The 72089-nt window shown below is 46.1% G+C and overlaps 2 protein-coding genes across 2 annotated transcripts; one reads left to right on the top strand and one right to left on the bottom strand.

Moving 5' to 3' along the window:
* Positions 1–12076: 12076 nt before the first annotated feature.
* On the top strand, positions 12077–50435 carry SH2D2A (SH2 domain containing 2A). Its single transcript, XM_077258613.1, has 8 exons — positions 12077–12180; positions 43730–43857; positions 44072–44235; positions 45064–45153; positions 45629–45794; positions 46332–46487; positions 48086–48601; positions 49944–50435. The coding sequence occupies exons 1-8, from the start codon at positions 12159–12161 to the stop codon at positions 50073–50075; spliced, it is 1374 nt and encodes a 457-aa protein (XP_077114728.1). The 5' UTR covers positions 12077–12158; the 3' UTR covers positions 50076–50435.
* A 2768-nt stretch (positions 50436–53203) lies between these two features.
* On the bottom strand, positions 53204–63654 carry PRCC (proline rich mitotic checkpoint control factor). Its single transcript, XM_077258604.1, has 7 exons — positions 62505–63654; positions 62211–62258; positions 61109–61678; positions 60796–60888; positions 60375–60518; positions 59188–59253; positions 53204–53577 (listed from the first exon to the last, which is right to left on the bottom strand). The coding sequence occupies exons 1-7, from the start codon at positions 63513–63515 to the stop codon at positions 53491–53493; spliced, it is 2019 nt and encodes a 672-aa protein (XP_077114719.1). The 5' UTR covers positions 63516–63654; the 3' UTR covers positions 53204–53490.
* Positions 63655–72089: the final 8435 nt, after the last annotated feature.

The raw sequence follows: 72089 nt of genomic DNA, 5'->3' as shown, positions 1-72089 counted from the left end.
TAAAAAAAAAATAAAAAAATTCATAAAACTTACAGTAATAGATGAAATGAAGATTCTTAGCGCATAAATTGGCCAATTCATGTGTGCCCATCAACCACGGCAAGGTGATCTCCCTCTGATGGGTCCTACTCTACCGCACATGCCACTTTTGGGCCCAAGGGAGATCACCTTGCCGTGGTTGATGGGCACACATGAATTGGCCAATTTATGCACTAAGAATCTTCATTTCATCTATTACTGTAAGTTTTATGAAAAAAATTTTTTTTAAAAAATTTGTGAAAAATATTTTTGAGAGGTATAACTCATATTGAATATTTGTCTGTGTTTTCACATGGCCTAGATTCATGTACATGTGCTGCTGTGTTCTTTTTTATCTATGATGCAGTTTGCAGCTTTGCACGTGTTTACATTAGGAGTGCTGGTTGGCTTTTTCTCTCTCTCGCTCTCTATATATATATATTTATACATATAGTTAAAATCACCCCCCTTTCGACCCAATCCAAAATAAGACAATAAAAGAAATACACATATTTGGTGTAGCCGAGGTCAGAATCGCCCGATCTATCAATATATAAAAAGAATTAATCCGATTCATAAACAATGTAATGAGAAAAAAAAAATCAAAATGCCAGAATTACGTTTTTTGGGTCGCCGCTACATTGCATTAAAATGCAATAACGGGAGAAAAAAAGATTGTATCAGCCCCAAAAAGGTATCAATAAAAACATCAGATTGGCACACAAAAATTAATCCCTCACCCAACCCCAGATCACGAGAATTGGATACGCTACGGGTATCGGAAAATGAGACTTTTCAGTTTAAAAAAGAAATTTTGGGATTTTTTTTTTCACCACTTAAATAACAAAGAACCTAGACATGTTTGGTGTCTATGAACTCGTACTGACCTGGAGAATCATAATGGCAGGTCAGTTTTAGCATTTGGGGAACATGGTAAAAAAAAAATCAATTGTGGATTTGCACTTTTTTTGGGAATGTCACCGCACTTTAGATTTTTTTCCCCTATTTTCCAGTATACGATATGGCAAAACCAATGGTGTTGTTGAAAAGTACAACTCGTCCCTCAAAAATCAAGCCCTCAAGTGGCTATATTGACTGAAAAGTAACAAAGTTATGGCTGTGGGAAAAAGGGGAGATAAAAATGAGGTGGTGAAGGGGTTAATAGTTGTCATTCAAGACCACAATTTGTCCTACAAAAAAAAGCCCTCATATGGCTATGTGGACGGAAAAAAAATGTAATGGCTCTCGGAGAAAAGGGAAGGGAAAAAAACAAGAATGGAACAAATAAAAATTGCACTACCAGGTCTGACCACATGGTGTGCTATTAAGGGAAATCAGCGTTTAGCCGTCTGTGCAAAGTCCTGTAATATAAAATTGTAATCTGCCATCTAGTGGTAGAAATAAGAAGTGCAGTAAATAAAATTCTCCATTCAAATCACATGCACGGCAAAAAATAATAATGGGTTCACAAAAATATTTAGAATTGAGAGTCCTCAGTGGTTGATACCTTTTAATGGCTAACTGGCTAACACGGTACCCAGATATATTTCTTTCCTGTATCATAATGGGTTCACATGAATCATTACTTTGCAGGGTAGTGCCCACACATTTTCTGTCTCTGTAATTGGACAAGAGGGCATAATGAGAGATGGCAAGATATTTGCATGCAGCCCCAGGTCTGGTCCACCCTGGGGTGAGTATTAGTCTTGGCTACATATGGTTTTGGCAAGAACCAGGTCCCCCTGGTATAACTTGACCTGAAATCGCTGGTTCAAGAGTGAGATCCTAACTTCCTAAGGAGACTGATACAGTTTAATACTAGATATGTCACCAACCTACTGGGACAGCGGACAGTCCTCTAAATTCAGGGCTATCCTGCCTGATTTGGGACAGACGGGAGACATGTATATGTAGCTTCTATTGGTATTGTCACGGTTCACACCGTGCTGCCAACAATATGTCACGAATCCCACCGTGTACGTCAGGGATCCCGGAGAAGATACTCTTTATCACCCCAACCACTCACACCAATTTGTCACAAACCGGGGTTGTTTGGTTGCCCCTGGTTCCTTCTGAAGGGGATTTATCTATATCCCACTTCCCAGTTACGGTTTGGAACTTGCAGCTCTGTGGTGCCACTCTTACCCTCAGGTCAGACTAGGTACTGCACCTAGGGTAATTAGTCGCCAGAAAGGCTGCCTGCTATGTACTGGCTCTTTGGCATGCTGCAGCAAGGGCGATATAACTACTCTCGCACAGGCAGGAACAATAATTATCAACGCCGCCGTCGCTACAATGCTTCCCAGATGTACAGGACAAAGTTGCTCCCACCAGCTCCGATTTCCTAAGGATTAACGGGTCCGGAATCAACCCAAATCAGTAGCGTAATTCACCTCAGAGGACGCACAGTTTGTCATAGAGCAGGGAGAGACAAGCTGGTAAATTGTATATTTTACTCCACAAAAAGGTAGGCAGTGTTTACAAGGTATAAAAAAGATATTATAAAGAAGACAATTCATATGTACATTGCAATTACAAGTAAAAAGGATTAAAATTGAATAGAACACTTACAGGTCGTTCAGATCATTTCATCTCCAGGTCATCCATGTGCTCAGAAGATACATCAAGATGCATAAGGACAGCTTTGAAGAGCTGTTGCTAGCTCGCTTCCTGGACCAACACTCCCTCCCAACTCCCCAGGGTTAAGATATGCCCTCTCCTCGTGACATCACTGTGTGGGCTGAGTTTTGACTTGCCCTCCTCTTTTTATTCTTTATGTTTTTGGATTCACAGGGCAGACAAAGACATTCCTGGATTTATTTTCCCATGTGCTTCGACTTGTACTTTCACTTTGAAGCCATATAAATTCTTGAGTGAGGGGCTGCTGCACATTGGTCTCCTGTTACACGATATAGCAGGGGAGAGGGAGGATGAGTGGCTGAGAATTCCAGCCCTGTGCTGGCAGGCAGAAAATAAAAGGGGGGTCGAATCTGCAGCTTTAAGCAACGTAGCAGAGCTCAGTGCGCGTGATCATAGACAATCAAATAGCTCATGTTCCTGACAGGTATCTCTTCGGGGGCAGGGCCAAGGTCGTGACAAGTTACACTTGGGCTGAACTACTATGGGTAGATTTCAAGAAGGCCGTGGTGTATCTAGTACTAAGCACCCAATCATGTGCCAGATTGTTCACCCAGTGCCCTGCATCAGTAAACCTATAATTTATATTATTTTCATATGCCACCTGGGACAGTGGGGCAATCCCCCAAATTTGGGATTATCCTGCTAGATTTTGGACACTTGAGAGGCATGTACTGTTTGTTAAACACGAGTATCTTTTATTAGGCCGACTACATCTAGAATTGGTAGCTGCTCAGGGGCGGAGCCAAGTTCCAAGTGGGTTGGGTCTGTCACTGGAAAGACAAATGACTGTAGATTTCAGAAGGTATTGACGTATCTGCCACATCTGATCATGCCTCAGATTTCTTCTGGATTACTAAATCTATAATATTTATTATCATCATTTGCTATCTGGTTAAACATAATCTTGTGTTCTCTGTTATCAGCCATATTATTACTTTTCTCCAGTTTTGCTATGAGAAGCAGTAGATTTTAATCAATGTCTGATTTTCTCTTAATATCAAAAACTTGGATATGACCATTTTGTGATAACCATGCCCACTTTACTAAACACTTAAAAAAAAAACCTTTAAGTGTTTGTTTTTTTGTGAATTGTGACTTTCTTATGGCAAAAAACTGCCATGAATTAATTTTAAAAATTGCCTGGTATGCGTAATTGATAGGTTGTGTTAGCTTTCCCCATAGATCATCTAATATATAATTGTCAATCGGCTCTGTCACAGCTTCCGTCGATTGTGTCGCTACCACAATCCAGCGCGCCGGAAGTAGCCGACCACCATATTGGAATACCCAAGTGATGGGTATTCCAATATGGTACTCGCTGGTGGTATCGGGCCCTTGCGCAGTACCACCAGTGGGTCATATTATACTCACCTGCTCCTGGCGCGTCTCTGCATGTCCCGGCTTCTCCGGCGCTGGCAGCTTCTTCCTATGTTCAATGGTCACATCGTACCACTCATTAAAGTAATGAATACGGACGCGACTCCACTCCTATAGGGGTGGAGCCGCATATTCATTACTTTAATGAGCGGTATGATATGACCGCTGAACATAGGAAGAAGCTGCCAGCGCCGGAGACCATCTGTCAGTGAGAAGCAGGGACCGGGCCGGGAGGGTGAGTATAACGGGGGAGGGTGAGCATTGCGCGATATTCACCTGTCCCCATTCCACTGCAGCACTTTGCTCCGTCTTCCGCATCCTCTGCCTGTGACGTTCAGGTCAGAGGGCGCGATGACGTGTTTAGTCCTCTGCCTGAACAAACAGTCACTGCAGAGGATGCAGAAGACGGAGCGGCGCCCGGCGGTGGAACAGGGACAGGTAAATATCACAAGTGCTGGGGGCCTGTTCAGGACAAGAGGTGAGTATGTCATTTTTTTTATTGCAGCAGCAGCATATGGGGCACATATTTTATGGGGCCATAATCAACCATTATGCAGCATTATATGGGGCAAATGTGTCTATGGAGCATCTTATGGGGCCATAATAAACCATTATGCAGCATTATCTGGGGCATGTTTTCTATGGAGCATCTTATGGGGCCATAATCAACCTTTATGTAGCATGATATGGGGCAAATGTTTCTATGGAGCATCTTATGGGGCCATAATCAACCTTTGTGCAGCATTATATGGGGCAAATGTTTCTTTGGAGAATCTTATGGGGCCATAATCAACTTTTATGCTGGATTGTATGGGGCAAATGTTTCTATGGAGCATCTTATGTCCCCTGTACTACCCGCCACATAATGCCCATTAGTGTCAGCCACAGTGCCAATATAACAGTGCCAACCAGTGTCCCCTGTACTACCCGCCATATGGTGTCCATTAGTGTCAGCCACAGTGCCAATGTAACAGTGCCAACCACAGTGTCCCCTGTACTACCAGCTACATAGTGCCCATTAGTGTCAGCCACAGTGCCAATATAACAGTGCCAACCACAATGTCCCCTGTACTACCCGCCATATGGTGCCCATTAGCGTCAGCCACAGTGCCAATGTAACAGTGCCAACCACAGTGTCCCCTGTACTACCCGCCATATGGTGCCCATTAATGTCAGCCACAGTGCCAATATAACAGTGCCAACCAGTGTCCCCTGTACTACCCACTACATAGTGCCCATTAGTGTCAGCCATAGTGCCGCTATAACAATGCCAACCACAGTGTCCCCTGTACTACCCGCCATATGGTGTCCATTAGTGTCAGCCACAGTGCCAATGTAACAGTGCCAACCACAGTGTCCCCTGTACTACCCGCCATATGGTGCCCATTAATGTCAGCCACAGTGCCAATATAACAGTGCCAACCAGTGTCCCCTGTACTACCCACTACATAGTGCCCATTAGTGTCAGCCATAGTGCCGCTATAACAATGCCAACCACAGTGTCCCCTGTACTACCCGCCACATAGTGCCCATTAGTGTCATCCACAGTGCCAATATAACAGGGCCAACCAGTGTCCCCTGTACTACCCGCCACATAGTGCCCATTAATGTCAGCCACAGTGCCAACATAACAGTGCCAACCACAGTGTCCCCTGTACTATCAGCCACATATTCCCCGTTAGTGTCAGCCACAGTGCCAATATAACAGTGCCAACCAGTGTCCCCTGTACTACCCGCCATATGGTGCCCATTAGTGTCAGCCACAGTGCCAATGTAACAGTGCCAACCACAGTGTCCCCTGTACTACCCGCCACATAGTGCCCATTAGTGTCAGCCACAGTGCCAATGTAACAGTGCCAACCACAGTGTCCCCTGTACTACCCGCCACATAGTGCCCATTAGTGTCAGCCACAGTGCCAACGTAACAGTGCCAACCACAGTGTCCCCTGTACTTCCCGCCATATGGTGCCCATTAGCGTCAGCCACAGTGCCAATATAATAGTACCAACCACAGCGTCCCCTGTACTACCCGCCACATAGTGCTCATTAGTGTCAGTCACAGTGCCAACCAGTGTCCCCTGTACTACCCGCAATATGGTGCCCATTAATGTCAGCCACAGTGCCAATATAACAGTTCCAACCAGTGTCCCCTGTACTACCCACTACATAGTGCCCATTAGTGTCAGCCACAGTGCCGATATAACAGTGCCAACCACAGTGTCCCCTGTACTACCCGCAATATGGTGCCCATTAATGTCAGCCACAGTGCCAATATAACAGTGCCAACCAGAGTCCCCTGTACTACCTGCCACATAGTGCCAATTAGTGTCAGCCACAGTGCCAACCACAGTGTCCCCTGTACTACCCGCCACATAGTGCCCATCAGTGTCAGCCACAGTGCCAACATAACAGTGCCAACCACAGTGTCCCCTGTACTATCAGCCACATATTCCCCGTAAGTGTCAGCCACAGTGCCAATATAACAGTGCCAACCAGTGTCCCCTGTACTACCCGCCACATAGTGCCCATTAGTGTCAGCCACAGTGCCAACATAACAGTGCCAACCACAGTGTCCCCTGTACTATCAGCCACATATTCCCCGTAAGTGTCAGCCACAGTGCCAATATAACAGTGCCAACCAGTGTCCCCTGTACTACCCGCCATATGGTGCCCATTAGTGTCAGCCACAGTGCCAATGTAACAGTGCCAACCAGTGTCCCCTGTACTACCCGCCATATGGTGCCCATTAGTGTCAGCCACAGTGCCAATGTAACAGTGCCAACCAGTGTCCCCTGTACTACCCGCCACATAGTGCCCATTAGTGTCAGCCACAGTGCCAATGTAACAGTGCCAACCACAGTGTCCCCTGTACTACCCGCCACATAGTGCCCATTAGTGTCAGCCACAGTGCCGATATAACAGTGCCAACCACAGTGTCCCCTGTACTACCCGCCACATAGTGCCCATTAATGTCAGCCACAGTGCCAATATAACAATTCCAACCACAGTGTCCCCTGTACTACCCGCCACATAGTGCCCTTTAGTGTCATCCACAGTGCCAATATAACAGGGCCAACCAGTGTCCCCTGTACTACCCACCACATTGTGCCCATTTGTGTCATCCACAGTGCCAACATAACAGTGCCAGCCACTGTGTCCCCTGTACTACCAGCCACATATTCTCCTTTAGTGTCAGCCACAATGCCAATATAACAATTCCAACCACAGTGTCCCCTGTACTACCCGCCACATAGTGCCCTTTAGTGTCATCCACAGTGCCAATATAACAGGGCCAACCAGTGTCCCCTGTACTACCCACCACATTGTGCCCATTTGTGTCATCCACAGTGCCAACATAACAGTGCCAGCCACTGTGTCCCCTGTACTACCAGCCACATATTCTCCTTTAGTGTCAGCCACAGTGACAATATAACAGTGCCAACCATAGTGTCCCCTGTACTACCCGCCACATAGTGCCCATTAGTGTCAGCCACAGTGCCAATGTAACAGTGCCAACCACAGTGTCCCCTGTACTACCAGCCATAGTGCCCATTAGTGTCAGCTACAGTGCCAATGTAACGGTGCCAACCACAGCGTCCCCTGTACTACCCGCCACCTAGTGCCCATTAGTGTCAGCCACAGTGCACAATTACATTACCAGCCGCAACCAGACCAGTGTCACGCCAAGAGTCCCCTCATACCAGGACCGGCATCACAGAGCTCATTATTATCAGACACAGAGTCCCAGAAGAGTACCAGTCACACAGTGCCCCCTTTAGTGCCAGCCACATAGTACTCATTAGTGCCAGCCGCTGTGCCCCATAAGATTGACAGTGCCAACCATTAGTGTCAGGTACATTGTGACCGACCCTCCAGAAGTGCCAGCTGAAGACCACCGCTCGTCATCCTTCTCTCTGATATAGAAGATACATGCAAACAACAGAGGGCACTCTCGTGACTTTAAGGGTATGTTTCCACGTTCAGGAAACGCTGCGTTTTTGACGCAGCGTTGTTCCGCGGCGTCAAAAACGCAGCGTCCAGATGTTACAGCATAGTGGATGGGATTTCATGAAATCCCGACTCCACTATGCGTTAAAAAACGCATGCGTTTTTGCAGCAAAAACGTACATGCGGTGCGTTTTTTCAAAACGCAGCATGTTGCTACAATGAGCAAAACACGCAGGAACACCGCAGGTGACCTGCCAGTGACCTCAGGTGCAGTTTTGGTCAGGATTTTACCTGCATAAAATCCTGACCAAAGCCTGAAGCAAACCTGAACGTGGACACATACCCTAAGGCCGTGTGTCCACGGTAAGTAAACGCTGCTTGTTTGATGCTGCAGCGTCAAACACGCAGCGTCCAGATGTTCCAGCATAGTGGAGGGGATTTTTAGAAATCCCGTGTCCACTATGCGTGGAAACCCGCACGCGGCGGCCCTGCGACTCCGGACATGCTGCGCGTCTTTTCAGATTGCAGCATGTCCGTGCTACCTGCGGCGATGCTGCGTCGCCGCAGGTAATATCACAGGGCCCTATGCGAGGGGTGCGATGATCCCGGATGTGTACTGTACACATCCGGCATGATCGCGTCCCAGAAAGGGGGTGGGGCTTAGCGCCGAGCGGCTTCGCCGCTGCGGCGATACCGCCGCCCCTCCGGACCATGGACACATACCCTAAGGGTGAGTTTCCACGGTCAGTAAACGCTGCGTGTTTGACGCTGCGCAGAGCTGCAGCGTCAAACACGCAGCGTCCAGATGTTCCAGCATAGTGGAGGGGATTTTAGGAAATCCCGTCTCCACTATGCGTGGAAACCCGCATCCGTCTTCCCTGCGACTCCGGACATGCTGCGCGTCTTTTCAGATCGCAGCATGTCCGTACACCTTGCGGGGACGCAGCGTCCCTGCAAGGCATATCACAGGGCGCTATGCGAGAGAGCGATGATCCCGGATGTGAAGAGTTAACACATCCGGCATGATCGCGTCCCAGAAAGGGGGCGGGGCTTAGCGCCGAGCGGCTTGGCCGCTGCGGCGATACCGCCGGCCATCCTGACCATGGACACATACCCTTACAGTCAGTGTTTGTAGAAGAGAGTGGACGCGCCTCTGGCTTGCTGGTTTGGGGCCACACGGAATGCATTGTGGACCCCCGGCAGCAGGTCGTGATCCCCCCGATCCTCCAGCACTGTGTCTGGCTGTACCCAGTATTCCTAGGAAGCTTTTATTCCTCAGGCTCATGTATGGTAATTTGAGGAAACACTGAAGTAACAATAGTTTACGCTTTCACCTCCTCGATATTTCTGGCTTTTTCTTAAAGTAATAAATATTTTTTAAAATAATAAATGAAATGTAAAAAATAAGTTACACATTGTTATATGTGTTTTACATTTTGTTTTATAATTCAACAATTTTGATACCTTAGTCATAACCTTATCAATAACCCAAGCCTTAACCCTAAGTCTAGCCCTAAGGCCGGGGTCACACTTGCGAGCGTAATGCGAGAAACTCGCATCAATACCCGGCACTGCCGCTGGCACTTGGGACCAGAGCGTGCGGCTGCATGTATTTCTATGTAGCTGAACGCTCCAATCCTGAATGCTGGCGGCAGTGCCGGGTATTGAGGTGAGAGACTAAAGCGAGTTTCTCGCATTGCACTCGCAAGTGTGACTCCGGCCTTACCCTAAGTCTAGCCCTAAGGCCGGGGACACACACAACGTATAAAAAAACCGGTCCGTTTTTCACGGACGAGAATCGCACAAATGTTTCCAAAACAGTGATCCGTGTGCAGTGCGAGGATGCGATTTCCTCGCATCAAATGATCTATTTGACATCCGTGTGACATCCGTATGGCATCCGTATGCCGAGATTTTCTCGCAGGCTTGCAAAACCGACATCTAATGGATTTATGTGCTCAAATGTTCATTAAAACATATCTACAGTATGTATATATATATATATCTCATTGAGACACACATATATATATATATATATATATATATATTCTGTATTTATATTCAGTTCAGCGCGATATATGTGAAAAGCCGGTAATTCAATTGCCGGCTTCTCATTTCTCCTTCACAAACCCGACAGGATATGAGACATGGTTACATACAGTAAACCATCTCATATCCCTTTTGTTTTTGCATATTCCACACTACTAATGTTAGTAGTGCAAAATTTGGGCGCTGTAGCTGCTAAAATAAAGGGTTAAATGGCGGAAAAAATTGGCGTGGGCTCCTGCGCAATTTTCTCCACCAGAGCGGTAAAGCCAGTGACTGAAGGCAGATATTAATAGCCAGGAGAGGGTCCATGGTTATTGGCCCCCCCCTGGCTACAAACATCTGCCCCCAGCCACCCCAGAAAAGGCACATCTGGAAGATGCGCCTATTCTGGCACTTGGCCACTCTCTTCCCACTCCCGTGTAGCGGTGGGATATGGGGTAATGAAGGGTTAATGTCACCTTGCTATTGTAAGGTGACATTAAGCCAGATTAATAATGGAGAGGCGTCAATTATGACACCTATCCATTATTAATCCAATTGTCTGAAAGGGTTAATAAAACACACACATTATTAAAAATTATTTTAATGAAATAAACACACAGGTTGTTTTAATATTTTATTGCTCTCTCAATCCACCTGAAGACCCTCGCTTGGCAAAATAATAAACCCACAATATACATACCCTCTGATGAACTGTCAGGTCCCACGAAGTAAATCCATCTGAAGGGGTTAAATCAATTTACAGGCAGGAGCTGCGCTAAAGCACTCGCTCGTACCTGTAAACCCCGGGTGCTGAAAGGAAAGCTGGGTGATCTGTACTTACATTGAGTCGCGGTGAGGCGCCCTCTGCAGGATGAACTCACATGAACTCGAGCGTGGGAACTTTTCCAAGGCTGCAGTTCATGAGAACATCCACCAGAGGGCGCCTCACCGCGACTCAATGTAAGTACAGATCACCCAGCTTTCCTTTCAGCATGCTGCGATCTCACTCGGATCCTGAATACAGTGGAGAAAATATCGGATGATGGGAGCTGCACCGGAGATTAACATTGGGCCGAGTGCTATGCGATTTTTTATCGCATAGCACTCGTCCGTATTACGGTCTAGTGTGACCCCGGCCTAACCCTAAGTCTAGCCCTAACCCTAAGTCTAGCCCTAACCCTAAGCCTAACCCTAAGCCTAGGAAAAGCATATAAAAAGTGTAAAAATGTAAAAGCAGCTCTTAGTAACGAATGAAGACTGATTTGTTCTTGATTCATTAGATGATCTTCTGTCACCTCAGTTGCTGCGTATGCAGAGTGCAGCAGGTGACAAGTCATAGGCTGTTGCACTCTGCATAGGCAGCGACCGAGATGACAAAGATCACCTCATTATGTTTGAGTTTTGCCATATCAGTCACTGCCTATGAAGAGCGATGCATCCGATGATAAATCTCGACTTCGATGCTCTACATAGACGTGCACTCACTGCTCTGCAAGAAGGAGTGGCGCCATCAGACTCCAATCATTTAGCAACGAATGCTGGCAAAATTTTGAGCCCCCACAGACTATGCCGCCCCGTGCATGCCCCCAGGTTACACCACTGCCCCGTTTATAATGTAGGTGGACCTCTTTCAAATCTTGACTGCGGCTCCCTGCATAGGCAGCACTGGACACTCATTCACTGCTCTCCAAGAAGGAGCGGCGCTGTCAGACGTCGATTATTTGACAGTGGATGCAGATGATATTTTGAGCCCCCATAGACTGTGCCGTCCCGGTGGATACCCCCACGTTATACCACTGCCCCCATTTATGACAAAGGGGAACCTCTATGACTGGTGTAAACAGGAAGAATTATTTTTGGAGGATATTACACAATATATGTAACAGAAATGCGAAGACTAAAAGGCAAAAAACTGATCTGATCATTCTTCAAAAATGCCACCCTCAGCTGCGCTGGGCGCTGCTTTCCGTGACGTAAGTGTGTAGGGGCGCTCACATCTGTGTCAGCATCGTGACATTGCCGTGTGTTGTGGCTTACACTTGGTTTCCTGCCGCTCAGACTGTGAGCAATGAGCAGGAATTTAGAGCGAGCAGCGAGCGCGGCTTCTAACCCTTCACTTACAGATTTTCTACACGCTGGCAGGGATGGCAAATGACTACCAGCAAGGTAAGTGCCGGCACGTCATGGTCGCCCTGGCCAGAACCTGCACAACTTCTCTGCTCATTAAGGGTTATATAATTAATGCCCCAAAGGTCATAGGTTACCTAATAATGATCGAGGAGCCACTGACTAAAAAAATCACAAATTCTTGCACTTTGATTGGATACCGAAAATGTCAAAACAGGTGTCTGGATGGTTGTAAGTCACTGATTGCCATGAAGATGTTCTTCAGCAGCTGCGGTTTGTATTGAGATGTTGGATTGTAGAACCTCTTCGTAATTAACCCTTGACGTTGACTCTTCTGTCCTCTTAAAATACTATTTAAGCTGCTGCAGAACATTTTAAAAGTGGAGGCTTAAAGGAGTTACTCCCATCTCAAACAGCAATATCTCAATCTGTGTGGTCCCCCATGTCACTGCTGCTGAGAATGAATAGTTGGTAGTGCCCGCACGGTCCTCTCAGCTCACTTCTATGGCCGAACTGCACATGGGCGGCTTACAATTTATTCACAGGAGCTGGCGGACCCTGATTATCAGTTTACACTCTAGAGGTGTACTGTCATGTGATGTTCGTGGCAAAGCACAGAAAACAGTGAGTACTGGCCCTTTAAAGAACGAGTCAGCAAATAGGCTCTTGCAAACTCTTTGTCATTGCAAAAATTAAGCGCTGTACTGTATATACTCTGTTTGATGTTTGTTTCTTGCCGCTACTGCATGTTATATATATGTTCACTCTGGGTACTGAGCAGTGGGCACACAGGATGGCCATGATCGACCATTGTAGGTGTCAGTCTACAAGCAGTATGCAGACTACCCTGACAAAATACAGCTAAGAGAAGAGTTACACAGTTTTAGGCAAGAGCTGCCCGTGGGGAAAAACTGCCAAAAAGTGATAGTTGCACAAGAATATAAGATAAGAACTAAGTAGTGTAGCTGTGAATCCAGCCCTGGGCTGCAAAAACACTTACTAGAAAGCAGGAGTATCATATGTGTATGTCTCTCTGCTCCTCCTCCCTCCATAGACCTCAATAGGCAGCTATAATGTGATCTCTGCCATTGTTTAGTGCAAGGTGGATGTTAGCTGTAAATCAGAGTGAATAATAAGTTCAGGAGGCATGGGGAAGAGAAGTGGTTCATGAGTGGAGACAGAAGCATATTATTCTGATAAGATATATAACAGAGTTTCCTAAATTCTCCGGTTTGGGGAAATGACAGTGACCATGTAAGAGCGCTAAAAAGGGTTGCACTGATTGAATGAGTTAGCCATATACACAAGTGGCCAAAATTGTTGGTAGCCCTCGCATAATGACAGAAAAACCCACAATGGTCACAGAAATAACTTGAATCTGACAAAAGTAATAATAAATAAAAGATCTATGAAAATGAACAAATGAAAGTCAGAGATTGCTTTTCAACCATGCTTCCACAGAATTTAAAAAAAAATAAAACTCATGAAATAGGCCTGGACAGAAATGATGGTACCCTTAACTTCATATTTTGTTGCACAACCTTTTGAGGCAATCAGTGCAATCAAACGATTCCTGTAACTGTCAATGAGACTTCTGCACCTCTCGACAGGTATTTTGGCCCTCTCTTCAAGAGCAAACTGCTCCAGTTGTATCGTGTTTGAAGGTTGCCTTCTCCAGATGGCATGTTTCAGCTCTTTCCAAGATTTAGGTCAGGGCTCATAGAAGGCCACTTCAGAATAGTCCAATGTTTTCCTCTTAGCCATTCTTGGGTGTTTTTAGCTGTGTGTTTTGGGTCATTATACTGTTGCGAGACCAATGACCTGCGACTGAGATCAAGCTTTCTGACACTGGGCAGCACATTTCTCTCTAGAATTCCTTAATAGTCTTGAGATTTCATTGTACCCTGCACAGATTCTAGACACCCTGTGCCAGATGCAGCAAAGCAGTCACAGAACATAACGGAGCCTCCTCCATGTTTCACAGTAGGGATACTGTTCTTTTGTTGATATGCTTCATTTTTCCGTCTGTGGACATAGAGCTGATGTGTCTTGCCAAAAAGTTTCATTGTGGTCTCATCTGTCCATAGGACATTCTCCCAGAGGCTTTGTGGCTTGTCAACATGTAGTTTGGCAAATTCCAGTCTGGCTTTTTTACAATTTTTTTTTCCACATTGGTGTCCTCCTTGGTCGTCTCCCATGAAGTCCACTTTGGCTCATACAACGACGGATGGTGCAATCAGACACTGATGTTCCTTGAGCTTGAAGTTCACCTTTAATCTGTTTAGAAGTTTTTCTGGGCTCTTTTGTTACCATTCGTATTATCCGTCTCTTTGATTTGTCATCAATTTTCCTCCTGTGGCCACGTCCAGGGAGGTTGGCTACAGTCCCATGGATCTTACATTTCTGAATAATATGTGCAACTATAGTCACAGAAACATCAAGCTGCTTGGAGATGGTCTTATAACTTTTACCTTTAACATGTTTGTCTATAATTTGTTTCTTATCTCCTGAGACAACTCTTTCCTTTGCATCCTCTGGTCCATGTTGAGTGTGATACACATCATGTCACCAAACAGCACAGTGAGTATCTGCAGCCTTATATATAGGCCACTCACTGATTCCAAGATTGTAGACACCTGTGATGCTAGTTAGTGGACACAGCATGATTTATCATGTCCTTTTGTCACATTGTTTTCAGGGGTACCATCATTTCTGTCCAGGCCTATTTCATGAGTTTTATTTTTTTTTAATTCTGTGAAAGCATGGTTGAAAAGCAATGTCTGACTTCATTTGTTCATTTTCATAGATCTGTTGTTATTTATTATTACTTTTGTCAGATTCAAGTTATTTCTGTGGCATTTGTGGGTTTTTCTGTCATTCAACAAGGGCTACCAACAATTTTGACCGCGTGTGTAACTAGCCAGCCACTGAAATGATTAGTGTGCAGAACCGAGAGAAAGAAGCTGAAGAATTAAGAGACCCTTAGATCTGACAGTGGTTACAAGTACAATAATGAACACCATAGTGTATCTTCGTGGATTGTAGTGGACGTCATGGGCAAAAAAAATAAGGCAAACACTGGCGATATTGCAAGTATTTCTGCATTGCCTGACTGCGCCATCAGTTTGGTCTAGTACAGGAATATAATGGTGAAGAGACTGATCGCAGGCCATACCAACCCTTACACAGCAGGTAGCAAGTTATACTGTGGCCTGTGAATTATGGAGTTTTCAGAGTTCTGCTGTGAGTTCTACTAAGAAGGTTGGGACTGTACCAACAAAAAGGAAATGTTTCTTCTGCTGCTGGGGGGAGATCGTCTGCTGTGAGTGGTTTGCTAACTATAAGAATAGACTGTTCCTCTTGCATCTGCCAAGCTCTGTGCCTGAACTCTGAAGTGAAACCACCAAACTCTGTTCCATCATTCTGTAGTGTAATTCAATATCTGTAACTATCAACCTGAATGACTAAACTCAGAAGTGTAACCTCCAAGCTCTGGTCCATTATACTATTGTGCAACTATCATGCTCAATGCCTCAACTCAGAGGTGTAGCCTCTAAGCACTTTCCATCATACTATTATGTAAAGACCAAGTTCAATCCCTCAACTCATAGGTGTAACCGTCAAAGCTCTGTGCCATTATACTGTTGTGTAACCACCAAGCTCAATGCCCCTACTCAGAAGTGTAACCATCAAGCTCTGTTCCATTGCACTGTTATGTATCCAAGCTTAATCCCGCAACTCACAGGTGTAACCAAGATGTTCTGTAGCATTATACTGTTGTGTATCTACAAAGCTTAATGCATGCCTCAACTAAGAAGTGTAACCCCCAAGCTCTGTGCCATTATACTGTTGTGTGACCATCAAGATAAAAGTCTCAACTCAGTATTGTAACCTCGCAGCTCTAGCCATTATATTGTTGTGTAAAGACCAAAATCAATCCCTCATCTCAGAGGTGTAAACTTCCTCCAACCATTTTAGATGAGCATTATGACAGCAAAGGCAAACCAGTCTACTGTGGCATTGTATAGCTGGCAAAAGATTTTCTGCTGTGGCAAAATCAGGAGTCCCATATAAGTGTGTGGCTTTTGTTTCACAATGGTCATCGAGGACAAGTCTAAAATCTGTGACCTTAATGTCCTCTTTTCTGGCCAGCTGGACATCGTTGATTTTGAGATCTCCATGGTTGAACCCTTGGGAACATATTGTATACCATCAACCATCTCATGCTAACTGTCATGGAATGGTGATTAAACAAATACTCCTTTATGAGGTGGTAACGAGTGTCCCCACTGACCAGCTTCATGATGTAGATATAGTTTTCACTATGAAAAGCACCATAGCCATACAACAGAAACCTTCTGAAATTTGTCATTTGCAGGAAAAGGCCCTCTACAAGTCCAGTTGTATAGGACTGTCTTCTACACGTTATCTCCGGATGGAGTCTGTGGCTAACATCACCTTCCCATAACATCCATATCCCACATGGTTGAATGTGAATTTGTCTAAGCTTAGGGGTATGGTGGACAGGTCAGAGTTCTCAGCTTTTGTTTTCGTTTTTTAACAGTCTACTGTCCAATTGCTTTATGATCCTCATGGGTTCAAGTTTTTTTTTACTGTGTTCAGCCCAATCCTCATCTTTTATAATGCCAGAGAGGCTTCCTGACTCACATTTTTTATCAGTCATTTCATTTTATATTTCTTCATGTTTGGTGCTCTTTCTTGGATTTTTTCTTAGGTGCAGCATGACCATCTGTAGTTCTCATTGTAGGACTGTCTCTGCTCTTGATATCAGTCCTATTTCTGGACCAGCTCCCTTCTCCAGCATCTCTGCATGCCTCATCTGTCTTGCTAGACTCTTTCTCCTTTTTGCCTTCTTCCAGGCATTAAGTTGGTCAGCAATAATGCAGAACCTTGTGTCCCCCATGATGTTCTCTTTGGTGTTTTTTTTAGATATAAAATAACTCTTCTCCAGCATCTTTGTAGCCCCATTATGAAGAAAGGTTTTGTAGTTCAGATGGTGAGGTCTCCAGGTGGTAGCATCCTTCTGCAGGATCTTTCTTCCTTTCTTCTCCTCTTTGGAGTGACTCCATTTGTCTCTTCTCCACACCTCTCGCATTTTGTGGGTGGTTTTTGATTTCTGCTATATCTCATGTTGAGTTTTCAGTCTTCAGCAGAGAAGGTCAACATATCACATGAACAAGGCAAAACACAGAGAATCTCAGCTTACCAATCTGAGATTTGTGAAATATGAGCATCAAAGATCAAGTACTGAAAATGGTCGGTCACTTAGCACTGTCATGTCACTCGAAACTGTGAGGTCACAACTGTTCTTGGAGATATAATTTCATGCCAATCATTTGTCTCTTATGTGGCATGGGATTATAAAACCCCCTGCAGCTAGCAGCAAGGGGGCCAAGCCTTGAGCAGCTTAGAGCAGGACAAAGGCTGGCTTGCAATATAGAGTCATGCTGAAGATGCCAAAAAACATTCTAGAAACATGATTCCCCAAAGAGTTATGGAGATTCTATACATCCTAGCTGTAAATGGTGTATATTTCCGAAATCTCTATAGCATGGCGAACACCCGCCTGGGTCTCAACCCTTTCTAGCACCCAGGGGTATGGAGATACATAGAACATCTAGGAGAGGCTAGGTGGATGGGTCTTTCAGCATGATAATGATCCCAAGCACACCACCAGGGCAACGAAGGAGTGGCTTGGTAAGAAGCATATGAAGGTCCTGGAGTGGCCTAGCCAGTCTTCAGATCTCAACCCCATAGAAAACCTTTGGAGGGAGTTGAAAGTGAGTGTTGCCCAGCAACAGGCCCAAAACATCACTGCTCTAGAGGAGATCTGCATGGAGGAATAGACCAACATAGCACCAACAGTGTGTGCCAACCTTGTGAAGACTTACAGAAAACGTTTGACCTCTGTCAATTTTTACTCTCATAGTTGTAGTCTATCTATGATCTATGATGTCAATTACAGGCTTCTCTCATCTTTTTAAGTGGGAGAATTTTCACAATTGGTGGCTGACTAAATACTTTTTTTCCTCACTGTAATTCAACCTTGGGCTGCTCCTATTCTCTCGATCCACAAATCCTCACTTCTATTTCTCGGTTTAACTTTTCATGATACTGGGGCTGGTTTCTGGCCCGATATAATCTCATTAGCGGTCCCGGCTTATATGGAATGTGGAACAGGTGGCAGTCCTACTGGGCTGATAATACTCTTTTTCACTGGTGCTAGTGAAAGGGGCCTCTCAGCCTATCAGGGTTGTGAGCGAGTGTGGTGCCACATCAGTGGCTGCGTTGTCCATATCCTCTTACTATTTCCCATGCCTCCCTGTTCCCGTGTGGACAGAGTGTGTGTAAAACTGCACCAAGCTGACCTTACGTGTTCCCAGGGGGTGCGGAACGTCACATTGGTGCAAGTGAGGAGACCACACCACGTGATCTCGCTGACATAATAGTGATGTCAGGCAGGGTGTGAGGTGCGGGTTCATCACATGTGGTGGAACCTAAGATTAAAGGTGAGGTTCACTGATTTGCAGCGATAGGACAGTAGTGCTTTACATTTTCAGAATTTTCTAAAGGGACATTTAAAAACTGGTTTCTAACAAAACAACCCTGAGCAGTTCCAGGTTAACTGTAGATAACCGTTTGGCCAACAGCAGTATCTCCTGACTACCCCAAACCACACACATACACTCTTGCCCTAGAGCTGGTCCAAAGTGCTTGTGTTCTCAATAGTGAGAGGGGAATAGGCAGATGCCAGGCATCTCTGGCGGCTCCTTATCCCTCTTGAGAATGAAGATAAGACATTTGCAGCCTGAGTGCAACATCCTGTTCAGTTCTATATAGACTAAAGCCCCCGTCTCACTAAGCGAGATCGCTAGCGAGATCGCTGCTGAGTCACAAGTTTTGTGACGCAACAGCGACCTCAGTAGCGATCTCGCTATGTGTGACACGTACCAGCGATCAGGCCCCTGCTGTGAGATCGCTGGTCGTGTCGGAATGGCCTGGACCTTTTTTTGATCGTTGAGGTCCCGCTGGGTAGCACACATCGCTGTGTTTGACACCTTAACAACGACCTCGTTGACGACTCAGACACTGAATCGTCATAATAGCTCCCATGTGACATCGTTGTACAGGTCGCTACAGGTCGCTGGTGAGATGTCAAACAGTGAGATCGCAGCAGCGATCGTTGGGAAGATCTCACTGTTTGACATCTCACCAGCGACCACATAGCGACGCAGCAACGATCCCTGACAGGTCGTATCGTTGTCGGGATCGCTTTAGCGTCGCTAAGTGAGACGGGGCCTTAAATGGAGGAAGTGAGAAGTTATCAGCATGAGAGATTCTCACTTATGGCCTTCCCTGATAACAATCTCATGATCAGAAACCTAAAAAAGTGAGCAATGCCGTCTGTTGATGAAGGCAAACGGTCTAGTAGATGCGAGATCTATACTACTGTGAGTTATACAGTAGTGTTCAAAATAATACTGTGTTCAAAAACAAGAGTTAATCACAAAATCTTTACACTAATCTTTATTTCCAGCACTGGGAACATTGCACACTGTTTTCTAATTCAAAACATGAAGAGAAATGAATATACTGTAATATTAAACTACTTCACAGAAAATAAAAAATGAGCATTGGGCTGTTCTAAAAAATAGCAGGGTCTGCATTTGTCTTTATAAACTCACAATATGTATTTTTTTGTGGATTTAGCATTCCTGTGAATCACTAACCTAATATTTAGTCATTACCCACAGTTTTTTTTAGAGCTGCTTCATATCTATGTTGTATAGAGCCACCCAACTTCTGGCACCTGTCACCTGCTATTCCAGTCCAGGATACTGGGACTACATCACACAATTCTGGGATATTTGTTGGCGTTGCCTCAGAAACTGCATTTTTGATGTCACCCCACAAGTGTCCTATCAGATTAAGGTCCGGGATTGGGCCGGCCTCTCTATAACCTGAATTTTGTTTGACTGGAACCAAGATTTTGCTCGTTTACTGGTGTGTTTAGAGTCGTTGTCTTGTTGAAACCCCCATTTCAAGGGCATATCCTCTTCAGCGTAAGGTTATATGACCTCGATAAGTATTTTACTATATGGAAACTGGTCCATGATCTCTGGTAAGCGGTAAATAGGTCCGGTGCCATAGTAACAGAAACATGCCCATATCATGCTGCTGGCACCACCATGCTTCACTGTCTTCAGAGTGTACTATGGGTGAATGCAGAGTCTGGGGGCCGTCTGACGAACAGACTGCGGCCCTTGAACCGAAAAAGAACAATTTTGCTTTCATCAGTCCACAAGATGTTTCTCCATTTCTCTTTAGGCCAGTTGATGTGTTCTTTGGCAAATGGTATCCGCTTCAGTAGATGTCTTTTTTTTTGCTAAGAGATTAGCGTCACGCAGGTGTCTTCTACCTGTCACAGTCCTCACAGGTAACATGAGCCTGTCTGTGATCATCCTGGAGCTGATCATTGGCTGAGCATTTGCCATTCTGGCTATTCTTCCATCCATTCGCATGGTAGTCTTCTGTTTTCTTCCATGTCTCTCTGGTTTGGCTTTCCATTTTAAATCATTGGAGATCATTTAGCTGATAAGCCTATCATTGTCTGCACTTCTTTAACCCTCTCCAACTTTCTGATTAAACTACGCCGTTCTTCCAAACAATGTCTGCAATGACCCATATTTCTTAGGCTTTCAAGGAGAAAAGCATGTACACCATGTTCTGGCTTCACCCTTAAATAAGGACCCCCTGATTCACCCGTTTTCTTCACAGAATGATTGACCTCACTAACGATCTCCACACTGCTATTATTGTGAACACTTCCCCCTTTCAATTAATTATTCTAATACACAGACTCAAAAACCTGCAGATCATGAATGCGGAGTCTGGTGGTTTTCTTAACATCTACTGCACCAACTGGTAAATTGTTTGACATGTGGTAATATAATTTACTAGCTATTGAACCCGTTCTACGCCCGGGTGGCGAGCATTTATATTGGAATATGGTCTCCATCCTGGTATGTGCTGCTCCTATCCTGTCATATGCTGCTCCATCCTGCGCCCCCATCCTGTCATGTGCTGCTCCACCGTGTCATGTGCTGCTCCATCCTGCGCCCCCATCCTGTCATGTGCTGCTCCACCGTGTCATGTGCTGCTCCATCCTGCATCCCCATCCTGTCATGTGCTGCTCCACCGTGTCATGTGCTGCTCCATCCTGCGCCCCCATCCTGTCATGTGCTGCTCCACCGTGTCATGTGCTGCTCCATCCTCATCCCCATCCTGTCATGTGCTCCCATCCTGCGCCCCCATCCTATCACGTGCTGCTCCATCCTGCGCCCCCATCAGTGCGGGCGGCTGTGCTGAGTGCGGGCGGCTGTATGTGGCTGTGCTGAGTGCGGGCGGCTGTATGTGACGTGGCTGTGCTGGGTGCGGGCGGCTGTGCTGGGTGCGGCAGCTGTGGACGGCTGTGCTGGGTGCGGTGGCTGTGCTGGGTGCAGCGGCTGTGCTGGGTGCAGCGGCTGTGCGTGGCTGTAGGCGGCTGTGCGTGGCTGTGGGAGGCTGTGCTGGGTGCGGCGGCTGTGCGTGGCTGTGGGCGGCTGTGCTGGGTGCGGCGGCTGTGCTGGGTGCGGTGGCTGTGCTGGGTGCGGCGGCTGTCCGTGGCTGTAGGCGGCTGTGCGTGGCTGTGCTGGGTGCGGAGGCTGTGCGTGGCTGTGGCGGCTGTGCGTGGCTGTGCTGGGTGCGGCGGCTGTGCTGGGTGCGGCGGATGTGCTGGGTGCGGCGGCTGTGCTGGGTGCGGCGGCTGTGGGTGGCTGTGCTGGGTGCAGCGGTTGTGCGTGGCTGTGGGCGGCTGTGCTGGGTGCGGCGGCTGTGGGCGGCTGTGCGTGGCTGTGCTGGGTGCGGCGGCTGTGCGTGGCTGTGGGCGGCTGTGCGTGGCTGTGGGCGGCTGTGCTGGGTGCGGCGGCTGTGCTGGGTGCGGCGGCTGTCCGTGGCTGTGGGCGGCTGTGCGTGGCTGTGGGAGGCTGTGCGTGGCTGTAGGCGGCTGTGCGTGGCTGTGGCGGCTGTGCATGGCTGTGCTGGGTGCGGCGGATGTGCTGGGTGCGGCGGATGTGCTGGGTGCGGCGGCTGTGGGTGGCTGTGCTGGGTGCGGCGGCTGTGCGTGGCTGTGCGTGGCTGTGGGCGGCTGTGCTGGGTGCGGCGGCTGTGGTCGGCTGTGCTGGGTGCGGCGGCTGTGCGTGGCTATGGGTGGCTGTACGTGGCTGTGGGCGGCTGTGCTGGGTGCGGCGGCTGTGCGTGGCTGTGGTCGGCTGTGCTGGGTGCGGCTGTGCGTGGCTGTGGGCGGCTGTGCGTGGCTGTGGGCGGCTGTGCTGGGTGCGGCGGCTGTGCGTGGCTATGGGTGGCTGTGCGTGGCTGTGGGCAGCTGTGCTGGGTGCGGCGGCTGTGCGTGGCTGTGGGCGCCTGTGCGTGGCTGTGGGCGGCTATGGTCGGCTGTGCTGGGTGCGGCGGCTGTGCGTTGCTGTGGGCGGCTGTGCGTGGCTGTGCTGGGCGCGGCGGCTGTGCTGGGTGCGGCCATTTTCTTGGTCCTGCTCCCGGAGTCGGCGCCTGCGCAGTCCGCGCTTTCCGGCGCCATTTTCTTGAAGACACTGCAATGTGTCTTCAAGAAAATGGCGCCGGAAAGCGCGGACTGCGCAGGCGCCGATTCCGGGAGCAGGGGGACAGTCACGGCCCGGAAGCGCGTCGGTGGAACGGGTCAGGTAAGTATACTCACCCTCCGCCTCCTGGCTCGTCCCTGCTTGTCTGGTGGAGATCGCGGTGTGCGTTCAGCTCTTACGCATACCGCGATCTCCTGGGAGCGTCGCTCTGTGCGGTCCAGACTGCGCCGGCGCTTGCGCTTGCGCAGTCTATAGAGGCTTCGGACAGAGTGACGCTCCCAGCGTTATATTATAGATACCAAAAACAGTGATTAATCTGGTTAATTATATTAGACTGCTAGTATTTTGAGCACTACTGTAGGTACAGTATCACACAAAAGCGAGTACATGCCTCACTTTAAAAAATATATATATATTATATCTTTCCATGGGACAACACTGAAGATATGACACTTTGATACAATGTAAAGTAGTCAGTGTGCAGCTTGTACAACAGGGTAAATTTGGTGTCCTCTAAATATCACATATTATACTATTATGTGGGTACTGTATTGTGCTCTTATCTAGGCATTATATGGTACTATTATGTGGGTACTGTATTGTGCTCTTATCTATGCATTATATACACTGCTCAAAAAAATAAAGGGAACACTAAAATACCACATCCTAGATATCACTGAAATAAATATTTCAGTTGCAAATCTGTATTCATTACATATTGGAATGTGTTGAGAACAATTAAACATAAAAATGATAAATGTAAATCAAAATGAATATCTCATGGAGGTCTGGAGTTGGAATGATGGTCAAAATCAAAGTGGAAAATGAAGTTTAAGGCTGATGCAACTTCAGTGGAAATGCCTCAAGACAAGGAAGTGATGCTCAGTAGTGTGTGTGGCCTCCACGTGCCTGTATGATATCCCTACAATGCATGGGCATTCTCCTGATGAGGCAGCGTATGGTCTCCTGAGCGATCTCCTCCCAGACCTGGACTAAGCATCTGACAACTCCTGGACAGTCTGTGGTGCAACGTGACGTTGGTGGATGGTGCGAGACATGATGTCCCAGATGTGTTCAATCGGATTCAGGTCTGGGGAATGGGTGGGCCAGTCCATAGGTTCAATGCCTTCATCTTGCAGGAACTGCTGACACACTCCAGCCACAGGAGGTCTGGCATTGTCCTGCACTAGGAGGGACCCAGGGCCAACCACACCAGCATATGGTCTCACAAGGGGTCTGAGGATCTCATCTCGGTACCTAATGGCAGTCAGGCTACCTCTGGCGAGCACATGGAGGGCTGTGTGGCCCTCCAAAGAAATGCCACCCCACACCATTACTGACACACTGCCAAACCGGTCATGCTGAAGGATGTTGCATGCAGCAGATCACTCTCTACGGTGTCTCCAGACTCTGTCACGTCTGTCACATGTGCTCAGTGTGAACCTGCTTTCATCTGTGAAGAGCACAGGGCGCCAGTGGCGAATTTGCCAATCCTGGTGTTCTATGGCAAATGCCAAGCATCCTGCACATGTGTGCTGTGAGCACAACCCCCATCTGTGGACGTTGGGCACTCAGACTATCCTCATGGAGTCGATTTCTAACCATTTGTGCAGACACATGCACATTTGTGGCCTGCTGGAGGTCATTTTGCAGGGCTCTGGCAGTGGTCCTCCTTTTCTTATTTGGACATAGTCTGAGGTAGCGGTCCTGCTGCTGGGTTGTTGCCCTCCTACGGCCCCCTCCACGTCTCTTGGTGTACTGGCCTGTCTCCTGGTAGTGCCTCCAGCCTCTGGACACAGCAAACCTTCTTGCCACAGCTTGCATTGATGTGCCATCCTGGATGAGCTGCACTACTTGAGTCACTTGTGTGGGTTGTAGCATCCGTCTCATGCCACCACGAGTGTGAAAGCACAACCATCATTCAAAAGTGACCAAAACATCAGTCAGAAAGCATTGGTACTGAGATGTGGTCTGTGGTCCCCCTGCAGAACTATTCCTTTAGTGAGTGTGTCTTGATAAATGCCAATAATTTCCATCTGCTGTCTATTCCATTTGCACAACAGCATGTGAAACTGATTGTCAAACAGTGTTGCTTCCTAAGTGGACAGTTTGATTTCACAGAAGTTTGATTTACTTGGAGCTATATTCTGTTGTTTAAGTGTTCCCTTTATTTTTTTGAGCAGTGTATGTAAGTACTTGGATAATACAGTAATTAACCAGAGCCAGCATGGGTTTCCAGCAAAGAAGTCATGCCAGACTAATCTAGTTTAATATATAGTTTTCCTACTATTTTGCATGATTCACTTTCATTAGATGAATATCTATCTCTGTCTTTGTGCTCAGCGGCCTTGCATATGTTCTGACATTGTTCGTTATATTTTGTTTAATTTTAATATGTGCAATAAAACCATGTTTTAAGGATTATACCCTTGGTGGTCTGATACCCCTCTTTCGCCTTACCCAATTCATGAGTTATTGTCCTCATTTATGCGAGTTGGGACATTTGTGTTAGGCATTATATGGTATAATTAAGTGGGTACTTTATGGTGTTATATGGTACTCTTATCTAGGCATTACATAGTAGTACCATGTAATATGTGGGCACTGTATGGTACTATTTTGTAAGCATTATAAGGTACCATTATGTAGGCATTATATGGTACTAATAGGTGGGCACTGTATGGTACACTTATCTAGGCATTATATGGTACTATTTTGTAGGGTACTATCATGTAGGAACTATATGGTACTATGATGTGGACACTTTATGGTACATGTGAAGGAAACAGGAAGGAGCCACAGCTCGCCACCCCACCTGTCGTCACTCTTACATCAGCGGGATCCCGTGGTAAGGTTTCCCCACTTGTACCAACATGCCGTTCGGCACCCCCTAGGGACACATAAGGTCAGCTTGGCACAGTTATACACAGACACCCCCTGTCCACACGGGCCAAGGAGGCACAGGGAGTGAGAGAAGTTGGCCCACGCCGTCACTGACACACTCGCCCACAACCCCGATAGGCTGAGAGGCCCTTTTCACTAGTGCCAGTAAAACAGAACCTTATCAGCCCGGTAGGACTGCAACCATTTTCCTTGTTCGATATACGCCTGGTTCATCATCGGGAAAGAAACCAGCCCCAGTACTGTGTGATTAGGCCGAGAAACGGACGTGTGGATTCGTTGGATTGAGATAAAAGAGCAGCCCAAGGTTAAATTATATATTTAATGGCCTTAAGGGCACACTAGATAATACACTATATATACACAAAGGCATACATATACAATGGTCAGATATGCAAATATAATAGTGTTAGGACAAAGGGTACAAACAGAACATATAGTCAATTACCAGTTACCATATATACTCGAGTATAAACCGACACCCCTAATTTTGCCACAAAAAAACTGGTAAAACTTAATGACTCGAGTATAAGCCTAGGGTGGGAAATGCAGCAGCTACTGGTAAATTTCAAAAATAAAAATAGATACCAATAAAAGTAAAATTGATTGAGACATCAGTAGGTTATGTGTTTTTGTATATCCATATTGAATCAGGAGCTCTATATAATGCTCCACACAGTTCATGATGGGCGCCATAAGATGCTCCATAGAATATTATGCTCCATATAATGCAGCACAAAGCTTGATGGCCCCATAAGATGCTCCATAGATTATGCCCCATATGCTGCTACGATAAAAAAAAAATGACATACTCACCTCTCGTTGCTCAGGTCCCCGGCTTTTTTGCGATATTCACCTGTCCCCGTTCCACCGCTGTGCACCGCTCCGTCTTCCGGCTCTCTGTCTGTTCAGGCAGAGGGCGGCGTGCACACTAATCACGTCATCGCGCCCTCTGACCTGAACATCACAGCCAGAGGACACGTAAGACGGAGCCCAGTGGTGGAAAAGGGACAGGTGAATATCGCAATGCTCACCCTCCCCCGTTATACTCACCCTCCCGATGCGGTCCCTGCTTCTCCGTCGTCCTGGGCTGGCAGCTTGTTCCTGTGTTCAGCGGTCACTGGTACCGCTCATTAAAGTAATGAATATGCGCTCCACCCCTATGGGAATGGAGTCACATCCATATTCATTACTTTAATGAGCGGTACCACGTGACCGATGAACACAGGAAGAGCTGCCGACGCCCGGAGACCATCGCTTCGCATCGGAGAAGCTGTGAGGGACTGCGCCGGGAGCAGGCGAGTATGATGTGACAGCCACCGCTCCCCCCTCCCCCACCGACCCCTGTGAATGACTCGAGTATAAGCCGAGAGCGGCACTTTCAGCCTAAAAAAATAGGCTGAAAATCTCGGCTTATACTCGAGTATATACGGTAGATGAAAGGCCTGGCTTGTGGGGGAGGGGCTGCCACATGGGAAACCTGTGTTACCGTCAGTGTGTGACTTGTCCTCACTGGGTTAGTGGGTTAAGAATTGGCTCATGGATAGTAAACAAAGGGTGATTAATGGGGCACACTTGGACTGGGTAGCAGTTTGTAGTGGGGGTACCACAGGGGTCAGTATTGGGCCCTCTTCTTTTTAACATTTATTAAAGACCTTGTAGGGGGCATACAGAGTAGTATTTCAATATTTGCAGATGAAACTAAACTTTGCAGGGTAATCAATACAGAGGAGGACAATTTTATATTACAGGATGATTTATGTAAACTAGAAGCTTGGGCTGATGACTGGCAAATGAGCTTTAATGCGGATAAATGTAAGGAATAAATAAGATGTATAATTATGTACTTAATTGTAAAACACTGGGCAAAACCATCAAGGAAAAAGACCTGGGTGTATGGGTGGATGACAAACTCACATTTAGTTGCCAGTGTCAGGCAGCTGCTGCAAAGCCAAATAAAATAATGGGATGCATTAAAAGAGGCATAGATGCTCATGAGGAGAACATAATTTTACCTCTATACAAGTCACTAGTTCGACCACACTTAGAATACCGTGTACAGTTCTGGTCTCCGGTGTATAAGAAAGACATAGCTGAACTAGAGCGGGTGCAGAGAAGAGCGACCAAGGTTATTAGAGGACTGGGGGATCTGCAATACCAAGATAGATTATTACACTTGGGGCTATTTACCGTATATACTCGAGTATAAGCCGAGAATTTCAGCCCATTTTTTTAGGCTGAAATTGCCCCTCTCAGCTTATACTTGAGTCATGCCCAGGGGTCAGAAGGGGAGGGGGAGCAGCAGCTGTCTACTTATACTCACCTGCTCCTGGCGCGGTCCTTGGACATCCCTGGTTCTCCGGGTGCCAGCAGCTTCTTCCTGTAGTGAGCGGTCACATGGTACCGCTCATTACAGTAATGAATATGGACTCCCATAGGGGTGGAGCCGCATATTCATTACTGTAATGAGCGGTGCCATGTGACCGCTCACTACAGGAAGAAGCTGCTGGCGCAGGAGAACCAGGGACTGCACCGCGCCAGGAGCAGGTGAGTATAACGCAGTGCGCGATATTCACCTGCTCCCTGTTCCACCGACGGCCACCGCTGCGTCTTCCCCGTTCTCTGCATTGATGCTCAGGTCAGAGGGCGTGGTGACGTGATTAGTGTGCGCGCCGCCCTCTGCCTGAACGTCAGTGCAGAAGACACATCGGCGGCCGTCGGTGGAACGCGGACCGGTGAATACAGCCAGTGACCGGGGCCTGAGAGGTGAGTATGTCTTTTTTTTTTTTTTTTATCGCAGCAACAGCATAAGGGGCAAATGTCTGTATGGAGCATCTTATGGGGCCATGTGCAGTGTTATATTATTATTATTTATTTATATAGCACCATTAATTCCATGGTGCTGTACATGAGAAGGGGTTACATCAAAATACAAATATCACTTACAGTAAACAAAACTAACAATGACAAACTTGTACAGAGGGAAGAGGACCCTGCCCTTGTGGGCTTACATTCTACAGGTTTATGGGGAAGGAGACAGTAGGTCGAGGGTTGCAGTAGCTCCAATGGTGTTGAGCTGGCCGTGTGGTCTTTACAGGCTGTAAGCTTCTTTGAAGAGATGGGTTTTCAGGTTTCTTTTGAAGGATCCAAAAGTAGTGGATAACCTGATGTGTTAGGGCACTGAATTCCAGAGGATGGGTGATATTCGGGAGAAGTCTTGGATGCGATTGGGTGAGGAGCGAATAAGCGTGGAGGAGAGGAGGAGGTCTTGGGAGGACCGGAGATTACGTGAGGGAAGATATTGAGAGATTAGTGTGGAAATATAAGGAGGAAAAAGGTTATGGATGGCTTTGTAGGTCAGTGTTAGTAACTTAAACTGGATACGCTGAGAAATTGGGAGCCAGTGAAGGGATTTGCAAAGAGGGGAAGCAGGAGTGTAGCGAGGAGAGAGATTAATTAGTCGGGCAGCAGAGTTAAGGATGGACTGGAGGGGTGCGAGAGTGTTAGAAGGTAGGCCACAGAGGAGTATGTTGCAGTAGTCGAGGCGGGAGATGATTAGGGCATGCGCGAGCATTTTGGTAGAGTGTGGGTTGAGGAAAGGACGGATTCTGGAAATATTTTTGAGCTGGAGGTGACAGGAGGTGGCGAGAGCTTGGATGTGCGGTTTGAAGGACAGGGTAGAGTCAAGGGTTACTCCGAGGCAGCGGATTTTGGGGACAGGGGAAAGTGTGATTTCATTTATTTTGATAGATAGATCAGGTAGGGAAGATATGCGAGATGGAGGAAAGATAATTAGTTCAGATTTGTCCACATTGAGCTTGAGGAAGCAAGAGGAGAAGAAGGAGGATATGGCTGATAGACACTCTGGGATTCTGGAGATCAGAGAGGTGACATCTGGGCCAGAGAGGTAGATCTGAGTGTCATTGGCATATAGATGGTACTGGAAGCCATAGGACCTTATGAGTTGTCCCAGGCCGAGTGTATATATTGAGAAGAGTAAGGGTCCTAGGACAGAGCCTTGAGGGACACCAACAGAGGGGGCGAGATGAAGAGGTAGTATGGGAGAAGGAAACGCTAAATGTTGGCAAGGTATGAGGAGATCCAAGATAGGGCAATGTCTTTGACCCCAAAAGAAGATTAAGGTTATATGGGGGCAAATATCTCTATGGAGCAACTTATGGGGCCATGTGCAGCATTATATGGGGCAAATATCTATTTGGGGCCATGTGCAGCATTATATGGGGCAAATATCTGTATGGGGCCATGTGCAGCATTATATGGTGCAAATATCTCTATGGAGCATCTTATGGGGGCATGTGCAGCATTATATGGGGCAAATATCTCTATGGGGCCATGTGCAGCATTATATGGGGGCAAATATCTCTATGGAGCATCTTATGGGCCATGTGCAGCATTATATGGGGCAAATATCTCTATGAGGCCATGTGCAGCATTATATGGGGCAAATATCTCTATAGAGCATCTTATGGGGCCCTTATTAACCTTTATGCAGTACTGTATGGGGCAAATGTGTCTACGGAGCATCTTATGGGGCCATTATTAACCTTTGTGCAGCATTATATGGGGCATATTTTAATATGGAGCATCTTATGGGGCCCATCATGAATTGTATGGAGCATCTTATGGGGCACATCATGAACTGTATGGAGCATTATATGGGGCTCCTGATTCAATATGGATATTCAAAAACACTTAACCTACTGATATCTCAATTAATTTTACTTTTATTGGTACCTATTTTTATTTTTGACATTTACCGGTAGCTGCTAAATTTTCCACCCGAGGCTTATACTCGAGTCATTAAGTTTTCCCAGTTTTTTGTGGCAAAATTAGGGGGGTCGGCTTATACTTAGGTCGGCTTATACTCGAGTATATACGGTAGTTTGGAAAAAAAGGCTAAGGGGTGATCTTATTTTTATGTATAAATATATGAGGGGACAGTACAAAGACCTTTCTGATGATCTTTTTAATCATAGACCGGTGACAGGGACAAGGGGGCATCCTCTACGTCTGGAGGAAAGAAGGTTTAGGCATAATAACAGACGCGGATTCTTTACTGTAAGAGCAGTGAGACTATGGAACTCTCTGCCGTATGATGTTGTAATGAGTGATTCATTACTTAAATTTAAGAGGGGACTGGATACCTTTCTGGAAAAGTATAATGTTACAGGGTATATATACTAGATTCCTTGATAGGGTGTTGATCCAGGGAATTAGTCTGATTGCCGTATGTGGGGTCGGGAAGGAATTTTTTTCCCCAATGTGGAGCTTACTCTTTTCCACATGTTTTTTTTTTGCCTTCCTCTGGATCAACATGTTAGGGCATGTTAGGTTAGGCTATTCAAAAAGTATAGTTTCTCCTTGCGGAGATCGATATGCTAAGCATGCCGAGATGAGGAGACTTAAAGCCGCAATACTCCTCTGGGTAATATGCTAATTATGCAAATTGTCTCTTCAGAGAGGAAGAGAGCTAGAACTCTAGTGCCACCTATTGGAAGGTAGCAATCCTACAAGTCAATGTTGACCCTTTAACGAGCCTTGCCACATGACTTAGGATAATAGCCAAACCAGAATCTCATTTTGCAGACAGTGTTTCGGGGTACTGCCCCTCGTCAGTGCAAAGTGGAGATCTGGTTTGGCTGTGTGAGAGGCGTCAGACCGTTATCCAAGAAGTATCGTTTCTCCTTGCGGAGATCGACATGCTAAGCATGGTTAGGCTATGGGTTGAACTAGATGGACTTGGGGTATGTTTCCACGGTCAGGAATGGCTCAGTATTTGTTCAGAATTTGATGCAGGTAAAATCTGCACCAAATCTGTATCTGAGGTCACTGGCAGGTCACCTTGTTTTTGATGCGTCTTTTACATGCGTTTTTGATACGTTTTTTCCCCGCATGCGTTTTTTTGTCACTTTAAATAAAGCGAATTGAAAGTTGGCTTCTGGGAAGGAAAAAAAAAGGGATTTAGTGTTTGCAGATATATTGGGATATGTTCCCACAGTCAGTAAACGCTGCGGGTTGGACGCTGTGTACATACACGTTTTTCATGCGGATTTGTGTGTTTTTGTAGGCAAAATAAAGATATACAAAAAACAATAATTGTGATGTAATTTCCTTGTCCAACGTCTTTTACATACTCCATTGAAGAATAATGTTTAGACACACAGATAGATCTATAGATAGATAATAGATCTATAGTTAATAGATATATGCGTCAGATACGATAGTTATAGCTATAGATAGATACGATAGATTAATAGATCTATTATTTACAGATAGATCTATCTATCTATAGATAGATATATCTATAGATAGCGGAAAAAAATATTTGGAACCAGACAAAATACCTTTACAATGTGCACGCATCCGCAGCCAGCAGTCACAGAAGGCTCCTTAAGATAATGAAAGAAAAAGGGGAAACAGCACAGCAGACTGCCAAAAAAAGTGATGTTTAATGCCCAAACGGCGTAGATAGTTAGATAGATATATCAATAGATAATACCAAGCCCGATGTTTAGTAATAAATATAATAAAGTGGTACATAGAGTTAGCCGGGATCACACATGCAAGAAACTCGGACGAGTCTCGCATCTTAATACCTGGCACTGCCGCCGGCACTCGGGAGCGGAGCGTGCAACTGCATGTATTTCTATGTAGCCGCATGCTCTGCTCCAGAATGATGGCGGCAGTGCCGGGTATTAAGATGTGAGGCTCGTCCGAGTTTCTCGCATGTGTGATCCCCAGCCTTAGGCCGGAGACACACTGCTGCGAGATACGGCCGAGTCTCGCAGGTTAAAAGCAAGCTGTGGCACCTGCACTCCGGAGCGGAGCGTGCGGCTCCATGTATTGCTATGCAGCTGCACGCTCCGCTCCGGAGTGCAGGTGCCACAGCTTGCTTTTAACCTGCGAGACTCGGCCGTATCTCGCACCAGTGTGTCTCCGGCCTTAAATAAAGACACACACACACGAAATCTGCGTTAGGCCGGTGTCACACTTGCAAAAAAACTCTCATGAGTTTCGCACCTCGATACCCGGCACTGCCGCCAGCACGCGGGACCGGAGTGTGCGGCTGCATGTATTTCTATGCAGCTGAATGCTCTGGTCCCAGTGCTGGGTATTGATGTGCGAGACTCGTGTGAGTTTCTCGCAAGTGTAACCCCGGCCTTAAGTGCAATATCTAATTTAAAAAAGAAATGGCGTGGGCTCCCGTGCAATTTTCTGTGCCAGAGAGGGAAAGCCAGAAAGTGGGGGACTGATGTTTGTAGCCTGGGAAGGGGTTAATACCCTTGGAGCTTCTCAGGCTATGAATATCAGCCCGCAGCTGTATACTTAGCCTTTACTGGCTATTAAAATAGGGGGACCCCCCAAAAAAAGAAAATGACACGGGGTTCCCCTATAATTTATAGCCAGAAAGGCTACGCAGACAGCTGCAGGCTGATATTCATAACCTAAGAAGGTACCATGGATTTTGCCCCCTCCGGCTACAAATACCAGCTCCCAGCCGCCCCAGAAATGGCGCATCTGTAAGATGCGCCAATTCCGGCACTTAGCCTCTCTCTACCCACTGCCCTGTAGCGGTGGCATATGGAGTAATAAGGGATTAATGTCACCTTTGTACGTGACATTAAGCCGGGTTAGTAATGGAGAGGCGTCTATAAGATACCTACCATTACTAATTCTATAGTTATTAATGGGTTAATAAAACACACACATGCAGAATAAAGTATTTTAATGAAATAAAACACCACACAGTTTTGCCATCTTTATTGTACACTCATTCCTGTGATGCCCTCATTCTCCTGGAAAAAAAACCCAAACAAACGAACAGTATACTCCCTGTTCCGATCCAGTCCATTTAATAACAAGTGTCCCACGACGAGTCCAGCTCTGCTACATCTGGATGCCTGACAGAGCTTGTAGATGACCACCGGAGATAACTCCTGCGATCACCTACACTTTAGCACTCATGGACAGCTGACTGTGAGAACTAGCCTAGTGTAACCTGAGATAACCCCCAGTCATGTGCACGGCTGTTCTCGCGGTAAGCTATCACGAGAACTGCCATGGACGCAGACTTTTGGCGGTGTGACAGGTAAGACCGTAAGAAAATTTGTAGACATGCGTAGTAAGCTGCGTTTTACCACATCTAATGATAGTGTATGGGAAATTTATGGTGCGGCGACAGAGCGTCGCCGCATTGTAAATAGACATGCTGCGTTCTGGAAAGACGTGCCGCATGTCCGTTTCCGCGGGTCAGCCGCCTGCGTCTTTTAGCGCATGGTGGAGATGGGATTTCATGAAAAATCCTCCACTATGCTGTAACATCTGGACGCTGCGGATCTACGCAGCATCAAACACGCTGCGTTTCCTGACCGTGGAAACATACCCTTAAAGTCTTCCTTCAACCTTTAAAACTACCGTATTTTCCGGCGTATAAGACGACTTTTTAACCCCTAAAAATTGTCCCAAAAGTCGGGGGTCGTCTTATATGCCGGGTACGGCGTGTGCAGGGAGCGATCCTGGATGTTCCCAGGGTCTGAAGGAGAGGAAACTCTCCTTCAGGCTCTGGGATCCATATTCATGTAAAAAATAAAGAATAAAAATAAAAAATATGGATATACTTACCCCTCCGAGAAGCCTGGCTGTCACCGCTGCAAGCGTCTGCCTCCGTTCCTAAGAATTGCAGAGCGTGAAAGACCTTCGATGACGTCACGGTCAGGTGACCGGTCACATGAGCGGTCACGGACCAATCACAAGACCGCGACGTCATCGAAGGTCTTTCACCCTCTGCAATTCTTAGGAACGGAGGCAGACGCTTGCAGCGGTGACAGCCAGGCTTCTCGGACGGGTGAGTATATACATATTTTTTATTTTAATTCTTTATTTTTTACATGAATATGGATCCCAGGGCCTGAAGGAGAGTCTCCTCTCTTCCAGACCCTGGGAACCACACGCCGTATAAGATGACTGGGCGCATAAGATGACCCCCGTCTTATACAGCGGGCATATCCCAAATTCCATATTTTATATAGAAAAGTTGGGGGTCGTCTTATACGCCCAGTCGTCTTATACACCAGAAAATACGGTATGTTACTATGTGACTTCCCAGAGAAAAAGCAATAGGAAATGCAGCACAAAAGCATTTAAAGGGAATCTGTCCTTATTTTGGCCCTATAAACTGCAGCGACCGCCATCAAGGGCTTATCTACAGCATTATGTAAGGCTTCTTTCACACTTCCATCTTTTCAGATGTGTCGCATTGCGTTGGCGCTACGTATCGACGGATGCGTCAAAAATAGTGAAAAACGGATGCAACGCATCCAGTATTTCGACGGATCCGCTAGATGGTTCCGTCGAAAAACTGGATCCGTTGCATCCGGTGTCCGTTTTTTGCCATCCGTTTTTATGATGGATCCGTTTTCCCTGCCTAAAAATGGGAGTCTCCCAAATGTGATTGGCTACTGGAAAATAGGGAAACCTATATATTGACTGTTTTTACACCCCATCTTTGACAGGGTTTAGAGCAAGTGGCAGAGATGGAAGGAGTGCTTGTGAGGATTGCGAACGTACTTACTGATGTTATTTTTGAGACCAATAGGCTGGAAATAATAGTTCGGGAGAAGGAGGCAGCAGCAAGAGAGAGGATTCTTCAACAGTGACGTCGCCGGCGACGCCTATGGATACATCCTATAAACGCACAGCGGATGACCCGGGGCATGTATTCAACTCTCTACATGGAGTTGCGGCAGAACCCGGATACATTTTTTAATTATGTTCGGATGAGGCAGGAACACTTGGATGTTTTGGTGGAACTTGTTGGGGATGTCATCCAAAGGCAGGACACGTATATGACGTTTTCCATCTCGCCAGCGGAGCGGCTGATGGTGACACTGCGGTGAGCCTACTTGTTATTTTTTATTTTTTTTACAATTGTTCATATTTTAGGCCATGTAAACATGTTTTAACCAATGGAAAACCACATCAGCAGTGAACATGCTGCAGAAAATACTGCGCTGAAACACTGCGTTGCATTTTCTGCCGCATGTCAATTATTTTATTGTTTGTGCCCATTCCACAGTGTTTAACACTTGCTCCATAATAGGAATGCAAAGATGTAAATATGCTGGTTTAAATACTTTGCATCAGGCCAGTCTCACATGTCCAGATAATTCCGGTACCGGAAAAATCGGTACCAGAGTTATCCGTGTCCGTGTGTCCGTGAGCTCACGTAGGCCATCCGTGTGGCACACGTGCGGCAGCCGTGTGCCGCCTGGGTACCACACGGACCGTGCAGGAGACAACACTAGAGATAAGCGCTGTCCCCTGCATCTGGTGCTGAAGCCGCCATTCATATCTTCTCTCCAGCAGCGTTCGCTGGAGAGAAGATATGAAAAATACTCACCCGCCTCCCTCGACGCTTGCTCTCCGCCCCGCAGCTTCTCCTGTATGAGCGGTCACGTGGTGCCGCCCATTACAGTGATGAATATGCGGCTCCACCCCTGTGGGAGGTGGAGCCGCATATTCATCAACTGTAATGGCAGCACCACGTGACCGCTCAGTGCAGGAGAAGCTGCAGGGCGGAGAGCAAGCGTCGAGGGAGGCGGGTGAGTATTTTAATGCCGGCGGCCGGGCGCACAGGCGGTGGGAGGGGGGTGGGGACAGGGATCTTTATTTTAAACACGGGGAAAAGAAAAAAAAAAAGGATTTTTCATATCTTCTCTCCAGCGAACGCTGCTGGAGAGAAGATATGAATGGCGGCTTCAGCACCACGTTGGGGGGACAGCGCTTACTTGTAGCGCTGTCTCCTGCCCTGCACACGGACTGCACACGGACAACATCCGTGTGCGGTACGTGTTTTACACGGACCCATTGACTTTAATGGGTCCGTGTAATACGTGCGCTCCCACGAACACTGACATGTCTCCATGTTTTGCTCGCGGACACACGGTCCGCAAAAACACACTGACATGTGCAGAGACACATTGATTTGAATGTGTCTACGTGAGTCAGTGTCTCCGGTACGTAAGGAAACTGTCACCTCACGTACCGGAGCCACTGACGTGTGAAACCGGCCTCAGGAATACATTCCAAATCCGACTATGGACATCTGGCTGCAGAGTGCGGAAAATTGAGAAACTGTGCCATTTCCCAAATTGCTTGGGTGCTGTAGATAGCAAACATATCCGTATTTCAAAACCTGCAGGATCTGTCTCAGAGTACTTTAATTACAAAAAGTACTTTTCAATAGTACTCATGGCCATAGCGGATGACAACTGTAAATTTATTGCTGTGGACATTGGAGCCTATGGCCGGTCGAACGACTCACAAGTCTACAAAACTTCTCCGATGGGCCGTTGTCTATATGGAGACAGATATGATTTTCTACCAGCAAGACCACTCCCTGGAACATCTGGACCACCTATGCCATTTCTGTTGGTGAAGAGGAATTCCAGCTGTCACCACACCTACTAAAACCTTATGCAAGTAGAGATTTGACCCGAACCAAACGAGTATTTAATTACCGCTTAACGAGAGCCAGACGAGTGGTTGAGTGCCTGTTTGGCATTTTAACCGCATAGTGGCAAGTGCTGCTAACTGCCATAAAACTGCACACACAGACTGTGGATGAGGTTGTCAAGGCCTGTGTGGTGCTGCATAATTATGTGATTTCCCAGGAGGCAGTTTCCATGGATGATGAGGACTCTGAGACAACCTTGTGGGATTTCCAAAGCAACTCTGTTCGGGCCGCAGGTTCGGTTTCCAGAATGAGGGACCACTTTGCTGAGTATTTCATGTCACCAGAAGGCAGAGTTCCATGGCAAGACAACATAGTTTGAGATCTTTCTTTGATGTCTCTGTGAATAGTGTTAATGTACAAAGTGTTATGATTTTATTGACACCAAGTTTTATTACTTAGTTCACCAAAGTTTGGTATGTTTTCTAATAAACCTAATATGTTATACCTTTTAAACATGTGTTATGGTTTTGTACCTTTTGTTTCTTATCATAGTTAACTCAAGACACTTAACAATAAAATAGTTTTGAAACAAAACAAAATTTTATTTAACATATATTTATTCTAATTTTTGTAAAACTTTTTGTGTAAAACCAATTTTTTTTACCCCTTTTTGGGGTAAACACTTTTGTTTGTTTTTTTATAAAGAATTTTTTAGAAAATATTCAACAGGTTTATTTTTTGACAAAAAAACATTTAAAATTTTTATAACTCTGTAAAATGTGGGGCGGAGATACTACTGGAGGGGCTGGAAGGTTGGACCACGTTGATGGGGGGGGAAGCTTACTGGGTTGGGGTTGATGTGACGTGGAAGGGGGGGCAGGTTGGACAGGGGGTGGAGTTGGTGTAGGTGGCAAAGTAAACGGGGAAGGAAAGTTGGACAGGGAAGAAAACGCTGGGGAGGACGTTTGATATTGGGCCTGGGTTGGGATTTGGGTCTGGGTTGCGATTGGGCCCGGGTTGGGAATTGGGCCTGGGTTGGTAATTGGGCTGGGAATTGGGCCTGGGTTGGAAATTGGGGCTGGGTTGGGAAACGGCAAGCGGCTTGGAAAGGGATGGTAGGAGAGACAGTGGCTGTGTGGGGAGGTGTGGGAGTTGGAGTGGCTTGGGTGATGACCTGCACTAGAGCAGCATGGCAGCCTTGCATTATCTGCTGGTCAAGAGTCAGCTTTTCCATGCTCCTGAGCATTGATTGGAAAAACAAGTTGTTTGGAGAATCCCTTGCATCTGAATGCTGCCTATCCAAGCGACTGCTGTGTTCACTGATGCGTGTTTGCACCATGTTGAACCCAGCAGCCACTTGCTCTCCCAAAATTTTGAAAGAGCTTCATCATCTGAGTCGGGAGCACGCTGTGAATCCTGTGAAAAGAGTAAAAAAAACAAAAAAAAAACATTAGTACACTGAAACACGAAAGTACCAAGAGAAAAAAAAACCCCTCACTGCTGGCTGACCGCTGCAGCGATTACGACGCCGACTCTGTGAGCTGCTGGGAGGACCTTCAGGTGCAGCAGGCTAAAAAAAAAAGGAAAAAGAATTATGTTGGATGTAGGCATATGTTGTATGTGTACTGTGATGTATGATAATCTGTTTTGTATGTGTTGGGTGCACTGTGATGTGTGAAGCGACTGTTTCGGCACAACTTAAACTCTGTGCGCCCGCTCCTTGGATTTCTCCACCCATCCGGTCTCCTTTTGAGAGGCCCTCGGCTGCTTCAGCTTCCTGTGAAAACATAATGCATATAGTGTTTAACATAAACTTTAACTAGAGCAAAAAAACACAAAGTTTTTATATTTACCTCACTACGCTGACGCTGTGGAGGAGGGCTCCCAGAAGAAGACATTTTTGGCCGGCTCGGTGGTCCCTGGTGTATCTGCAAGTATAAGGACACTTGTAAGCTACTATACAAATGATATTCCAAGGTTTGTGGTCTGTAATACATCAGGAAACTGGCTGGATGGCTCTGTGGTCCCTGGTGTCTCGGTGGTCCCTGGTGTATCTGCAAGTATAAAGACACTTATAAGCTGCTATACATCAGGAAACTGTCTTGATGGCTCAGTGGCCCCTGGTGTCCTGGTGGTCCCTGCTGCCTGTGTGTTCCCTGATGGTTCTGTAAGTATAAAGAATTTATACTTAGACATACAAACCCCTCAAAGTAGCTAAAGTTAAAGATTTAAAAACCACCCTGCTCAAATGATCTGAGCAATGTTCAAGCACGCCAACAAACGTTTTGAGAAACAACCCCCAAAAAATATACCCAAGGAAGACCTGTCTGAGCTGGTTTCCCCCATTTCCCCCCACCCAAAAAAAAAATACCCTCTTGTAAAATTGAAATGCCTTCACACCAGTTAAAAATGTATTGACCACATATGTGATTTGAAAAGATCCCTAAAAATAACTTAAAAAAAAAATACACCATTAAAAATTTGCTATAACCTTTTATATTAAAAAATAAACACTCAACCAACTGTGTATTGCATGTGTGGACATTTGTACATACACCAGTTTAAAGTTTACCTTTGTGAAATGATACTACGGACATTTTGAATAAAAAATTTTTTATATTTCTTTTTTTTTTTTTTTTTACCATCACAATTAGGAGCTACAATGCTCTTTATTTCAAATACAAGCACATAACGTGTAAATGTTTTCAACAATACAATAAAAAAATAAAAATAAAAAAACCAAACACACACGCAACACACACACACACACACACACACACACCACTATTACACACACACACTTAAACCACATGCTGCACACACCACACTACTTTTAATTAACTACATCACAGTAAAAAAACATGCACGCGCAGTCACCCAGACGCACGCACACGCCCGAAAGCACAGGAGCACAAACAACACATGCACACACACAAAATCACACAAACGCTTGCACAATGCATGCACACACACAAAAGCAAACAGGCACACACACAATACATGCACACGCACGAAAGCACACAGGCGCACGCCAACACACACAGATGCACATGCACAAAAGCACACAGGCAGACACAAACACACACGCACACACAGACGCACGCAAAAATGGCAGTACTCACACTGGCTGAAAGGCTGTAGCTTGGCGCTGGCTTCTGGCAGCACAATCAGGCCTCTGGCTGCCTAGGTTTTATAGCAGGCAGGCCTCTGGACGATGGCTGACTGACGCTGACTGGCTGGATGCTGGCTGGCTGGCTGCTGTCTTCTTGCTTGCACATTTGGGGTTGAAGCTCCAGGCCAGGTTTTATATAGATTTGGGGGTGTCTGGCCAAGTGGCTACAAAATCCTGATTGAGCATGCTCAGTGTAAAAAAACGTATTCCAGTGCTGGATTCCGTCAAACAACGTGTCACGACGGATCCTGCGTCCATAGGCTTCCATTCTAGCCAACGACGCATGCCGCAGGATGCGTCGCGACACGTTTTCCTGACACAGACAAAAAACGTTACAATCAACATTTTTTCCAGATGACATGCCGTCAAATTCCGACGGATCCAGTGCACGACGGACGCGACGTGTGGCAATCCGTCACCAATACAAGTCTATGGAAAAAAAACGCCTCCTGCGGGAAAATTTGCAGGATGTGTTTTTTCACAAAACGACGCATTCTGACGGGAGATTAAAGATGGAAGTGTGAAAGAGGCCTAATGCTGTAGATAAGCCCCCAATGTAACCTGAAAGATAAGAAAAACAATTTAGGCCTCTTTCACACTTCCATCTTTTTGTTTCCGTCAAAATCCGTCATTTTGTGACAAAAACGGATCCAGCAAATGTCTCTGCTGGATCCGTTTTTTTCTTATAGACTTGTATTAGCGACAGATTGTGACGGATGGCCTTCTGTTTTATCCGTCGTGCGCTGGATCCGTCGTAAAATCGATGTCCGTCGGGCGGAGACAATGCACATAGAAACGTTTTTTTGTGTACATCAGAAAATCGCCCAGCAACGGATCCTGCGGTGTCCATCGTTGGCTATAATGGATACGTCGCTGTCCGTCAAAAGCAGGAATCCAGCAACGGATGCCGTCTTTTGAAACTGAGCATGCGTGGAAGAATTTCCAGTTAGAGAATCTCTCTCTCTCTCTCCCTCTTCCAGAATTGTGTTCCTTTAAATGTCAGCACATGCAGCTCTGACGGATCAGTCAAAAAACAGGATCCAGTGCATCCGTTTTTTACAATCAGCATAGGATCCGTCTTTTCAACACTTTGACGGATTGTGACTGATTCTAAAAAACGGAAGTGTGAAAGAGGCCTTATAATAATAAATAATAATAATAATAATACTGACCTGGGGGGGCGGTCCGGTCCGATGGGCGTCACAGGTCCGGGTCCGGCGCCTCCCATCTTCATATGATGTCGTCCTCTTCCTTGCTGCTGTCGCGGCTCCTGCGTAGGTGTAATTCTCTTACCTGTTGAGGGCAGAGCAAAGTACTGCAGTGCGCAGGCGCCAGGAAAGGTCTGAGAGGCCCAGCGCCTGCGCACTACAGTACTTTGCTCTGCCCTCAACAAGGCAAGTCAGTACGCCTGCACAGGAGCCGCAACAGAAGCAAGGAGGATGACGACATCGTATGAAGATGGGAGGCGCCGGACCCGGACCTGTGACGCCCATTGGACCGGACCGCAGCAGTACTGCCCCCCAGGTGAGTATACTATAACTTTGTTTTTCTTATCTTTCAGGTTATATCGGGGGCTTATCTACAGCATTACAGAATGCTGTAGATAAGCCCCTGATGGCGGTAGCCGCAGTTTATAGGGCCAAAATTAGGTGACAGATTACCTTTAACGCTCTGGGTCACTCCCCTCCTGCCCTCTGGGCTGAACCTAAATCTCCTCCCCTGGATGTTTGGAGATAAATCTCCCAAAACCTATGAAAGATCGTAACTCCTTCTTGGGCCATCCTAGGACAGCGGTTCTGGCGTCATCCGATCCGACCGGCCCCTGCTACTCAGAGACTAAACACAATTTTGCTACCTACTTGCTAGTGGCTGTTCTATATATCTCCCTTCCTGTGCATGTTACAATCACTAGAGACCCAGGCAGGAGCTTTCCCTGATCTGGAGACCTTGGAAAAATGCACTTTGTACAGGTAGGACGTATAGTATTTCCATAACTCCTTTATGAAATCCTAGCTGCCTGAACAAAGGACTCGGGCCGTATTGCTTGGATCCACAGGGGGTCTTCCTGTATAAGGTTGCATACCAGCTAGAGAGGGGAGGTGAATCCTTTGTTTGAGCTGGCCACATGTCATGTTACCACAGCAAGTGCTGAAGGATTCCAAGCCCAATAGTATACTGATAATTGACATCGAACTATGTCTCCAATATTCTTCACAGTACTCATATGAAGACATGATGGTGTCATGTGGTTGCCACATAACATATTATATAGGCATTATATAGTACTAGTACACTGCACTTTTATGTAGGTAGATACTACTATTATGTGTGGTTTGGCAATGATATTGTCAGGATACTGTAGCAAGGTTTCCCAGGAAAATGGGCCCCTTCCCTATTCCTCAAGATAAGAGGACCCTAGGCTATCCCTGTACCCCATATTATCCCTGAAGGTGGAGATCCTGGGGGTTCATACCTTGCTATGCTCCAGAAATGCACGCTGCTCTGTTTCCTACACCACACAGGGAGGTATGGAAGTGTGTAGGGTAACACTAACCTGACAGAGAGGGGAAATACAGGAATAAAAGAAAACTATAATCGTATAAATGCTCTCAAACAACCGAGTAGAAATCATGGGAATAGTGGAAGGGGTAACCCAAATGAGAGAATTAGGATAAACACACAATACCAAATCTACGCAGATATCTCCTGTAAACTACATCAACCGACTGATACTAATTCAGAACTTTCTTTCGCCACCAAACCAGAAACTTGTAACTATCACTGGCAACTCCCATGTGCCAGAGGCAGCATATATACCAGAAGGGAGCGACCAACACTGAACAGCTGAGACAATTCAGGATGCAGAGGTCTAGGAGAAAGACAGAACTGATTAACCCTTGCAATGACAGAAAGGAAAACTTGCACTGTTTTGGATTATGGTGAAGCAGTTCTAATCAGTGCAGAAGTTTGTGTAACCAGGCGCCACTCTCTGGTCCCTCCCCGTCATGGTATAACCGTGACAGTTAAGTATGAAGTATATGAAACTTATTGTGTAGGCATCATACGGTATGATTATTGTAGAATACCATTCACAAGGCATTTTAAGGCACTATTATGTAGCCATTGTATGATATTGAACCATTATGTCGGGAGATAAATGTTGTTTAGCAGCAAATGACGGTTTTCTTACCAGGCAGCCACCACTGGGCCTTCACTGGATAATTAGAGACCTGACCCCAGAGAAAAAGTGATCTGCCCAGTTCTAAACAAGATGTTTCCTATACTGATGCGTTTTATGCTATTATGTGCTTTCTTGTCCTTTGTCATGAAAATACAGAATTCTTGATATTTTCTTTTCCATAGATTTCCCTACCATTTTCTTCAGCACTTTTAAACCAATTCCTGAAAACAAGGATGTGGCCAGCAGCCACCCAGCGTGCCGTGAAGAGGCAAGTCTGCCGACAGAGTCAGTCGCAGAAGCCAAGAACAAGGTTATAATCCAGTCTATATAGAAATGTCCCTTGTTTTCTGCCCTACCAATGTGTTTCTGAAAAACCATAGGTCAATCATCAGCTCTGACATCATGGATGACCCTACATGGGTCTTAGACCATTTTATGGTTTTTCTTTAAGGAACACGGGTAGGATTGTGATCGGTAAGGACATTGGTCACGATCTAAGCTGCCGTATGTTTTCTGTTTCTTAGAATATTGAGCCCTCACCTACAATCTCTGTGTCCAAAGAGCCATTGAAAAAGCCCAATGCCACCCTAAAAGACCAAACGTATCAATGGTTCGAAAGAACTCAGAGGAAGAAGCTGCTGAAGAGTGGCCAGTTTGCCGACTGGTTCCATGGATTTATAACACGGAGGTATCAGTACTGTGACATTGCTCTGTTATTCCTTTTGGAAATGTATGAAAAATTAACATCTAAGGATTGTTGTTCCCTGTGTCTGGTTAGTCAGTCTTGTGTGCCATCATACATTCATGTCAGAAGCAGCAGTACAGCCAGTTATGGGGAGGCCATAGTTTAGCAATTGGTGGCCAAACCAGAGGCCTCCTCCAAACGGAAGAGTCCCCCATCTGTTTCACAGTTCTTGTACCTCATCGGTATACAGTAGGGCTCCGATTGGCTGGATGTGATACCCTTGTCCCATCTCTCAGGAAAAGGGTAGAGTTTCTCCTTAAGGTCAAGTTAGATAGATAATTTGCATACTTTTTCCCAGAGAGCATTGCTTTCATGATTCACCAGCTGGATCTCCACAAGGAGAAAGAGTTGCTCACCCCACCACGATCATCTGAACAAGATTACTAATTATTTTTGCACGCATTTAATATAGTGGTGCCTATGTGAAAGGCAGGAACAAGCGTTGTTTCCAACCACATAACATCCCCCATCACTGGAAAGGTCACAGATCAATCTTCAGGTTGTGGCTTGTGACCCTTCAGCAGGATAGTGTGGTTTTCAGGGGTTTCTAAAAACAGAGTTGGGGATTAATGCATATCTTATGGTATCCTGACAGCCATTGTCTAGACGCTATTTTAACAACCTCTCAAAAGCCAAAATCACGTACATGTTTCCCTCCAAGAAATACCTTTCATATGGACCAATCAGAGCCTTAGAAATGTTTGAGGTTAGACTGGGTTCATTATTCATGACCTGTTATAATCAGATTATTATACCTCCTGTCACACACAGCCGGGCAGAAGAAATATTACAAGATAAACCGCTGGGCTGCTTTCTCATCCGTTTCTGTGAAAGCCGAATTGGATTTGTCCTGTCTTATAGGTAAGATGTTCTCTCTATTTTGAATATTTTCTTTTCTATATAATGTATTTATAAAAATACTGCTTGTGACACTTATCTCTAGTGAAAATGTAGAATCCACCTTATGGAAGATTAGGGGATTCACCAGAAGTAGAGCCAAGTTTGATAATAAAATTCTGATCCTCAGGGGCGGGGCAGCTGTTATTGGATAGTCTCTCCTCTGAGGATCAGATCTTTTAGTAAAACCTCTCTCTGCAGTTCTGTGAAATGAAGACTCTAGATTCCTGCTGGTGTCTGGGTCGGACAATCTCTATAAAAGGTTATATAAGGGGGTGCTAGAAGTTTTATCTGGCATAAAATAGTGGTGCACCAATATTGAAACACGTTTATTTTTTTTATTAGGAGTCAAATAGTGGGCCATATATATTAGCTAAAACAAAACCGACTGTATTAATAATCCAAGAGATATAAATTTATGGTCCCGTCTCACTACTAGGGGAGCAGAGCGATGCCGTCACTTCAAGCTCAATCAGCTGGAAGACGAGCGATATGTGATAGAAGGAGAGGAAACCTTCCACCCCAGCCTAGACTGTCTAATCAACTACTACTGCAAGTTTCCTGTGGAGCCTTACAAAGAGATGCTGACTACGGCCTGTCCTACGGTATATACTACATATACTCTGAAGTACTAGTGGACATGTTATATCATACACTACAGCTCTTCATCTCATTTGGAAGAATCCTATTAAATATTAGTCTCCTCAAGGAGAGCCAGTCTCACTATCTGGGTATGAGCAATGCCCCATGGGAAAATATGCATATTAGATCTCACCTGGGGGAGGAAACCCTCTCTCTAGTGCCGGTTGGTTGCATTCTTAGTTGATAAAGATCTATTTGCAACAGTGGAAAAAAAAAAAAAAGTTTCTACATCTTTCTGAAGTAGCCAGCTTTTTTGCACTTGGATAAGAGCCGATTGGCATACCCTTTTCCCAGGGAGCATTGCCTGGCCTATAAGTCTCCACACGCAGAACAGTACCCTTAGAACTAAAAGTAGTTATACTCAATAAAATGCCCCTTTGTTATTTTGATCACTTGCGATGGTGAAGATCATCACAGACCACCATTCATGGTCCAAGTGCCAAGGTTTAAGGGTCATTTATACACAGTATTTACTCATCCGTGTGCTTTTTCACCTACAGAACCCTTTTAGGCACAAGGTCTCCGGTTCTACACAACACAACCCACAAGATGGACAGATGTATTCCAGGATCAGTAAACAGGACTCAGATCCTGTGACTCCATTACCCACCTCTCAGAAAGAAAGGAATAAAGTAATCTGCGAGGAGAAAACACCGGTAATATTATAGAACAATAGACAAGGAGTATAAAAAACTACAGTGTAAAAATGGTTCCTTTTTTACCCTTAAGGCTGCCGTCACAATATCAGTATTTGGTCAGTATTTTACTTCAGTATTTCTCAGCCAAAACCAGGAGTGAAACAATTAGAGGAAAAGTATAATAGAAACCTATGCACCACTTCTGCATTTATCACCCACTCCTGGTTTTGGCTTACAAATACGGAGGTAAAATACTGACCAAATACTGATAGTATGACGGCAGCCTAAAAGGATATTCTGGTTCTATGGCTGATTGCGCCTGTGCTGGCTGCACACCACCTAAAAAGCACGAAGCGGCAGGGAACACGTGGGACGAGCCACACCGCAACTCTTCCTGGCCAAAACTAGATTGATTGCTCATGCACCCGATTGCACAGCAAATCGAGGGTTTTGGCCACAAGGATTCAGCTGTCTCGTCTGGTTACAACTTTATGATGATACAGCTTAGGCACCAAGATTTCCCTAATAGATGGGATTGGTGGAAAGTCAAAAAACTCAAATAATATAGAGAACAAAAGCCCCAACAGGCTGATTAGAGCAAAAAGGGGATCAGAGAGTATATTGACTAGGTACGTACATTTTTTTTACCATATATATCACATCATAAAATACAAACAGAGCATCACTTACTAAGCAGGCTCTGGTTGGGGGTCCATATGACAAAATGTACTGTCAGAGCACACATATATATCTGAGCAAAAAATTGGTGAAACAAGTAAATGGCAGCACAAAATCAATGACATAAATCCCACTAAACACAAGAACAACTCTGACCAGCCACTCCATTATCCTAATTTAGAGAAATTTCCTCTTATGAAGGAGTGGATGTCAGGACGAAAAAAGTGCACGTGGCAAGAGCAGAGAAAAGTTAATGGAGTGCATAAGTACTGCAGTATAATAGAGTGCATGTAGTGAGCTAGGACTTACTAGTAGGATTAATAAAAGGTGCCCCAGCCCGCTGCCTCTGCACGCGTTTCGCCATAACTTCGTCAGGAGGCGTGGATTAAACTAGCTATGGGATGAGTATAAATAGAAAGCGCGTCCAATCGGAAGTGCCGTGTGTTTGGTGACGTCGGGTCACAGCTGGCGCATGCGTGGATACAAGACCACCTCACAACACGGCGCTTCCTCTTGCACTCCTGGAAATCAAGCGACCCATCACTGCTATGCAACAGGAGTCGTGTGCGAACCAAGAGCAGCGCAACGGGAAGGCCCGGGTGGAATCGGGTCCGGCATGCGCACAAGACTTTGGATGCAGAGTAAGATGCTTTACAGACCGTGACAACCTGGCCGTCCACGATCAACACTTATAAAAGGAAAGTTTGTGTCAGGAACAGTGCTGAAGGTGGGATCCGAAACAAAGGTTCTATTAATGGGCTAACTACGTTATAATATATAGCTATATCGATTAAGAAATCAAATGCAGAGAGCCAGGAAAAAATGTGAATAAATGTGTTAATAACATTTTTGTACATAGTCTAATATACGCTCCGATCCCCTTTTTGCTCTAATCAGCCTGTTGGGGCAAACCATAATTTTTCCTTCTTTTTGTGCAGGTGGAATATGCCTCACCTTCAACTTTAAGAAAGGTCCCAGTGTTTCATAGGAAAGGACCAGTCCCAAGTCCACAGAACCATGACCCACCTTTTGCTTCTGCACCAGTTAGACAGCCTTCAGGGGATGACGGATGTGATGTAGAGGGGTCTCGTTCAGTAATCCCTCCATACGACCCTTCACGAGAGGTCGACACATACACGGAGCCAGACTTCTGCGATCAACCGAGAGTGGAGAGCGGCGGTAATGTCAATGAGCCCATAGCCTTTTATGCTGTAGGCCGAGGATCCTGTAAGGACAATCTGGAAAATGTTTATAGCGAGGTGGATGTCAATGCAATTACATCTTGTAAGCCAAGAGCCGCCGTGAATCGTCATGCTGGACTTTCTACTCTTCCTCATCCGCCTACCAAACCTGTAAAACAAAAGACCACGGCGTTCCATTCATCATTTCGCTTTTACAAGCCAAGTGCAACGCCCCAGGAGGATGCCAGGAGTGGGCATTTCTCACGGTCTAAAGTAAGTGGTTAGTAGAGAGTGAATCAGTCACTAACTACATGAGGCTTACAGGAAAAGTGTGATTGCATAGTCATGAGAAAGACTAGTTTACACCCCAAGACTGGCTTCAGACTGTAGCATGTGATATCCCACTCCATTCCCCTGCCAAGGGTGCTCTACTTTTGCTCGACCATAAACACATCCTCTATAATCTCAACTTTCTCTTCCTTTGCTCCCTCATCTAAAGGCTGTGTGATCTGCCCTCCATGACAACTTGGATGCTTTCCTACCTCTCCAGTCTGGTTTACTGCTCATACCTTGCTGCCATCTCTAATACTAAGAGAAATGACAAGGATGTCAAACAACACAGATAGAGAGGAAAGCATACTCATGCTATCAATATACTGTGTCATCTGTCCTCCCTGATAACCTTCCTTCTCCAGATTTGCTTACAAAATATTCCCCCTCACGGTTGCCATTTATAACTATGAGTGAAAAGAGAGAACACAGTTAAGGAGGAAAGCATACTGTTCCTATCCGTGTTCCCTAATTGAACTCAGTGTTATACAAAGTAGCAGGGAGGGAAAGAAAAAATATAAAAGCGGGGAGAGGGAAGAAGCATCTAAGTTATCAGGATTGGCAGATCATAAAGACTGTACAGTGTGCTTTCCTCCCTGTCTACAGTCTGTAATCTGTTCTTGTTGATAAGTGGGTTTCCTCCCTGTACACACTTACCCGTTTCTCACCTACTTGCCCTCCCCGCTATCACCAACACTGTAAAAAGGGAGCAGCAGAGCAGAGAAAGACCAGAGATAGGAGCAGTGTGCTGTCCCAGATCTAGGTCACTAGCAGCAGCAGAACAGCAAGCTATATGGAGGAGTCTTATAGACTGTACAACAGAAAAATGGTAGAAAACGTCTAATGGTTTCTCCCTAAAAACAGCCTTACGTTTTCTTTCCTCCCTGGATGCAGCCTGCGTGATGATCCACCATCTCTCTCCACTGTCATATACAACCTTCTTCCTATTCCTTGCTGCCATCTCAAAATGCGCATTCACCCATCTGTTCTTCACAGTCTATACTTGGGACTACAATAACCGACTGAGGGTCTACCAATATAAACCATCCACCTCATAGGCATACATATGGTTGTTAGTTCAGATCAAGAGACCCCTGGCCAGACCATGAAAAAATTTGTAGATGTGCACCAAGGCTGAGGAATGGGAAAGCAGGGAGTTGTCCTGCATTCATGTCAGGAGCAGCAGAACAACCAGCTATGCGAGGTAGTTATACAGGCTCTGCATCGGAAACACTGTAGGAAATGTTCAATTAAGAAAAAACAATGACTATTTCCATTTTTACAGATAAAGCCACAGCTAGACGACCCAATGTATGGAAGGGGCCAGGGCTTGTCAGGTGTAGACGAGAACATCTATGAGAAGATTCCAGAAAATTGCGTGCCCACATCGAAGAACCCAGGAAGAAAAGCCAGATGATGTGCTGGCAAATTACCTGCTGGAAAAAATATTCAATATATGCAGAAACTATTAGCAGGCTGCTGTTGACTGATCTGCTATTCTTATTATTTGTACTAATTTAGTACATAATGGTTTAACCACATCAGGAACATAAATGACCCAAGGGGTCTAAACTGCAAGATGGGAGACCCTGTGACATCACAGGAATTCCCCGTGCAGAAGACGCAATTTGCAACTCCACTGCGGTATTTTTTTCTATTCTTTCAAATCACATCAGGTATTGGCTTAGATTTAAAACAATCAGAAAGTCCCTTCTCACTAGGAGTTCGTACTGAAAAATTATAGACGTGTATATAGCTTGTAAATAAAACAACATTTAAAAACAAAACTTTTTTTTAATGCCTTTATACAACTAAATTTTGACTGTACTGCCACCTTGTGGCAGATCTAAGGTACTGCATATCAGTCATTTTCATACCTAAGTTGTTTATTAAACTTGCTACCTGCAACTTTTTATTTTCCTGCCTTCAATTTTGTTGTTCATTGCCAATAAATGATATTCTGTAGCGTAATATTCATACAAATAACAGCTCCTTTAAATTAAACACTTTATTTGCAGAGTCTTCATCTTAACTAGATTTTTAATATTTGAAACCACAAACTCTTCCAGGCAATGAACCCTCTGAATTGGACAAAAGCTAAAAGGGAAACTTGAAAATATATATGTATGTATATATATACACTGTTCAGATTATTTACACTTCACATCACAAAATAGCTTTGCGTTCAGCGAGTTTGTTCATGCCCACCCTAAGGCGGCATCGGTAGTGTCACCAGGGCAGACGTCAGCAGCATTGGACCATCCAGGGGTATGTCACTTATGGCCAGAGAAACACATTCAACTTGAGAACAGGATATATATGCCAAACCTCGGAAATTCTGTGCATGCGCTGCAGTCTTCTAGTTCTGGCGCATGCGCAGTGAAGCAGAGGGCACTTGTGTTACTTTCGTCCTTGCATCTGCTGAAATCTAAGAGCTTGTCTGCCAGCTCCTGGCATTGCTAGGAAAATACACCCCACTTCCTTGCGCAATGTGTACTTGGCTTCTTCTTATAGGCACAAGCGCTGGCAACCAGGTGAACATCCATGCAGGATTCCAGCCTGCACTGTGCATGCGCCTTACCCCATACAGGATTCCAGCTTGCAGTGCGCATGCACCCATAAAGGATTCCAGCTTGCACTGCGCACGCGCCCATAAAGGATTCCAGCTTGCACTGCGCACGCGCCCATACAGGATTCCAGCTTGCACTGCGCATGCACCCATACAGGATTCCAGCTTGCACTGCGCATGCACCCATACAGGATTCCAGCTTGCACTGCGCTTGCACCGGACCCTACACAGGATTTCAGCTTGCACTGCGCATGCGCCGGACCCTACACAGGATTTCAGCTTGCACTGCGCATGCGCCTTACCCCATCCAGGATTTCAGCTTGCACTGCGCATGCGCCTTACCCCATCCAGGATTTCAGCTTGCACTGCGCATGCACCTGGGCCCATACAGGATTTCAGCTTGCACTACGCATGCGCCTGAGCCCATACAGGATTTCAGCTTGCATTGCCCATGCGCTAGACCCCATACAGGATTTCAGCTTGCACTGCCCATGCGCTGGACCCCATACAGGATTTCAGCTTGCACTGCCCATGCACTAGACCCCATACAGGATTTCAGCTTGCACTGCCCATGCGCCGGACCCCATACAGGATTTCAGCTTGCACTGCTCATGCACTAGACCCCATACAGGATTTCAGCTTGCACTACGCATGCGCCCATACAGGATTTCAGCTTGCACTGCCCATGCGCCGGACCCCATACAGGATTTCAGCTTGCACTGCCCATGCGCTGGACCCCATACAGGATTTCAGCTTGCACTGCGCATGCGCCTTACCCAATACAGGATTTCAGCTTGCACTGCTCATGCACTAGACCCCATACAGGATTTCAGCTTGCACTACGCATGCGCCTGAGCCCATACAGGATTTCAGCTTGCACTGCCCATGCGCCGGACCCCATACAGGATTTCAGCTTGCACTGCCCATGCGCCGGACCCCATACAGGATTTCAGCTTGCACTGCCCATGCGCTGGACCCCATACAGGATTTCAGCTTGCACTGCGCATGCGCCTTACCCAATACAGGATTTCAGCTTGCACTATGTCTTACCCCATACAGGATTTCAGCTTGCACGGTGCATGCGCCTTACCCCACACAAGATTTCAGCTTGCACTGCGCATGTGCCTGAGTCCATACAGGATTTCAGCTTGCACTACGTCTTACCCCATACAGGATTACAGCTTACGCTGCGCATGTGCCTTACCCCATACAGGATTACAGCTTGCACTGAGCATGTGCCAGACCCCATACAGGATTTCAGCGTGCACAGCGCATGCACTAGACCCCATACAGGATTACAGCTTACACTGTGCATGCGCCTTACCCCATACAGGATTTCAGCTTGCACTGCGCATGCGCTGGACCCCATACAGGATTTTAGCTTGCAATGCACATGTGCCGGACCCCATACAGGATTTCAGCTTGCTCTGAGCATGCGCCGGACCCCATACAGGATTTCAGCTTGCTCTGAGCATGCGCCGGACCCCATACAGGATTTTAGCTTGCAATGCACATGTGCCGGACCCCATACAGGATTTCAGCTTGCTCTGAGCATGCGCCGGACCCCATACAAGATTTTAGCTTGAACTGCACATGCGCCAGATGTAGAGTATAGCGGCAAATGCATTGGATTTTCAATAGACATGGGAAGGTGCACCCTCATTAAGGATTAGGCAGGATTCAAGATTAGACGACATACATGTACACTGCCTGCCAAGGTGGTGCTCACTACTTCCCATTTGGAACCCAAGAGAGGAACCAAATTAAAAAAGGGAGCAAGAACCTGATTTCAGAACCCAATATATCCAGCAATCAAACCAAGTCACCCATGCAAAGTATAATGTGGGACTCAAGTGTATTTATAAGGACCCCACAAACTTGCTGCCTCCGACAACACGAGAGGCCCTCAGTGGGAGATCTAGTGGCGAGACAGACTACCTGTAAAGCGACAAACTGAAAAAGAAACCTCAAGAGCGTGTGGAAAAGTCTTTTACCATCTAGTCCATGTCCTTTCATTTACACATTATACAGGTAAACGTTTCAGTGCCAGCCAGAAGCTGAAGAAAAAAAAAAAAAAATAACAGTCTGGCATTTCAGAGTTAATGGTATTCACCACTTTAATAAAGGTTGGAGTTCTCCCATAGTCTGTAGCCCACACAGGGTGTGCAGCGGGCGGGCTGACTGTATGTCGGTTCACTTTGCAATAGCTGCTATCTGGATTTTCCACTTCGGCAACCAAACCTCACCCAGCCACGGAGGGGCATCAAAAGCCGTATTTCGCTTGCGTCTGCCGCCGGCTCATCTTATTCTCTGCCCAGGTGTTTTTTAGTTCCAGTTCCCTCTCTTTAGCCTGCAAGTGACAAAGGAAAGGCCGTTTTGTAACTGAATGCGAAGTTACATGTCTCTAAAAGCAGCATTACTTCACCCTGAGCCTGTTTTCACCTTTGTGACCAGGACTAATTTTTCAACTCTGACAACTGTCACTTTATGAGGTCATAACTCTTCAACCGATACAACTGATGAGACTTTTCGTCACATATTGTACTTCATGACCGTAGTAAAATTAGTTTGATATAATTTTTGGCGTTTGTGAAGAAGAAAGAAAAAAAAAAAAAAAAAAAAAAAAAAAAAAAAAAAAAAAAAAAAATCGCAATTTTCAAACTTTTAATTTTGCAATGCCCTTCAATCTGAGTCATATCGCACAAATTACTTAGTAAATAACATTTCCCATATGTCTACTTTACATCAGCACAATATTGAACTTTTTTTTCAGAAATCAACAAAATTTAAGACCTTTTTTTTTTTTATTTCAGGGTCCACCTCACATTTGAAGTGAGTTTGAGGGGCCTATATGAAAGTAAATACCCACAAGTAACACCATTCTCAAACCTGCACCCCTCAAGGTTCGCAAAACCACATTCAAGAAGTTTATTAACCCTTCAGGTGCTTCACAGGAGCTGAAGCATTGTGGAAGGAAAAAAATGAACATTTACAGTAACTGTTTAACAAAAATTTGATTCTAGACCCAAATTTTTGTGTTTTCACAAGGGTAACAGGAAAACTGGACCCCAAAATTTGTTGTGCATGTTCTCCTAAGTAAGCAGATACCACATATATGGGTGAAAACTACTGTTTGGGAGCACGGCAGGGCTCAGAAAGGAAGGAGTGACGTTCTGAAACACAGACTTGGTGGAATGGTCTGCAGGTGTCATGTTGTGTTTGGAGAGCCCCTATAATGTGTCTAAACAGTGAAAAAAAACACACAATTGACCCAATTTGGAAAACTAGACCCCCCTAAAGGAATTTATCTAGACTTGTGGTGAACACCTTGAACCCATAAGGTGCTTCACAGAATTTTACAACGCTGATCTGTGAAAATGAAAAACAATATATAGTTTTCCCGCAAAAAATGTTTCATCCCCAATTTTATTACATTTTCACACAGATAAAAAAATGGACCCCAAACTTTGTTGCGCAATTTCTCCTGAGTACACAGATACCCCCCACATGTAGGGGGGAAACTACTTTTGAGGCACAGTGCACAGCTCAGAAGTGCCATATTTTAGTTTAGATTTTGCTGGACTAGCTTGAGGGTGCCATGTCACATTGCCAGAGCCCCTGAGGTACCAGAACAGAAGAAATCACTATAAGTGGACCCATTTTACAAACTACACCTCTCAATGAATTAATCTAGAGGTGCAGTGATCATATTGACACCACGGGTGTGTCACAGAATTTTATACTGTTGGGCAGTGAAGAAAAAAATTACACTTACCACCATTTTTTGTTTTAGCACCAGATTTTACATTTTCAATACCATAAATGGGTAAAAATGGCAGATATTTATCCCTCAATTTCTGCTGAATGTAGAAATACCCTATATATGGTTGTACAGTACTGCTTAGCCATAGAGACTATGGAAAGACCCGGGGAGCTGTTTGCCTCCTGGAGAGAAAATTTCCTAGAATAGTTTGCAGACTCCATATACAGAGCCCCAAATTACTAGAAGGGCAGGATACCCCATCAAGTGACCCCATTTTGCAAATTATACCCTTTTGGGAATTTATCTACAGGTGTAATGACGATTTTGACTCCGTGAGAGTTTTCCAGTTGATGTTGCCGAGTGAAATTTACACACTGCTGTTGTAGTGACAAGTACACATTGCAGTCCCTAGTACGTTGTAGCGACCAGCTCATGCTTCTGGAGACATGCAACTTTAAATGAAGCGGAATCTCATTGCTACAGAAATACCATACATGTGGATGCCAAATGTGGTTTAGACATACTGGTGCTCAGAAGGGAGAGGGGCATTTGGAAGCATAGAATTTGCTGAATTTCTTTTGGAATGCGAGTAGCTATAGCACTTTTCCAGAGCCTTTGTGCTGCTAGTAACATGGAAGCCCCCTATATTTACATTGACATGAGTAGGGACTTGTTTGTGTTGATCGAGTAGAAGCTTTTATTGGGAACATTTTACATAACATTTGGGATCACATTTATCCGGCAATCTAAGCTGAGCCCTTACTTTGGGGTTTCCATATAAAACTCTAAGCCCTTACTTTGGGGTTTCCATATAAATCTCTGAGTGACGCAATTCTGATTAAACCACTGAGGGATCCATTCACTATAATGTGGCAGCAGAGTTACTCTGGACTCTGTTCAATGGTGTCTTTTATGGAAGTGCATTCCCCATATCTGTGGTTGACTGCATTTTTATCCAATCCTATTACACGAACACCGCCGGATCACAGGGCCTATGGCGTCCACAGTACCTTCATCTGCCTCATTATAGGGAATCTTCTGCCGGGGGGGTCTGTCTGAATCACATATTTCAGAGATTTACACGGAAAGCCCGATGTAAACGCTCAGCGCAGGATAAATGTGCGCCGAGCCTTACTGCGATCTTTGGGTGGCAGAATGATCAAATGAACAGCAGGTGAAGAATTAGTATTTTTTTAAGCCGTTCCTCCTGCGGTATAAGTGATATGGTGGATTTAGTCTTCGGATTGGTACGATTACAGCGATACCAGATTTACATTTTTTTTGTGTTTCCCTACTGTCACACACTAAAAGATGCATTTTATTGCAAAACTATCACATCCACATATTTTGCGAGCTATAATTTTTATATATGTTGGCTCACAGAGTCATGTTATGGCTTGTTTTTTGCAGGACGAGTTGACATTTTTTTGGTACCATTTTCGGGAACATGACTTTTTATCACTTCTATTCCGATTTTTGTGAGGCAGCATGAACAAAAAACAGCAACTCAGGAATTGTTTTCTCAGTTTATTTTTTTATACCAATCCGCAAGTGGTAAAACTAATAAGAGTTTTATTCCTCGGGTCATTACGATTACAGTGATACCTCGTTTATATCTTTCTGTGTTTTGGCACTTTTAAACAATAAAAACTAAGTTATAGAAAAAATTATTTTTGCATCGTTTTATTCTGAGAGCTATAACTTTATTTTCCCGCTGACAGAGCTTTATGATGGTATTTTTTTTGTAGGACATGATGACATTATCAGCTGTACCATTTTTTACTCCCATTTGTCTTTTTGATAGCGTTTTATTCCACTTTTTATTCAGAAGTATGATAAAGCATCAGTTTTTTGCCTCTTTTTTGCGGTGTTCACTAAAGGGGTTAACAAGTGGGACAGTTTTATAGGTTGGGTCATTTCGGAAGCGGCGATTCCAAATGTGCACTTTGTATAATATATTTTTTAAAAATTATTTTGGGGTTGTGTTTTTCTTTACAATTTTTTTTCCATAAAATGTTAGAGTCGGAAGGAACCCATTCTGCAGATGTAATTTTCGTTTTTCTTGCCCAGGTGTAGAATCTTACATTTCTCCCTGTGAAATACCATTCTATTAGTTGCTGCCCATTGTTCAAGCTTCTCTGTCTTCTCTAGTGTTAGATATAACTCCTAGCTTAGCATCGTCTGCAAAAGTAGTTTACCTTCAGTTCCCTTAACTAGATCATTTATAAAAATATTGAACAACACTGGGGCCAGGACAGAGTCTTGTGGTACCCCACTTGTAACACTCTTCCAATTGGATGTGCAGCCATTAATGACCACTCTGGTACAATTACTAAGCCAGTCAGTGATTCCATCATAGAAGGAGATTAGATTAGTCTGGCATGACTTGTTTGCTAGAAACCCATGCTGGCTCTGGTTAATTACTGTATTATTATCCAAGAACTTAAGGTACCGTCACATTAAGCGGCGCTGCAGCGATCTAGACACCGATGCCGATCGCTGCAGCGTCGGCTTTGTCGTTGTGTGGTCGCTGGAGAGCTGTCACACAGACAGCTCTCCAGCGACCAATGATGCCGAAGTCCCCGGGTAACCAGGGTAAACATCGGGTTACTAAGCGCAGGGCCGCGCTTAGTAACCCGATGTTTACCCTGATTACCAGTGTAAATGTAAAAAAACTAAACACTACATACTTACATTGCCATGTCTGTCACATCCCTCGCCTTCAGCTTCCCTGCACTGTGTAAGCGCCGGCCCTAAAGCAGAGCGGTGACGTCACCGCTGTGCTCTGCTTTACGGCCGGCCGGCGCTGACACAGTGCAGGGAAGCAGAATGCTGGGGGACGCGACAGACATTGGAATGTAAGTATGTAGTGTTTGTTTTTTTTACATTTACAATGGTAACCAGGGTAAATATCGGGTTACTAAGCGCGGCCCTGCGCTTAGTAACCCAATGTTTACCCTGGTTACCAGTGAAGACATCGCTGAATCCGCGTCACACACACCGATTCAGCGATGTCAGCGGGTGATCCAGCGACGAAATAAGGTGCTGGCCTTCTAGCTCCGACCAACGATGTCACAGCAGGATCCTGATCGCTGCTGCGTGTCAAACACAACGATATCGCTAGCCAGGACGCTGCAACGTCACGGATCGCTATCGTTGTTAAGTTGTTCAGGGTGAAGGTACCTTTACATACATGCGGTTTAACAATTTGTTCACAGATCTTTCCCAGTATAGATGTAAGGCTCACTGGCCTGTAATTTCCTGGCTCCATCTTTCCTTTTTTGAAGATAAGGACAACATTTGCCCTTCTCCAATCTTCTGGGACTTCTCCTGTTTTCCAGGATTTTTCAAAGATTCTGGCTAGTGATTCTGCAATTTCCTCTGCTGACTCTTTCAGGACCCTAGGATGTAATTCATCTGGACCAGGAGATGTAAATTAGTTAAGTGTTCCCTCACCCTCTCAGTGTTTATAGACAAAGTGGATTCTTTTATTCCTTGAATAGCACCGTTAAGATCAGTTGATGTTACAATTGATTTCTTAAGAGAACACAGATGCAAAATAGGTATCTAAAAGTTCGGCCTTCTCAGTATCATTTTTGACCACTTCACCCTTCTAATCCTGTAAAATCATATAGCATCTTTGACTTTTTCTTGACAGTTTCCATGAGTCATCGGTGCCGGCTGAGTACTTCTGTTGAATGTTTAGGTTGGTGTGTGTCTACTTAGCTAACGGTCAACTGAAAATGATTGTGGGATGCCAATTAAGTTTCCAAGGTAGCTCTGATCCTTCTGGAGGCCAGGTTGCAGCCACCTTTCTCGACAGAAATATAGGACAGTTTAGTGCACTGTTCACTTAATGTTGACAGCAAATTAACTTTTGGATGGGAGTAAAGAAGAAAAAAAAATTGAAAGCCAAAATTATCAGCAACAGTAAGGGGTTAATATTTCATCCATACACAATACCTCTGGGGGTTCCACAGAGTCTCTTCACAGGCAGAGGAGAACCACTGAACATAGCCTTTCACATGGAGCTGATAACGTGGGGTAGTCCTCCTGATTACCGGTTACTCCTGCAGTTCTACTTAATTTAGTACAGCAGAACCACGGGAAGTCCAGATATGGCCTCCATACAGTAAAGTGTGCAGGACGTGAACGAGAGGAGCATAAGCCCCCGATACTGGAACATTCGTTACTCACCTGGTGGATCAGGTAGGTGATCTGGTGCTTCCGCCTCTGCTGTCCTGTCGGCTGTTCTCCTTTTTTCTAATGGGTAGAAAAAAAACACAAAAAAAACAAACACACACGGTCATGAACCTTAAAGGGAACCTGTCACCCCCCCCCAGGTGTTTTTAACTAAAAGAGCCACCTTGTGCAGCAGTAATGCTGCATTCTGACAAGGTGGCTCTTTTAGTTCTGGGTGCTGTAACTGCCGAAGTAATCAGTTTTGTAATTTGTCCTAAATACCTTTTCTTCAGTCAAGGAGGCAGGCCTTTCTCCCCTGCTGCAGACGCCACACAGCCGTAACTCAAATCGTCTTGGTGCCGGGCGCCGCCTCCTCACCGCTGGTTTGAAGTGAGCCGACGCCTGCGCTCTTTTCCCCTGCCTGGTGCAGGCGCAGTGAGCGCTGCCCATCTGTCCTCATATGCAGTCCAGCTGACTGCGCCTGTGCGGCCGCCCTGCCTGTGATTCCCAGCCCCGCAGTGACTTATGATTTATTCTCACTGCGGGGCTGGGATTCACAAGCAGGGCGGCCGCGCAGGCGCAGTCAGCTGGACTGCATATGAGGACAGACGGGCAGCGCTGACTGCGCCTGCCCAAGGCAGGAGAAAAGAGCGCAGGCGCCAGCTCACTTCAAACCAGCGGCGAGGAGGCAGCACCCGGCACCAAGAAGATTTGAGTTACGGCTGTGTGGCGTCTGCAGCAGGGGAGAAAGGCCTGCTTCCTTGACTGAAGAAAAGGTATTTAGGACAAATTACAAAACTGATTATTTCGGTAGTTACAGCAACCAGAACTAAAAGAGCCACCTTGTCAGAATGCAGCATTACTGCTGCACAAGGTGGCTCTTTTAGTTAAAAACGCCTGGGGGGGTGACAGGTTCCCTTTAAATCATCCACACCTTTAATGGCTCCCGACCACCTTCTAAACAATCGTGGGGGCACAATCATTGAAACGTGTGCCCAGTTATCCATACACCACCCACTTGCTTTTTTTAAATGGCTACTCCAAAAAAACAGTGGTACCAAGAATCAGGCCCTGAAAAGACCAACGACCATGTGCGACACTGCCAACAGGCCATTGCCAATGGGGGCATTTCAGTATTGCTATCAAAACCCCCATCCCCCCCCCCCCACCATCACTTGATGATGAAAATAAGCCCCCACTACCTTGCTGAATGACTTCATGTTCTTCTCCTCTGTAAGGGCTTTGGTCAGCCATTGCTGGTTACCGCTCAGCTGGTCGTCGCCTTTGATTTCCACAAAATTAATTTCTTCCCTTCCGCGGTTCCTCTTACCCTGAAGCCGTTTAAACTGCAATAATGATGATAAGTCATTAAAAGGGATGTGATAGGAGCTGCCAGAAATATCCCCTTTAAATCGGTAACAATATTTTTTCACTAGGGGCCACTAGGTACCCCACCGATCGAGGGGCCGCAGTACTTGCACACAACATTTGGGCATCATAGCAGGTATCCGTGCAGGAAAATACTTTAAAGGGGGACCCGGTGCCTAGTCAGTGCAGGCATGGCATCCTCAGGATCTGTGGGGTCCCAGAATTCATCAGAAACGATTTATTTAGAAACCTTACCGCTTCATCGTCCATGAAGGAGTCGCTGGCCGTGCCGTCTCGCTGCGTGGAGGACACCTGCTCCTGGTAATACCCACTGCCATAATAACCCTGCTGTGGGCAGAAACAATCACCGTGATCATGAAGCGGATGCCAAAAGCTCAATGTTTCATATAAACAAGCTGCCATGTGCAATTTCTGTGCTTGACCCCCACCTGAGAGCTTTGTATGCCACAGGTCAGGTGCATGGAATAAAAGCCCCATCACACATGGCTGGGGCCACCCAGCACTGGCTGGTCATTAGAGCTAAATATATGTAGTATTTAACACTTACTGGATAGTACGGGGCTCCCGATGAGTTGGCGTACTCCAGATATTGGTCGTACTGGTAGTCGTCCCCTGACGAGGCCGGCAACTGCTGACCGGGCGCTGGACCGGTTGAGGTTTTGAACTCTAACGGGGCATTTGCTGCGTCGTTCTGCAGCTCGATGGGCTCCACCTCCTGCGGCCCCTTGTCATCCACGGGAGGGAGTGGGTAGGTGAAGGCCTCGGATGGCGAGGGAGGGATCTCACTGCTTTCTGACAGTGAGAAGAAGTTGCTCTGCCGGAACTCGTCATCACTGTCCTCTTCGTTCTCCTCCTGGGTGATCTGCTTGGTGACCTGCAGGGCCGCGTTCTTGGCCGCCGCCTTGATAGCGGATGGGGATGGCGTGTGGGACACCTCCAGGTTCGCGCTGAGCTTGGATCTGGATGCAGAGGTCATTTTCTGAAGCTTTGGCTCGCTGGGAGCCTCAGAAGCCTTTTTTGTGAAGTTGTAGGGGAGCGGTTGACGCTTGGAATCTCCACCAGGAGCATTTTTTGGTTGAGGGAGTAAAGACGACAATCCGAAGCCTTCCCTGGAGCCCTGGACACAAAATTGAAAGGGAAAAAAATAAACTGAGTGAGGTGAGCCTGAATGGCAGACAGAGGAAAGAGAAAGGAAAACATGTACATTCTTAGGGAGGGAAGCTCACAGACTGTACAGCGTGAGGAAAGCATTCACACTGTACATAGGGAGGAAAGCATTCACACTGTACATAGGGAGGAAAACTCACACTGTACATAGGGAGGAAAGCATTCACACTATTAGGGAGGGAAGCTCAAACTGTACATAGGGAGGAAAGAATTCATGTCATTATGGAAGGCAGCTCACTCAAGCACTCTGCGTGAGCTGCCCTCCGTAATATGATAAATAATAAGCTTTTCTTCCCATCAATAAAAAGCCTTCAGTAACTGAAGAACAGAAAAGTCACTACAGTAATGAACCTGAGCCAATACAAGGGACAGAAGCACCCTGGACAAAGCATGTATTATTGAGAGGGACAAGGACACAGGGCAGGCGGGTGAAGCCCTGTACGCGGCTCCGCCTATCCTGCGCTGGCTGAGCACGGCATTACCTGACTGACCGACTTCTTCCTGCTCGGTTCATCTTCGTCAGAATCCGACTGCGGAGAGGAAAACAAACAGATAAAAAGTCATTTTTATTACAAATCTCGGATTCATTATTGAGGTGGTAGAAAGAATTCAACATGTTCCATCCTTCAGTTCCGATCCTTGTCTTGGGGGGGAAAGCATCTGCATCGGTGTCGAACACCTGCTTATCCCCCCCATACTTGTGGACACATAAATAACAGGGGGGTATCTGTGATTGCTGAGGGTACAGAGGCTCGGACCCCTCTTACAATACTCACATCGCCCGCATGCAGCTCTGGGACGCTGATCCTCACAGGCTCCGATCGCTTCTTCGGCTTTGAGTTTTCATTTTCCGGAAGGTTCCCGCCTTGGCCAGGGGCATTGGGTGGAAGTAGCGGCTGAGGAGGGGGAATGCTTAGTCCTTGATTACCGATGGGCGGCGGCATATTCAGCCCACCACTAACCTGTGGCGACAGGAGGGTCATTGGCGGAGGCAGGGAGAGTCCATTACCAGACTGCGGGGGTGGAGGGGGGAGAGCCATACCAAGTCCGCTGTGAGGGGGGGGCAAGTTTAGGCCAGAACTATTCTGTGGGGGGGGCAGGGTCAGACTGTGAGTGTTCAAGAATTGTCCTGATCCCGCCTGCGGAGGGGGCAAGTTCATTCCTGGGGAGCTGTGAGGGGGAAGCGGAAGCATGTTCATGTTCGGACCACCTTGTGGAGGCGGAAGGTTTAGGTTGGGAGCCCCCTGAGGAGGTGGAAGGCTCAGTCCAGAACCCCCCTGAGGAGGTGGAAGGTTCAGTCCAGGACCCCCGTGGGGAGGCGGAAGGTTCATTCCTGGTCCATTATGAGGTGGAGGAAGGGGTATACCATGTCCACCTTGGGGGGGAAGGGGCATACCACCATGTCCACCTTGGGGGGGAAGGGGCATGCCATGTCCACCTGGTGGGGGCGGCAGGTTCATACCAGGAGGTGGAAAGCTGGCAGGAGTGGGGCCGTATCCGAGGCCGGAGAAGCCGCCATAGCCCGGAGCTCCGTATGGGGGCGGAGGGCCGTATCCGGGCGGAAAGCCGAGGCCGTACACGCCGTAGAATCCCGGGCTGGGCTGCTCCTGCTCTGCGGGGGAGTGCCGGGCGTACGCCGCAGGAAAGCCCGAGGCTTCCGCCTGAGCAGCAGGAGGGACGTCCTTCCTCGGTGCGGGCAGGCTGGAGAGAAATCTCCTGGGAGACTCCGACGCCATCTCCGACTCCGAATCGCTCTCGTCACTGCTGGCGTAAGCCACTAGCGACATGGCTGCGAGGGGAAGGAGCGCTCACTGCTCCCGGCCTAACAACGCCACGTCCCGGGCCGCCAAACCCCGACTACACCGCTCACAGGCCGCCGAGCATGATGGCGCCGGCAGTGACTACAACTCCCAACAGTCATCGCGGCGCAGCACGCTGGGCAGAAGGAAGGCGGCCGCAATGCATCATGGGAATTGTGGTGTCTCTGACGTAGTAACAAAGCTTGCACTACATATCCCGGCAGTCTGTGCGTTTCACACATCGGGTTTTCGCCATCAGGCTAAATCCAGCTAATTTTCAAAAAACAGGATCAGGCGAATTTTGCCGCTGGATCAGGTTTTTTTTCCCATAGACTTGTATTAGTGCTGGATTGCATCTGATGACATTGTGTTTCGTCCGGTTTTCGCCGGATCCGGCAAATCTGCCGCTTCCGGTTTCTTGAAAAAACGTCCATAGCATCGTTTTTTTGTCTCCGGCAAAAAAGCCTGAAGAGCCAGATCCGGCGAAAAAGCCTGAACAGCTTCCGGCTGTTTGCTACAATGAAAAGCCTATCCGGAAAAAGGCGGATCCGATGGCCTGACCCGTTTTTTTTAACCCCTTTACCCCCAAGGGTGGTTTGCACATTAAAGGGCCACTGTCACCCCCTCCAGCCGTTATAAACTAAAAGAGCCACCTTGTGCAGCAGTAATGCTGCATTCTAACAAGGTGGCTCTTTTAGTTTTAGGTTCAAGCATACCCCAAATAAAACGTTTTTATACTTAGCCACAATTCCTGTCTCTAGCCAGGTAGGCGGGTCCTCACTCCCCAGCTTGGCCAGCTCCTCTGCCGTCACTCACATCTTCCTGCGCTTTCGGCGCCGCCCCCTCAGCGCTGTTATCGTTTCAAATCCGGCGCCTGCGCTGTGTACTGGTGTCCTGCGCAGACGCAGTAAGCTCTGGCCGTCTGATGTAATGGCTGATACCAGAGAACAAAAGACATCCACAGAACACCAGGATGGATCTGCTGCACAGCAAATAGCTGCTGTAGGACCTGCGATGACGTCACTGCCATGTGATTAGGGCAATCACATGGCAGTGACGTCATCGCAGGTCCTACAGCTGTTTGCTGTGCAGCAGATCCATCCTGGTGTTCTGTGGATGTCTTTTGTTCGTCTGCGCAGGACACCAGTACACAGCGCAGGCGCCGGATTTGAAACGATAACAGCGCTGAGGGGGCGGCGCCGAAAGCGCAGGAAGATGTGAGTGACGGCAGAGGAGCTGGCCAAGCTGGGGAGTGAGGACCCGCCTACCTGGCTAGAGACAGGAATTGTGGCTAAGTATAAAAACGTTTTATTTGGGGTATACTTGAACCTAAAACTAAAAGAGCCACCTTGTTAGAATGCAGCATTACTGCTGCACAAGGTGGCTCTTTTAGTTTATAACGGCTGGAGGGGGTGACAGTGGCCCTTTAATGACCGGGCCAATTTTCACAATTCTGACCACTGTCCCTTTATGAGGTTATAACTCTGGAACGCTTCAACGGATCCCAGTGATTCTGACATTGTTTTCTCATGACATATTGTACTTCATGATAGTGGTAAAATTTCTTTGCTATTACTTGCGTTTATTTGTGAAAAAAACGGAAATTTGGTGAAAATGTTGAAAATTTCGTAATTTTCCAACTTAGAATTTTTATGCCCTTAAATCACAGAGATATGTCACACAAAATACTTAATAAGTAACATTTCCCACATGTCTACTTTACATCAGCACAATTTTGGAACCCAAAAATTTTTTTTTAAGGGAGTTGTAAGGGTTAAAAGTTGACCAGCGATTTCTCATTTTTACAACACCATTTTTTTTAGGGACCACATCTCATTTGAAGTCATTTTGAGGGGTCTATATGACAGAAAATACCCAAGTGTGACACCATTCTAAAAACTGCACCCCTCAAGGTGCTCAAAACCACATTCAAGAAGTTTATTAACCCTTCAGCTGTTTCACAGGAATTTTTGGAATGTTTAAATAAAAATTAACATTTAACTTTTTTTCACAAAAAATTTACTTCAGCTCCAATTTGTTTTATTTTACCAAGGGTAACAGGAGAAAATGGACCCCAAAAGTTGTTGTACAATTTGTCCTGAGTACGCCGATACCCCATATGTGGGGGTAAACCACTGTTTGGGCGCATGGCAGAGCTCGGAAGCGAAGGAGCGCCATTTGACTTTTCAATGCAAAATTGACTGGAATTGAGATGGGACGCGATGTTGCGTTTGGAGAGCCCCTGATGTGCCTAAACATTGAAACCCCCCACAAGTGACTCCATATTGGAAACTAGACCTCCCAAGGAACTTATCTAGATGTGTTGTGAGAACTTTGAACCCCCAAGTGTTTCACTACAGTTTATAACACAGCCGTGAAAATAAAAAATCTTTTTTTTTTCACAAAAAATATTTTTTAGCCCCCAGTTTTGTATTTTTCCAAGGGTAACAGTTGAAATTGGACCCCAAAAGTTGTCCAATTTGTCCTGAGTACACTGATACCCCATATCTGGGGGGGAACCACCGTTTGAGTGCATGGCAGAGCTCGGAAGGGAAGGAGCGTTATTTGGAATGCAAACTTAGATGGATTAGTCTGCAGGCGTCACATTGCGTTTGCAGAGCCCCTAATTTACCTAAACAGTAGAAACCCCCCACAAGTGACACCATATTGGAAACTAGACCCCCCAAGGAATTTATCTAGATGTGTTGTGAGAACTTTGAACCCCCAAGTATTTCACTACAGTTTATAACGTAGAGCCGTGAAAATAAAAAATCTTTTTTTTCCACAAACATTGTTTTTTAGCCTCCCAGTTTTGTATTTTCCCAGGGGTACAGGAAAAATTGGACCCCAAAAGTTGTTGTCCAATGTGTCCTGAGTACGCTGATACCTCATATGTTGGGGTAAACCCCTGTTTGGGCGCACGGGAGAGCTCGGAAGGGAAGGAGCACTGTTTTACTTTTTCAACGCAGAATTGGCTGGAATTGAGATCGGACACCATGTCGCGTTTGGAGAGCCCCTGATGTGCCTAAACAGTGAAAACCCCCCAATTATAACTGAAACCCTAATCCAAACACATCCCTAACCCTAATCCCAACGGTAACCCTAACCACACCCCTAACCCTGACACACCCCTAACCCTAATCCCAACCCTATTCCCAACCGTAAATGTAATCCAAACCCTAACTTTAGCCCCAACCCTAACTCTAACTTTAGCCCCAACCCTAACCCTAACTTTAGCCCCAACCCTAACTGCAGCCTTAACCCTAGCCCCAACCCTAGCCCAAACCCTAACCCTAGCCCTAACCCTTTCCCTAACCCTGACACTAGCCCTTTTTCGCTAACTAAGGGAGTGATGAAGGGGGGTTTGATTTACTTTTATAGCGGGTTTTTTAGCGGATTTTTATGATTGGCAGCCGTCACACACTGAAAGATGCTTTTTATTGCAAAAAATATTTTTTGCGTTACCACATTTTGAGAGCTATAATTTTTCCATATTTTGGTTCACAGAGTCATTTGAGGTCTTGTTTTTTGCGGGACGAGTTGACGTTTTTATTGGTACCATTTTTGAGCACGTGACATTTTATGATCGCTTTTTATTCCGATTTTTGTGAGGCAGAATGACCAAAAACCAGCTATTCATGAATTTCTTTTGGGGGAGGCGTTTATACCGTTCCGCGTTTGGTAAAATGGATAAAGCAGTTTTATTCTTCGGGTCAGTACGATTACAGCGATACCTCATTTATATAATTTTTTTATGTTTTTGCGCTTTTATACGATAAAAACTATTGTATATAAAAAATAATTATTTTTGCATCGCTTTATTCTGAGGAGTATAACTTTTTTATTTTTTCTTTGCTGACGCTGTATGGCGGCTCGTTTTTTCCGGGACAAGATGACGTTTTCAGCGGTACCATGGTTATTTATATCCGTCTTTTTGATCGCGTTTTTTTTTTCACTTTTTGATTGGCGGTATGATAATAAGGCGTTGTTTTTTGCCTAGTTTTTTTTTTTTTTTTTACGGTGTTCACTGAAGGGGTTAACTAGTGGGACTGTTTTATAGGTCGGGTCGTTACGGACGTGGCGATACTAAATATGTGTACTTTTATTGTTTTTTTTTTATTTAGATAAAGAAATGTATTTATAGGAACAATATATTTATTTTTTTGGAATTTTTTTTAAATTTTTTTACACATGTGAATATTTTTTTTTTTTACACTATAACATTGCCCCAGGGGGGACATCATGTTATAGTGTAAGATCGCTGATCTGACACTTTGCTGTGCTGCACTAATGCTGCATTCTGACAAGGTGGCTCTTTTAGTTCGGGTCCCTGGCACTGCTGAAATAATCGTTTTTGAAATATGTCCCTCATACCTCGAAATCGCCAGGGAGGCAGGTCTTTCCCCCCTAATCCAGACACCTCCCAGCCATCACTCATGGCCTCTGCACGCCGGGTGCCGCTTCCTCTTCCTTCATTAGCGTCCCCGGCGCCTGCGCTGTTATTTTTTTTTTTCCAGCATGCGCTGCCCTTCGAACTTACAGAGCAGGCGCCAGGAACGCTAATAAAGGAAGAGGAGGCGGCGCCCTGCTTGCAGAGGCCCTGAGTGGCGGCTGGGAAGCGTCTGGATTAGGGGGGAAAGACCTGCCTCCCTGGTGATTTTGAGGTATGAGTATCAAATTTCAAAAACAATTATTTCAGGAGTGCCAGGTGCCAGTTCCAATGAACTGGGGGCCTCCTGTCGTGACCAGGTAATTACATCAGGGAGATTTGCTGTGAAAGAGCCATCAAGTCTGAGGTTAATTTACACAGAGGCGAGGAAGTTTGCTTCCAAACCAAAGAGCTTCCTCTGATCAAAGAATCTTCTTAGACATTTTGTAGCTAGTGGTCAGTGATTAGTATTGGTGTTTCCACCGATTCAAAATTTAGGGGAGATACACTGATGAGCAAAAGAGTAATAATGTTTTGAACTTTTGACTTTCAGGCTCCATATCTCACATCTACTACTGCGCAGAACATGAAACTACCATAATTTTATCGACAATCATCTTGGCTCTCTCGTACAAAAATTTGACTTGCAGCTGTTTAGCTTATGATTAGTTATGTAGATTTTTGTCAGGTCACTGCTTTGTTACTGTTTTGCTCCTAAAAATCTCAATTTTAATTTTAATTATTTTGTAAATCCACCTTTGGCTTTCAACATTGCCTAAATTCTTCTGGACTGCTCTGGATCAGGTCCCGGGTCTCTTCTACAGGTTCCCAAAGTTGGTGCATACTGGTCAACAAACTTGGGTATGCATACAGAATTTTCTTTAACTCTACCTACAAGTATCCAATAAGGATGAGGTCTGAAAACTGTAGGGGCCAATTCAGCATCTCTACTTCATTGACATTGTCAAGAATCCAACTCCTTTGGCTGTGAAACAACCTCATACCATCAGGCTTCCTCCACCGAACTTCACAGTTACTTAAATTTCTCGTTCTGTTAGCCACTTTTTCCCTTGTTTCTTCCAGACCCGTTTTCACCTATCAGAGCCTGGTCTATTGACTTTCATCTCGTCGCTCCACATCACCCATTTCCAATCTTTCATTTTCCAAATTTCATACTTTTTTGCAAACTTGGTCTGATGCTTCTTATGAAGATATTGAAGTCGAGGCTTCTTCACATTTTTTCGGGCCACCTTTCCTGACTTGTGTAACGTGCTTCTCACGGTGCTTGCATGAGGTTTGATCGCACTACTATGAGGCATTTGAGACTACTCCACTGCAGAGTTTGTTGCGCCAGAATTGATTGATAGTGATGGGCAAATCCCTGGATATGTGGGTACGGCAGGTTCGGTCGAACAGTTAAAAAAAAAAAAAAGTTTGGTTTGGGAAGCAGAACAGTACCCAAACCCATACCTCATTCAGATACATGGGAGGCCCGAATATCCATTGTTTGCCACGCTGTTGTCTACATGACAGCGCGGCAAACACTGGCTCAGATCGGTGGTAAGATTATTACCGCCAGTCAGAGAGCTGCATGAGACTGGAGTACCACCTTGTCTCTCCTCAGATCACGGTATCATCTACAGCCATGCACCTGAGGTCGGACATGGTGAGACACCTAGTCACGCCCCTCCAAGCTCTCTATGGATTACACCACAGTGGTTCCACTATCCATTCCATTAGTTTGCACAGGCCATGGAATCCGTTGGCTCGTGCAGCGCCCCAGAGTCCTGGTTGCTGCAGTAATGTTGTTCTCCCACTAGGGAGAGCAATATTACGTCTGGAGGCAATAAAGGAGATCTCCTGTCCAGGTATCACAAACACACCACACACTTCACACTCCAGCCACAAGGGGCAGCAAAGGTTCTATCTACTAGGCCACTCCTCACGGTTAGGGTAGGTTCACATTGTGTTATTGGGTGATCGCTAACAGACAGCGTTGCACGGCGAAAATGTCGCAATTAACGCCGTGCAACGGGTCCGTTAACACACCCATTGACAGCAATGTTGTTTCTGCCTGAAGCGCATCGCTAGCAAGTGCCTTTTTCGGCTCGCCGTTCTTTTGTGGCGCGCCTCGGACGCTGCTTGCAGCGTCCGCGGCGCGCCCGAGGTCCGTTCCCCGCTCTCGCAGATCGGGGATCTGCGAGAGCGGGGACGTTAACGCGACCACTGAACGCGACCCCTACAAATACATTGCGTTAGCGCAATCCGCTAGCGCTAAACGGATTGCCCTAACGCAATGTGAACCTAGCCTTAGGTAAAACTGGGAGTTGGAGGGAGAGTTAGTCAGAGAGAGTTCCTGGCTGGAGACAGAGAGAAGGGTCTCCAGACCGAGCTGGCTGGAGCGAGTTCCAGTCAGATCCAGACTGTGGTCTGAGGAGGACGAGGGTCTACGGAGCTTCGCCTGCCCCACGTGCGGCAGCATCCAAAGAAAAAGACATTAAAAGGAAGCGTGTTCTAGTGAGTGAGAAACGAAGGCATAGCAACAAGTGGATACCAGAAAGGATAGTAGACGAGAGGAGCTGCATCCTTCTGGTGCGCGTTCCGGTAGCCAGAATACTGAGGGAGTAAAGTGCTCTACGCCATTGTCCTGGCGACAGAGACTGGCAGGACAGTCAATTCCAAGTTGACTGCCCGACCTTAATACCCAAGAAGACAGGTGGCAACTTGTGGGGGTCGGGGCGTCTCTAGGGTCCCTATAAACAAGCCTCAGGCCATCAGTCATACGAGTTTTGTTCTATCCGACCACGGGGAACAGAGAGAGAAGAGTAATAACAGTGAGGACTTCATTAGAGCTTAAGCAAGTGAGGACCTACTGTGTTACTTTGCGCATAGGAAGGCTATTGCATTCCACCTGGATAAGGAGATTCTGGATTTGCCTTCGGACCAGCCGGACTCTGCCTACCCTGTGATCCGGCGCCTAGGACTGTGGACACTGAAGCCTTCAGTAAAAGGTAAAGAGACTGCAACCTTGTGTCCTTGTTATTCATTGCACCTTACACCATCACCATCTACATTCTGGGAAGCCCTGGGTTACACGTCACCTGTGGGTAGGTATACCATCAAGCTGCCGTAAAATCACAACCGGGGGACCCCTAAGCAGCGTCGGTCACCCTGACCAAATACCACAGGTGGCGTCATGAACATTATACAAACTTCACCTTTAATTGGACGCCCCTCAAAGGGCCACGGACCGGGTCGGGCCACCGTGACATGCTCCAAACTGAAGGACCCGGTACCGAGTACCCCATTGCCCTTGCGTGGGGGCGCTCCACTCGCAGGCTTTCTCCATCTCTGACTTGTACCTGGAGGTCTCCCGCCAGAAAGACCAACAGGACAAGATCCTATCCTACCTGCAGACAGTTAACACCAGTCTAGACACGCTGACAACTCTGGCCGCATCCGCATCTACCAAAGCTGCAACAGCGTCGTATGTGCTTCAACAGTCTGCCAGCTATATACCTGGCTTCGAACCCCGTCTATCTGCTACTCCATGCTATGGAGGTGACCCTGCCCTATGTCAGGGGTTCCTTAATCAGTACACTTCGAACTCTTGGCTCACCAGTTTGTCTCAGATTGGGGCAAGGTGGCCTTCACTATGTCCCACCTCACTGACGAGGCTTTGACATGGCTTAACCCCCTATGGGAGAGAGGAGTTCCTTTAGTGTCAAACCTTCAGTCCTTTCTTTAGGCCTTCTATAAGGTCTTTGACGAACTCGGCCAAGCATCCTCATCAGCTTATTCTCTCCTCTGACTGTGCCAGGAAAACCTCTCAATGAGCCAGTACGTTTCCGCACCCTGTGTCAGAACTCACCTGGTATAATTAGGCTCTGGTAGCCACCTTCTGGGAAGGCCTGTCTGGACGAATCAAAAATGAGCTGGCCAGTTGTGATATTCCATCTCACTGGATGATCTGGTATCTCTAGCAACACAGATAAACATCAGGTTTCATGAGTGAACCATGCAGGTAGACCAGGTAAAGTTGACCAAGCATTGTCAGGACGTCCACCATTCCGGGGGAAGGCCATTCTATTGTGATAGTCCTGAGCATATAATCCACTCCTTCTCGGAGAGAC

Source organism: Ranitomeya variabilis, chromosome 1 (assembly GCF_051348905.1).
Source record: "Ranitomeya variabilis isolate aRanVar5 chromosome 1, aRanVar5.hap1, whole genome shotgun sequence".
NCBI classification, from domain to species: Eukaryota; Metazoa; Chordata; class Amphibia; order Anura; family Dendrobatidae; genus Ranitomeya; species Ranitomeya variabilis.
Note: the sequence above shows the minus strand (reverse complement) of the source record. Positions and strands in the feature narration are given on the sequence as shown.

Excerpts from the sequence above, each read along its gene's own strand:
- SH2D2A (XM_077258613.1), top strand. The coding sequence starts at position 12,159 with ATGGCAAATGACTACCAGCAAG. Across the intron at positions 12,181-43,729 it reads GGCAAATGACTACCAGCAAG|ATTTCCCTACCATTTTCTTC; the intron begins GTAAGTGCCGGC and ends TCTTTTCCATAG. Across the intron at positions 48,602-49,943 it reads GGCATTTCTCACGGTCTAAA|ATAAAGCCACAGCTAGACGA; the intron begins GTAAGTGGTTAG and ends CCATTTTTACAG.
- PRCC (XM_077258604.1), bottom strand. The coding sequence starts at position 63,515 with ATGTCGCTAGTGGCTTACGCCAGCAGTGACGAGAGCGATTCGGAGTCG. Across the intron at positions 61,679-62,210 it reads GGAAGAAGTCGGTCAGTCAG|GGCTCCAGGGAAGGCTTCGG; the intron begins GTAATGCCGTGC and ends TTTTGTGTCCAG. Across the intron at positions 59,254-60,374 it reads ACATGAAGTCATTCAGCAAG|AAAAAAGGAGAACAGCCGAC; the intron begins GTAGTGGGGGCT and ends TCTACCCATTAG.